General features: G+C 47.4%; 1 protein-coding gene across 1 annotated transcript; it reads left to right on the top strand.

The window, feature by feature from the left end:
* Positions 1-1,503: 1,503 nt before the first annotated feature.
* LOC100386548 (supervillin-like) lies at positions 1,504-42,393 on the top strand. The gene is given in 18 exon segments (XM_078333092.1): positions 1,504-1,791; positions 6,130-6,256; positions 9,935-9,982; positions 18,636-18,780; positions 19,050-19,139; positions 19,231-19,317; positions 20,908-21,085; positions 23,123-23,295; positions 25,266-25,421; positions 26,690-26,826; positions 27,418-27,565; positions 27,688-27,833; positions 29,050-29,225; positions 31,346-31,386; positions 31,389-31,486; positions 32,171-32,447; positions 37,193-37,348; positions 42,215-42,393. Coding segments are annotated over 18 exon segments (2,610 nt in total). The 5' UTR covers positions 1,504-1,543.
* The last annotated feature ends 29,482 nt before the right edge of the window (positions 42,394-71,875 follow it).

Raw genomic sequence — 71,875 nt, forward strand, 5'->3', positions numbered from 1 at the left:
TTCTCTTCCTAGTCTTTGGGTGGTTGTGGCCACCTCGTGGACACTGCATGAGTGTACATTTCTAACAATATACGAGGCTCTTATTTGTGAGCCTCCTGTAGGTCCTGTAGAAGAACAGAGTAAAGACTTTTTACGGCCTCCATTTCCTTTCCTTGAATTTATTTTCTTTATTTTTTTAGAGACAGGGTCTTGCTCTGATGCCCAGGCTGGAGTGCAATGGCATGATCATGGCTCACTGCAGCCTCAACCTTCTCTGCTTAAGTGATCCTCCCACCTCAGCCTCCTGAGTAGCTGGGACTACAGACCACGCAACTATGCCCAGCTAATTTATGCACTTTTTGTAGAGATGGGCTTTTACCATGAAGTCCAGGCTAGTCTCAAACTCCTGGGCTCAAGTGATCCTCCTGCCTCAGCCTCCCAAAGTGCTGGGACTACAGGTGTGAGCCACTGTGCCTGGACTAGCTTTTATTTTATTTTATTCTTTTAAATTGTTTTTGTGCTTGCGTTGGACACACAAACACCCTTCCTGAGAATCAAAATGAAGATCATCCCATTACGTTATTGACATTCCAAAAGGTCTCTACGCCAGTGACCCATTCTGTGGACCTGCTGTTAGTTCAGCTGCCTGCACTTCCTCCTCAGTTTATTGGTGCATTTGTAGCTAAGTGTATCTTTGCACTCATTAGGAACTCTTTGCAAATCAGTTTTTTAAAATTAAATATTTGAATGGCTGGTGTAAAATAAGCAGCAGCTACCCAGGGGAGCAAAACAATAAATATAAGAAAAATTATCTCCTTTTTAGGCTCAATGAATCTACTTTGATGTGCCTATAGATTGTATAAAGACAGTGATGCTTTAAAAATTAGATTGAAGCCTGGGCACAGTGGCTCACATCTATAATCCCAGCACTTTGGGAGGCTGAGGCTGAGAGATCACTTAAGGTCAGGAGTTTGAGACCAGCCTGGCCAACATGGTGAAGCCCCATCTCTACTAAAAATACAAAAATTAGCCAGGTGTGGTGGCACATCCTTGCAATCCCAGCTACTGGGGAGGCTGAGGAAAGAGAATCCTTCAACCGGGGAAGTGGAGGTTGCAGTGAGTTGAGATCGTACTACTGCACTCCAGCCTGGTTGAAGAAGTGAGACTCCTTCTCAAAAAAAAAAAAAAAAATGATTGAAAACTATATTCTAAAACACAGACATAATCTGATTTGCATAAAACAATACAGTGTCAGTTATAATAAAGGGTTTGGTTTGTGAGTACAGCACATTTGAATATTAAAGTATTGTTTTGGAGACTAGAACCGTTCTGGGGTAAATAGTTAAAGCTGACTTCCTGTGTCTCACACCAATTGCCACGAAGCATTTTGCTGTGTGGGGACCCTCTGGGGAGTGTGGTTTTCCCACACAGTGTAGCGTGCTGCAGATTTGCATAAATCCCAGCGGATTGGGTCACCCGCCGCGCGCCCACGGGTTGAACTCCGAGAGCTGAGCTGTTGGGGGCGAATCGCTGGAAGAACGTTCCCCTGAGGAGTTCAGTGCTGATGTTGCTCTTTCCCTTCCCAGCGGCAGAGTTCGGGGAGCCAGCTTCCGAGCAGACGGGGGCAGCTGCTGGGAAAACTGTGGCCCAACCCGCAGCCCCCGCGTCCTGGAAGCCCCAGGATTCTTCGGAACAGCCACAGGAGAGGCTCTGCAGGAATCCGTGTGCGATGTTTGCTGCTGGAGAGATCAAAACGCCGACGGGGGAGGGCCTTTCCGACTCACCCAGCAAAACCATGTCTATTAAAGAAAGGTAATGAGACTCAGGGAGCGAAAAGTGAATCCCTCGGGGAGGAGCTCACAGCTTGCTTTTAGAAAGCGATGTGGGTGGTGGGCAAAGAGATGAAATCACACATTCCCCTTCTAAGGGGCTGAGCTGTTATCCTGGAGTAATTCCGAGAAGCCGAGGTGCTTGCAAGTGAACTGCCTTTGCTCCTGAGCCTGGTTTAGTAATGAAGACAGGGCGGGTTCCAGACTCAGATGAGGAAACAAACTTTCTGCTTTATTTGTATGTTTCCATTGTCCCAATATCTTTTATAATATTAAATTATTGGCTTATCTAGTGACAGGAGCTGAGATCTCGGCTTTTTCCCTTTTAGATACACAGGGTCCATAGTGAATGTACAAACCACTTGTGACTTTGTGTAAAATATGTGTAGAGGGAATGAAGATACATTGACATACAGGGCATACATTTTTGGGCTTAGAATCCAACTTTTGTTTCCTTTACAGAAAATAAAATGGATGACTTTTCTGAACTGCATTTAGAAAGTTTATGTCAGGTAATAGCTTGAAAGATTCCGTTTGAGCATCAAATAACACAGTGGCCTCATTTCTTTCAAAGAATGATGCAGGATGCAGAGGAATATATTTAAATGAGACAGCTACAGAGAATTGGAAGTAGATTACCTTGGGAATGTGTTTTCCTTGTTAGCCTTTAACTATCGATGAATTAAGCAGCAAAACATGCAATAGTGGGAATAAATGCAGAGTTTGATAGCAGAGTAGGGTGACAAGATAAAAAGTATTGTACTCAAGTGACAGAGATCCTAAGTACAGACTTGATCGCTATGCATTACATATGTGTAACAAAATTTCTCATGCACCACACCACATAAATTTGTACAAAAAAGAAGAAAGTCTTCAATAGGAAAAAAAAACATGATGGAATAGTGATAGGAAAACTGGGTGAAGAAAAGTCTTGTCAACTCCAGAGAATAATTAGGAGAAGCATTTCCATCTCCTGTCCCCGCAGTTCTGACATCTTCCGCCCTTCCTCAGCAGCTGCCACCACGCAGAAGCCTGCATGCTTTGTTAGACGCTGACCACGCTTATTTTTCTAGATATGTTTCAAACTGCCTAAGACTATACCAAACCACAATGAAAAGTCTTCTATTGTTTTATTTTTTATTTATTTATTTTTTTTGAGACAGAGTCTCACTCTGTCGCCCAGGCAGGAGTGCAGTGGTGCAAACTCTGCTCACTGCAACCTCCACCTCCCGGGTTCAAGGGATTCTCCTCAGCCTCCCGAGTAGCTAGAATGACAGACGCATGCCACGATGCCTGGCTAATTTTTTGCATTTTTAGTAGAGATGGGTTTTCACTGTCTTAGCCAGGATGATCTCCATCTCCTGACCTCGTGATCTACCCTCCTCGGCCTCCCAAAGTGCTGGGATTACAGGCATGAGCCACCGTACCCGGCCCCTTCTTTCTCTCTCTCTTTTTTTCCAGATGCATAGTCTTCCTCTGTTCCCCAGGCTAGAGGGCAGTGGTGCTATCACAGCTCACTGCAGCCTCGAACTCCTGGGCTCAAGTGATCCTCCTGTCTTAGCCTCCCCAGTAGCTGGGACTACAGACCTGTACCATCATGCCTGGCTAATTTTTTCAAAAAGACTTTTTGTAGAGTTGGGAGACCTCACCATGTTGCCCAGGCTGGTCTCGAACTCCTGGCCTCAAGTAGCTCTTCTACCTCAGCCTTCCAAAGTGCAGGGATTACAGACATGCACCACCATGCCTGGACCATCTTTCTAGTTTTAAGCCAAGCTTCTTGAATATTATTTGTAAAATAATAGATGGCATCTTTTTCAACTGACAAATTAATAAGATTGTTAAATCTGAGTTCATGGTAAGTTAGACCTGGTAGGCTGAGGGGCAGAGGGAGGGGCAGAGGGGTCAGTGCAGTGAGGAGAGGGATGTCTTCAACCAGGGAAGCAGTTGGGCCTATTGAGGTTTGAAGTTCTCTTCCATGAAAATGGGACTCAAAGAGAGTTTCATCCTATAAATCCAAGTATTAATAACTAGTTAGATGAGGAGGAAGAGAAATTATTTAAGGAAATTAACAATAAATATCACTTATGCACAAGTTCTGATGTTTTATACATGAGAAGATATCCCTGGGGTATTCCCCAGTGGGAAATAACTCATATCATGCCCCCTTCTTTCAAAGGCTTTTAAAGGAGCCTCCCCATGTTTGGGTATTTTCTGTCAGTAGGGACTTGGACTTTTGATGGAGGAGCCCTGTATCTGTCCACTAAGCCATAATTCCTGATGCACTTTCCTGTTTTTTGATAAATTTGAGTTGATCTGTATCTTTCTGAAAGTTTTAATCCTACTGTAAAATTCTCATGTTTAAACTGAGACATGGGAAGCTGCGGATTCTTAGCTTGGGCTTTGTGGACATCTAAGGCCTTCAAGGATGGCTGGAAAGCCTCTGTGACCGGCGTGGAAGTGTGTTGAGAATTGGATGTGTGAGCGCACACCTGCTGGCCGGCAGAGGCCACAACTTACCATGGTCTCCAGGAGATCCCTAAGCCCGGTCTGTTCAGAATCATGGTAGAAAGGAACGCTTGATGGATATTCAGCTATTCAGTTTGTTAAAATACATTTAAGAAAGGACAAGAGGGCCCAGCGCGGTGGCTCATGCCTATAATCTCAGCATTTTGGGAGGCCAAGGCGGGCAGATCATGAGGTCAGGAGTTCAAGACCAGCCTGGCCAACATGGTGAAACTCCGTCTCTACTAAAAAATACAAAAATTAGCTGGGCATTGTGGTAGGTGTCTGTAGTCCCAGCTACTTGAGAGGTTTGAAGAGAGGTTTGAGGCAGGAGAATTGCTTGAAACCAGAAGGTGGAGGTTGTAGTGAGCTGAGATCTTGCCATTAAAAAAAAAAAAAAAGGATGAGGGACACTTTATTTAGCAGCTACGTTTGTAATAAATGACACTAACACAAAATACATTGCCAGTGATCTTTTCCCCCTTACCTCGACAGCACTTTTATTTGTACTGTGCTGGAAATAACTAAACTGCATATTTTATTTATTTTTATTTATTTATTTTTTGAGATGGAGTTTCGCTCTTGTTGCCCAGACTGGAGTGTAATGGCACCATGTCGGCTCACCACAACCTCCACCTCCCAGGTTCAAGCAGTTCTCCTGCTTCAGCCTCCTGAGTAGCTGGGACTACAGGCACATGCTGTCATACCCAGCTAGTTTTTGTATTTTTGGTAGACACAGGGTTTCGTCAATTCAGTTAGCCGAAACAGCCTCCTGTTTGTGAAAAAGAACCTTTCGGGAACCCAGTGTTCCAGCAGCTTCCTATCAAGTCACGTATCATTGAACTAAATAGGTTAGGTTACAATCTCAGTTAATTAGATTCTTTTTTTGTATATATCCTTCCCCTGAGGAAAGTTGAAATATAATTTTAAAAAATGAGTTGGTAGGCCGGGTGCAGTGGCTCACGCATTTTGGGAGGCCAAGGCGGGCAGATCATGAGGTCAGGAGTTCAAGACCAGCCTGGCCAACATGGTGAAACTCCGTCTCTACTAAAAAATACAAAAAATTAGCTGGGCATGGTGGCGCGTGCCTGTAGTCCCAGCTACTCAGGAAGCTGAGACAGGAGAATTGCCTGAACCCAGGAGGCGGAGGTTGTGGTGAGCGGAGATCACGCCATTGCACTCCAGCCTGGGTAACAACAGCGAAACTCCGTCTCAAAAAAAAAAAAGAGTTGGTAGAAAATAGTTTCTGTCTAAAGAAGACAGATAAGAAAAATAATTTTCATTTATAGGAAAAGAACAGGGCTTAGGACGCCTGAGGAGAAACAGTCATGAACATCAAATTTTACCTCTAATTGGAAGGGGTGATATTAAGAGATGGTAGGTGCTCCATGGTTTCTGTTTTAAGCCCACGTCTTCATTATTCCCTGTAACACAGCTTTAGTCCTTTAATGTTATTTCACCGAGTGACCAGAAGGCGTCGCTAGAAGACATTTTCTCTGGGGACGGTTCTCTTGCTCTCAGGCCCAAAACAAGGGAAAAACAGACATTCCTTGGCTGGGATGATGGTGCATCTTTTATCTAGCAAGTCAGACTGCGGCTCTGTGTTTCAATCAGCTGTAAAATCTCAGGGTCATCTTACAGAATGGACTTTATTATTTTTCCAGACATGCTGTCTTCAGAATACATGAAATTCAAAATGTTAAAATGAGGTGGCTGTGGTCACGTCTCGGCCAAAGGCATCTCACTTACTGAGATTATGGCTCTATCACAAGGAAGAGCTTGGTGTGAACTCTTTGTGGCTGGCATGTTTCCCTCCTAGATTGGCACTGTTGAAGAAGAGCGGGGAGGAAGATTGGAGAAACAGACTCAGCAGGAAGCAGGAGGGCGGGAAGGCGCCGGCCAGCAGCCTGCACATCCAGGAGGCAGGGCGGTCCCTCATCAAGAAGGTAACATTCCCTGTGTTTGCAAAGCATTTGGACTAATGTCACTCCTGGAAGTGCATCAGAGAGACACGCATGTGCCACCTGATTGCTGCTCTGTGAAGCATTTGTGTGTTTTGCTCTTGGGATACACACTGAGGGTCTGTCACAGGGCACCTGAAACTGGGCAGGAGGCCGAGCCTTGAGGTGCTTTAGAACTGGGGTCAGTGACACATACACACGGTGTCAGCAAGCAAGTGCCTGAAGGTTAAAGTGTGTACTTTTTCCTCAGTTTAAACCCCTTCTTAAATGAAGTCTGGCTTTAGAACGTTATTAAAGCCTTTATAATGAAAAAAATGGAATTCACCACTAATATCTTTAAGTTGCATGTAAAATATGCAGAGATGTTAACCCTAAGTATAAAATGTAAGGACATAATTGTGGTTCACGGATATTTAGTTCATCATTTTAAGCGTGTTTCATGAGTAGCTCTTCCTTTTATTGAGAATGTACAGTAATGTATGTTATAAATTGAAACAAAATTAAGTAATGCGTGGTGATCCATGCTAGCAGCATTTCCTATGCATGAGTATTGATGAGCCATTAAATTACAGACATGATGACAGCCGGCTTTTGACAGGCAGTGCGCACTTTCGTAACTGATGGTGGCTTACTTGTTGGCCGGCCCTACAGTTGCAAATGTCCCTCCTGGCTGGAGGTGAAATGGTGCAGCAGTGACATGCTCCCTGGCCACTTTCTAGGCCCAGAAGTCTCCAAGGAGAAAAGAAAAAGAGTGCCTTCAACAGCTGATCCCCAGACCCCTGTTAGCTCGAAAATAAGTTAAGCATCTGTGGAAGGACGAGATGATGAGTGTGACTTTCATGCATTAAGAAACTGACATACAAATGAGGTGTGCACGTAAAGTGTGAGTCAGGAGTTCTGGCGCTATTTCATCTGATACTTCCGTGTCTTCATAGGTTACATTGGAACAGCAATTTGAATTCTCTTCTTTGAGACATACATGGTGTTAAAGATGATATAACTAAAACCATTTAACCTCAGCCATTTTAAAGTTCTCAAATATAACTAGATATTTAGAAAGTATATGCATGCACGTAGTTTTCACCCACCATGTGAAACTCACATTTCAAAAAGGAGACCCTGAAGTGAAAGAAAACTGTGTCTGTGAAATAATGCGTCCCCACCCCACAAACTATTTAAAAGAGTCTTGAAATCATTGCTTCAAAAACGACTTTGACACGTTCCCCATAAGCAAACCTGCCGACTACCATGTCCTGGCACCAAGCAGCACCTGGCCCCTGGGCCATCATTTTGAAAGGTGCAGAGACCCCCCTGCCCATCAAGAGCTGGGAGTCCCAGAGAGCCAAGTGGAAATTTAAACGAAGCTGAAAAGCACAAAGCAGGAGAGGTTCCTGGTGAATAGTGAAATAGGTGCCCACCCACTTAGAATGGAGGGTCACCTTAGGTGTGGAAGCCAGAACTCCCATGCTTCCTCGGTGGCCTGGTTGCCTTGGCTGGAGACAGTGAGCTCTTTGAAGTTAAAATAAGAAGGTCTGTTTGAGGCCTCTGTAGCCCACACTGGGCAATCTCAGGTTCTGCTGAGGTCAGGTGTTTCTCAGGCAGCCTCTGGCAACCCCTGATTCATTCCTTCCCAAGGGCTGGCAGTGTTTTCAGTCACCCGCTGGCTGTGCTCAAATGTGGTTAGTGAGGCGCCTTCAACCTGGTCTGTTTTAAGGGAGTCCCCAGATAGCTGAGAGGCTGCCATGCCCACTGCTTGCGGGTGTCTGAGTGCTGCCTTGGAGAAGGACAGACAGTCATGACACGTGGGGCCTGAACATGGGCGCTTGCTGCAGGGAGTAGCTCTTGCCTTGCTGATGGAGAGGGACCCAGGAGAGCAGGTGCTGGAACCTTCCATCTTCAGCACCAAGGGCAGAAAGGAGCCAGCGTATGGTCAGCTTGTCACACCCTTCATGGTTGCTGCGTTTCTGTTGTGTGCTGAGAGCCTGCTGCCGTGAGTTTGCAGTGTGTGGAAACACGGAAGGGGCAGGAAAGAGAGGGGACTCCACGTTCCTGCCATTGCACCTATGAGAATACATGCAGTGTGGCAGTCAGCACTGTCCTATAAAAATACGGAATGTGTGCCATGTAGGTGATTTTGAAATTTTCTGAGTCACATTAAAAAATATATTAAAGAAATTTTCTGAGTCACATTAAAAAACATATTAAAGAATACCTTGAAAAATGTATAGCTGTTTTGTCTCTGTCGATGGATTGGTCCCAGAAGAAAACATATTTGAGGTACGTTACTCAGCATCTCATTTTGGGTCTTTTTTTTTTAGACTGAGTCTCTGTTACCAGGCTGGAGTGCAGTGGTGCAATCTCAGCTCACTGCAACCTCCACCTCCTGGGTTCAAGTGATTCTCCTGCCTCAGCCTCCCAAGTAGCTGGGACTACAGGAGTGCAACACCACACCCAGCTAATTTTTGTATTTTTAGTAGAGATGGGGTTTCACCATGTTGGCCAGGATGATCTTCATCTCTTGACCTTGTGATCCGCCCACCTCAGCCTCCCATAGTGCTGGGGTTACAGGCATGAGCCACTGCACACAGCCTTATTTTTGGGTCTCTTATTTTAAGATTTATACTGGGGCTGGGTGCGGTGAGTCACACCTGCAATCCCAGTACTGTGGGAAGCCAAGGTGAGAGGCTTGCTTGAGCCCAAGAGTTTGAGACTAGCCTGGGCAACATGGTGAAACCTGGGCTGTACCAAAAAGTACAAATAGTTGCCAGGTGTGGTGGCACACACCTGTAATCCCAGCTGCTCAGGACGCTGAAGTGGGAGGATTGCTGGAGTCTAGGAGGTCAAGGCTGCAGTAAGCCATGATCACAGCAGTACGCTCCAGCCTGGGTAACAAAGCAAGACCAAGAAAGAGAGAGAGGAGAGAAAAAGAGAAAGAAAGGAGGGAGGGAGGGAGAGAGGGAGAGAGGGGAGACACAAGCCAGAGGAACTCACTCCACCAGAGAGAAAAATGAAATGAAGCAAAGTCTTAAAGAAGTGGTTTCCCAGGAGTCTCTGTTACAACTAACTTTTGGTTATATATTTTCACCAAATAATATTTTCCATTTCAACCCTATCTCGGCTAATTCGACTTTAAGGCATACACGGTGACTCCCTGTCTGTTGCAAAGGTAGTCATCCAGCAATCAGACCTCTTCCAAGAAGTGAAAACCCTTCATAGACTGGTGCAAAGCCTGTGTCTGTTTCTGAGTTCCAGGTGGGAACTGGATATCCGACTGTGCTTCAGTAGCTGTGAGGTCAGTGTCTCCAGCTCAGATCTGTGACAGCCCCAGAGCAAGTGCCTGAAATTTCAAGAAAAGTGAATCTGGCACATTCGCATTCTCAGTATCTGCTGTCACTGAAATTCCAGATCACAATCCAGGAGAATTTAGAGAATGAAGTTCCTTCAGAGTGCGAGGTTGGGAGGGAGAGAAAGGCTGAGGGAACTCCAGATGATGATTCTGCGGTGAGGGATGAGGTGGCCTGCGGTTCAGTCACCGCCTGGTGTGCGCACGTGCATGCTGCCTTTGAACCCGGCACGGGAACTCCTTCCGGATGATTGCGACGCCCTGACGAGGCTCTTCCCTTCCAACACCCTGCAATGTTTCCTGTTTGTTTCAACCTGTAGGAAGAAGGAGGAGTTGCGGATGATGATGCCATTTCTAACCTGCTTTGGGTAAGCCTGACTCTAACACAGGTGTCCTGTAGATGGTGGCTGGAGTCCCACCTCACATGAGTGATTCTCACCCTGGGTGGCTCCTTCGGATGCCCTCCCTGGTGCTTTATCTCCAGACCAGATGCAGCATTTGTCTGCAGTGGAGAGCTGAGCGCGCGCCCTTAAATTAGTTTTTTGATCATGTAATGAAAATACTTTAAAGAAGATGATATTTTCTGTTAAATGTTAAAACTGTCAATGAAAGTCATGGTTCCCTCTCTGCAACTGACAATCTTCTATAAATTAACTCATTTAATTACTGCACAAAGCTGACTCAGATACAGTTACCTCGCTTGTGTCGATTTATTTTAGCATCAGATTTCATGGGAGGACTCTTGAAAAAACTGAAATTGCAACCAGTAAATTAACATTGTTAGAAAAATCATCGTTTTGTCTCTCCCTCCCCACGTCCCTGCCCGGCCCCGCTCTGATAAATCTTCTCCATTCACCTTCAATCCTCTTGCTCTGCTCTGTAGGAACCTTACATGCTTCTACTTACTCTCCTGCTATTCCTGCTGCCCATAAATACCTGTGTTTTGTGTCGATTAATCAGGTGAGGAAAAGCCACTCATCTTAAGCCTCGCTGCAATTTCTGAGCAGCAGGGGAAGAACTTCGGTTTAATTCGGGGAAATAACTTATTTGCTGTATTTCACTGTGAGAGAGAGGGGCGTGTGTGTGTGTTGGTACAATTGTGTGTGTGTCCATGAGAATGTGTATGTATCTATGAGTGTGTTTCTGAGTGTGTATCTGTGAGAGTGTCTGTATGAGTGTGTATCTATGAGAGTGCATGTGTGTGTCTGTATAGGTATGTGTGTGTCTATGAGTGCATTTCTGTGTATCTGTGAGTGTGTCTATGAGTGTGTATATCTGAGTGCATTTCTGTATCTGTGAGTGTCTATGAGTGTGTATATATCTATGAGTACGTTTCTGAGTGTGTATCTGTGTGTCTGTATGAGTGTGTATCTATGAGAGTGCACGTGTGTGTGTCTGTATAGGTATGTGTGTGTCTATGAGTGCATTTTTGTGTATCTGAGTGTGTCTGAGTGTGTATATGAGTGCATTTCTGTATCTGTGAGAGTGTCTATGAGTGTGTATATGTCTATGAGTACATTTCTGTGTATCTGTGAGTGTCTGTATGAGTGTGTATCTATGAGAGTACACATGTGTGTGTCTGTATGAATGTGTGTATCTATGAGTGCGTTTATGAGTGTATCTGAGAGTGTGTCTATTAGTGTGTGTATATCTATGAGTGCGTTTCTGAGTGTGTATCTGAGAGTGTGTCTGTGAGTGTGTGTATATGAGTGTGTTTCTGAGTGTGTATCTGTGAGAGTGTGTGTATGTGTGTGGGTATCTATAAGAGTGTGTGTGTGTGCATATGTGTGTGTTTAATTGGTTTGTAATATATTTAGGGTCAGTCGCACACATACTGATCCTTGCGCAGATTTTCAGGTGGGCTTGATTGTGTTAATTCACCTCATAATCATGACACTGCTTTAAGAGGAGAGTGACCCTTGCAGCCTCCATGCTTTCCATCCTGAGTCAGGATCCCAGGAGATGCGCCGGTGTCCTTGGCTCCAGCTCAGCGAGGCTATTGTCCTGCTCAGTTCATAGACAAGGAGGATGTGGTGGAGGAAACTTGGGGTGTGGAGGGACAGGAAGACTCAGCGAGGGGAGGCCCCTCCAGTGGCCCTACTAAAGCACCAGGAGGAGCTGGTTCCAATGGCCCTATTAAAACGAGAGACCAGCTGGGTGCAGTGGATCATACCTATAATCCCAGTACTTTGGGAGGCCAAGGCAGGTGGATAACGAGGTCAGGAGATCGAGACCATCCTGGCTAACATGGTGAAACCTCATCTCTACTAAAAATACAAAAAAATTTGCCAGGCGTGGTGGCACACACCTATAGTCTCAGGCAGGAGAATTGCTTGAACCCGGGAGGCAGAGGTTGCAGTGAGCTGAGATCACGTCATTGCACTCCAGCCTGGGTAAAGAGCAAAATGCTGTCTCAGAAACAAATGAACGACAACAAAATAACGAGAGACCATGCGCCCCCTGCCCCTCCCCTCCACCCTTGCTATACGCACTGTGAACGCCACCCTGGAGGGGAGACCAGCCTGGGCTGAGCTACTCTGTAGGTGAAGAACATGAAACACATGAACAGTTGTTTTATTATTTTTCCATGGAATGCCCCTGATGTCAAAACAGCTCAACTTTGCTATCAAAACCGGGTTCCTGTCTCCTCCCTTTGGTGCTTTGCTCCATCACTTCCCTCTAGGGCCTCTGTCCCCTCCCTCTGGAGTCTCTGTCCCCTCCCTCTAGGGCCTCTGTCCGCTCCCTCCAGGGCCTGTCTCCCTAGCAGGACTGGGGCTTTCTTAGCTCTCAGGTGGCCTCTGACAGTGTCACGATGGGTGTGCTCCGGCAGCACCAGCAGTTGTTAAATGAGAGGCTCAGGGTCCCCCGTCATCATCTCTTGCCTCTTCCCAAATGGAAACTCTCCCCTTCTTCTCCCTGGGCGGACTTTCCCACGCTCTCCTGGTTCATTTTCTCATTTCCCTGAAGCTGGAAATGCTGGTTGCAAGAGCCCAGGCCCCACGCACACAGCTGGTGTCCACCTCAAGAAAGAGGCTGAAATCTGGAGCAAACTTCCTATCCCAACACAAAGTGGGGAAATGAGCTTCTGTGTCTTTGAAATAAATCAATATTAAACTTTAAAGGAAGAGGTATATTATTGAAACCTTTAAGTGTATACAGTAGGCCCTTCATCTCTTCCAGTTTCGCATCCAAGGATTCAACCAACTAGGGATACTTGGGAATAAAAACAATAAAAAAGAACAATACACAATTGAAAAATTCAAAACCAATACAGAAGAGCTATTCACATAGCCTTTACCTTGTGTTAGGCGTCATCAGTCATCATGAAATGATTTAAAGTATATGAGGGATGTGCACAGGCTGTATGCAAATCCTACACCCTTTCATATCCGGGACTTGAGCATCTGTGGATTTCGGTATCTGTGGGAGGTCCTGGAACCCATTCCCCTACAGACACACAGACACTGAGTGTTGTGTTGGCTATCCTGGGCCTTTTAACTCTCCATGTAAACTTTAAGATCAATTTGTCAATATCTGCAAAGTATTTTGCAGGGACTTTGGAACTGCATTCAATTCATAGATCAAGTTGGGAAAAACTGAATCTTGACAAAATTGAGTCTTCTTATCTATGAACATGGAATATCTCTTCATATATTGTTAACTTTAAGGGAAAGTAACATTTGCCAAAGACATTTATGTTTCATCACTTCAAAGAATTCTATATTTTTACTTCTGATCAGTTTTTCTCAGCTGAATACAAGTATTTTATACACCAGGTATATGGCACTAGCTCATCTGTGTCCTCAGAGGGCAAGTCACTCCTTTTCTTTCCTCCAGAAGTACTGATATCTTAATATTTAATAATACAGAGGTTCAGGAAAGAAAACAGCATTTAAACAGCACACAGGCTCTGTCGAATTGGACTGTCTGTGTTTGTGTTAGGCTTCAGCTTCTCTTCTTTCTCACATGCCTCAAGGCTGTACCAGAATAAGATTTCACCTTACTACCCTCCTTTCATCTTAGGAGCCGGTAGATGGTGACAGGACTGGAAAACAGTTATTTCGAGGTCTGAGCCTAGACCTGTGATCTTTTCTTCGTATTTTGTTCAGGCTACTTGAGGCTGCATGCAGTGACGACAGACTGAAATTTCTCTTAAGGAAGGGACAAAGCTAAATTTCTTTCACAGTGTATAGAATTCGAAATGATCCTAGTGTTTTTGAAAACTGAAAAGCACAACTTTATTACTTTATTTCTATTGCTTAATATGTGCTCTTATAATTTCTTTCTTTATAGTTTAAACTAGATGTGAATAAGATAAAAATGTAAAAGCCAGATCACAGTATTGTCTTTCCATGGAGTCCCTCAGCTGTGGAGGAGTTTTACCCTTAAATCTGCCCGAATCCTCATAACACAGCTTAGTTCTGTGCTTTCCTGTTGGATCACATCCCGGCATGAGACACGTTAAGTGAGATTTGCTGTGATTTCCCAGTCAGCGTGTAAAGAGAAAAGCAACATCATGCAACCTAAAAGCATTTGTGCTGGTTCATTCTTTGCATAGTTTCCAGCTGTGACCTACCAACTCTCTGACCATCCCTAAACTTCCTTTCTACCTATTTCACTACCTCCCCCCCCCACACACAGACACACAGACTCACACACATACACACACACAAACACCCACACACCTCTCACACACACCCCCACACACTCACCCACACACACACTAACATCCCCTCACGCACTCACACCCCACACACACTCACACATACACACACACATACACACTCACACCCACACCTCTCACACACACACACATACACTCACCCACCCACACACTAACACCCCACACACACACACCCCACACTCACACACACACACTCACACGTGCATACACATACACACATACTCATTTTCTCCTCCTCTCTCTCTGCCTTTCCCACCACATTCATGGATCTACCTTTGAAATGACGGACGGGGCAGGGGTTCTGTTCAGATTCCCTCTCACTATTCCGGTCAACACTAAACATGTATTGGCTAAACCTGGGAAATTTATTACTGTACACACGTCCTTCTCTAAACAAGAAAAGAAAAAATTAGAAGGAAAAAACAGGACAATAAGGAAGTCTTAAGCTAAAATAAGCAAAAAGACAAAGATATCCATCTTCTTTGTTTCCGCATTTTGAGTTCTAAAATGCAATATCAGCTTGTTATACATTTTAATTAAATTCTTTGGAGTCTAAATAAACTATATATTGTTTACCATATATTATAGAGCCATGTAAAGTCAGGTATCAGGAACTGGAGGGCCCTAAGCCAACCTTACTAAGTAGCAACATTAAGTAGAAATTTTTAGAGAAACAAAAAAGGTTAATGTTTAATATTATCACATAGCAGAGAGTAAAAATCATTTCTCCTTGACCTAGATCTGGCAAACAAAGGGAAGCTTTACATTCTAAAATGATTGTATCGTCCCAGAGTTCATATCCGTCGTGCACATGAAGGGCTCGGGGGGGAATCCCAGTGCTTTGAAAAACAAAATTATTGACTCAAGGCTACCATCTTTCTGAGTCATCAGTCACACCCACTACCCCACCCTGGACTTTCAAGATGCCTTAGTGAATCCACCACAGAATTGACTAAGTGAACAGTGAATCACCATGGTGATGTCTGGACCTTTGGAGAAGCCAACTTTCTTGGCACTTGAAATGTTTCTTGGAAATACTTGAAGCCAAGTGCCATCTTGGTTTGGTTAAAATTCGCTCCTGAAACTTCATTTTCAAAGAAAACATACTCTCTTTATTGAATTTTGATGAGGTATTACGGGCAAGTGAACCTCATAGTTTATTTAAAAAGGGTACATGATTCAGATGATTCAGAGAGTTACTTGGAATTAGGGGCTTCTTGCCAATCATGAGGGGGAAAGTTAAGGGTTTTTTTTTTTTTAATTAGTAACTTTTAATTTTGATAAAATGTTAAACTGATAGGAAAATTTCCGTGATAGGCAGAGCACTTTCATAACCTTTACTGGAACCACCAGCTCAACAGTTCCCTCCCTTCTCCCCTCTCCCCCTCACCCCACTTTCCTGCCTTCTTTTCCCCCATCTCACTTTCCCACCCCAGCCAGGTGCCGGTGGTTTGGAAACATTGTGCTCCTGCCTTTCAATATCCTAAAGTCCAAGATATTTTCTCCCATAACCACAATACTGTGGTCAAGATGAGGAAGTTAATGTTGATACAAAGTTTATCTCATCCACATCCACCTTAAAATTGTGTTCGTTTCCTCCAATAATGCCCTTTGGAGCTTGTAGCCCCCACTCCATCTAGGATTCAAGCCAGGATAGTGCATTATGTTTGGTTATCTCTCTTTGGATTTTTTTTTTTTTTTTAGATGGAGTCTCGCTCTGTAGCCCAGGCTGGAGTGCTGTGGCCTGATCTGGGCTCACTGCAACCTCTGCCTCCTGGGTCCCAGTTCAAGCAATTCTCCTACCTCAGCCTCTCAAGTAGCTGGGATTACAGGCACGAGCCACCATGCCCAGTTAATTTCTGTATCTTTTAGTAGAGATGGGATTTCACCATGTTGGCCAGTCTGGTCTTGAACTCCTGACCTTGTGATCTGCCATCCTTGGCCTCCCAAAGTGCTGGGATTACAGGCGTGAGCCACCAGGCCCAGCCAGGAAAAGATTTTAACCTAATTTAAATTGGCAGGGACCTCAAAATCCCTTCTGGCTATGAGGGCTTTATAGAAGAATCCTGTGAAAGAAAGATTCCTCACTTGGATGCTGGAGAAGTCCACGTTCAGAGCTTAAACCAAATGGTCCCAGTGCAGACCTGGTTTTGTGCTGCCGGAAAGGAAGGGAAGGCCCCTTTTCCTCTGTCAACCCCCATCTTTCCGGGGCGTTAAGAAAATGAACTGTGCCAGCCTCCACCCTCTTCCTGTCGCTCCTGAATCAGGAAGTTCCCTCCCGTGGGGCAGAGCAGGGAAGTGGTGGCCAGTGGGGTGGAAAGGCCTGGGGAGAGTCTCTAGGATGGCTTCGCTCGGGTCTGTCCGAGTCCTCCCTGTGTCAGCGCGAGGCCTTAGGATCACGCAGATCCACGGTGATGTCATAGCCGAGAAAGACGCCTTAGGAAGGCAGAGAAGCTGGGGACCTGCTGGAGAAGGTGCGGATGCTCAGATGTAGTTTGAAAGAGGATGCGCCAGGCCGGGCGCGGTGGCTTAGGCCTGTAATCCCAGCACTTGGGGAGGCCGAGGCGGGCAGATCACCAGGTCAAGAGACCGAGACCATCCTGGCCAACATAGTGAAACCCCGTCTCTACTAAAAATACAAAAATCAGCCGGGCGTGGTGGTGCGCGCCTGCAGTCCCAGTTACTCGGGGGACTGAGGCGGAAGAATCAGCCGGGAGGGGAAGGTTGCAGTGACCCGAGATCGCGCCATTGCACTCCAGCCTCCAGACAGAGCGAGACTCTGTAGAAAGAAGAAAGAAAGAGAGAGAGAGAAAAGAAAGTGGAAGCGAAAGAGAAAGAAAGAAAACAAGAGAAAAGAAAGTGGAAGCGCAAGCAGCAGGAGCCTTCCTCGGGGAAAGCCGCAGGGCAGGGCCCAGAGAGGAGCCCCGGGGCGACAGCCAGGGACGCGCCTTCTGCTCGGGAGGGGGCGCCTGTCCGCTCTTCCTTCCTGGCGTTAGCTCCGCAGCTCCTGTGCTTTGTGCCTCGCCGCAGACAGGGGTCTTGGGGTGCAGGGAGGGGTGGCTTGAAGGCGGAGGGAAAGCGGACTCTGCCGCCAGCGTGTGAGGACCTCCTGCCCCGCCCGTGACCACCACCCACACTCTCCTCCCCGGCACACGCTACTCAGTGCCTCTGTCCTCTGCCTTCGTCCCTGCCCCTCCCTCCCTCCTCCACCCTGTCTCCCCATCCCAGGCCTGTCCTCAGCCCAGTCTCCCAATCCCAGGCCTGTCCTCAGCCCTGTCTCCCAATCCCAGGCCTGTCCTCAGCCCTGTCTCCCCATCCCAGGCCTGTCCTCAGCCCAGTCTCCCCAGGCCTGTCCTCAGCCCCGTCTCCCCATCCTAGGCCTGTCCTCAGCCCCCTCCCAATCCCAGGCCTGTCCTCAGCCCTGTCTCCCCATCCCAGGCCTGTCCTCAGCCCAGTCTCCCCAGGCCTGTCCTCAGCCCCGTCTCCCATCCCAGGCCTGTCCTGAGCCCCTGATCCTTTGCTCATGTCTCTTAAGCATCTTTCTAGTGAGTGATGATTTCCCTCCCAGCCCTGTGATACCAGATTTTATTTATCTTTATCGTCTTTCAAGAAAGTTTGCTTTCTCATAGATCTAAACCCTTTGCAGCTCTGGTAATTGAAACAAATTTTAAAACTTTTATTGACATCATCAGTCAAATATATGTACATAATGGGAAGTATTGTAGAATATTACCTAAAACTTGAGTTTTAAACCATTCAATGGTATTTTTATTAAATTTTTTTAGCCGCAATACTTCTCCAGCTCACAGGAGGAAGGAGCAGAATCATTCATTCATTCAGTTTTCCTTGTGATAGTGATTTGCATATTCTCCGGATGTTGTTCGTCCAGGGATGCATTGTCATCTAAGTGGCAATGTCATCTAAGGATTTCACATTTATTACAAATGAGTACAGAGAACACTCACTTCTCATTTTGTTTTATGTAAATGCACGAATTAGTTTTCTTTCCAATGCCTCCTAGGTAGGTTAGGGAAGCCTCACTCATCCTTCTCTCACTAAGCTTTCTTCTTCCAGCTGGGTGTGTTCTCCATGCTGGAATTCCTCCCTTTCCCTTTCATGTGTCTCTTACCGCTTGCCCTTTTAGAATCCCCACCCTGCTTCTCAGTAAATATATGAATAAATGCATTTCTGGTTTCTACCCACACAGGAGGTGGACAGGACCCTCCAACACCCACAGTCAGTCTAGACCTGCCCCGTGGTTTCTTTTGAAACATTGTTCCTCTTTGGGTTACTGTCTGTGTCATGTCCCCAAGGTCACTGTCCCTCCCTCCTCTCAGCCTGGAGGAGAGCTCCTATGCTGGGGGCTGCTTGCTGGCGAGTGTGACGTAGCTCATTCTGCAGATGGCATCAGTGCACTCTCAGCTGCCCCTGACACCCCCAAAGGGCCTCAGAACTCACAGCTGCATCTGCTCGAGCTCCTGTGTCATGGACATGTTTTCCCACGGCTTGACTGTTCATTTTGGCATATGGGCTTGTCAGCCACTACAGTCATAATAAAATAATAAAATCCTGTCTGCATTTGCAGTTGGTGGTCCCACAGTCGTGGTACCTGTGAAATGTGTATGCCTGCAGGTGTGTAAATTCTTATATGTCGTGCCATCTACCCTGGGACTCCTGGAGATCCGTCAGGGTCCCAGGGATTTCCAGACGTTGCCCTGAGGTGCTCAGTACCTCATCTGTGTGTTCCGCAGGTTTGGCGTCACCCACTGCCATAACCCCAGTGGCCTCACCCATTTGCAGTAAAACCAGAGGCACCACACCCGTTTCCAAACCCCTGGAAGGTAAGTGGCCAAGGCCCCGGCCATGCCAAGCAGTTTCTGACCAGAAGAGGCCTTCGTGATGCTGTCTCACTGACGGTTTCTGCTTGCCTAGATATCGAAGCCAGACCAGATATGCAGTTAGAATCGGACCTGAAGTTGGACAGGCTGGAAACCTTTCTAAGGAGGCTGAATAACAAAGGTACCGACCAGAAGCCAGAAGGCTTCGCTCTCAGAATCTCTAAATCCTGGTTCTGATTGCTTTTCTTCCTCAGCTAAATTGCTTTCTTTCTATTATGGCTTCACTAATCCATACTGCCATCACGGTCTTTGTCGTTATCTTTCAAAAACTGAAGCTTTGGTCCAGCCTGATTAAGACTATCAAGCCCTGACTCACTTGATCATGTAGAAAACTGGGGACTTCCAATAATACATTTTTTTTATGGAATCTAAACCCTTGGATGTCATCCAATCAGAACTGTGAACTGAGTGATTTTGCTTCTAACTCTGAAAGCAGATTAATCCATGTTGGCAAAATCAACGTGATCTTGGGCCTGATGAACTTTAAATTACATGTTATCAATTTCCAATAAGGTAAAAGCTGATATTATTTCTTATATCACAAATGATTTCTAAAAATGGCAAATGAATGTTGAAGTAAATATTTCAATATAAAATTCAACAAAATACACAAAAATAAAAGAGTAACATGCAGAAATAGCCTTTTATCTCTTGATTAAAGTGTCCAGTCCTGGAAACTTACCAATTACTAGGCGCTGGGAGTCCCACTATTTACAGCGACCACAAAAAGGTTGAAAATAATACAGTCACCCCTGAACAGAAACATAAAATGTAATATAATCACTGAGTTAATGAAGCAAGGAATGCCAGTCGGCAAAGCATTTATTCCACACGTGGAACAGTGATCTAGGTCAGCAAGCGATGGCCATTGCCGAATCCAGCTGCCCACCTGCTTTTTTTTGTTTCTGTTGTTTGTTTTCTAGAGACAGTGTCTTGCTCTATTACCCAGGCTGGAGTACAGTGGTGCTATCATAGCTCACCGCAGCCTTGAACTCCCGGGCTCAAGCAATCCTCCCACCTCAGCCTCTTGAGTAGTTCCAACTATGGGTGCTCACCACCAAGCCTGGCTGATTTTTTTAAAATTTTTTTGTAGAGATGGGGTCCCACTGTGTTGCTCAGGCTGATCTTGTATTCCTGGGCTCAAGCAATTCCCCTGCCTTGCTCTCCTGAAGTGCTCAGATTATAACTATGAGCTACCATGCCCAGCCCTGTTTTTGTTAATAAAGTTTTACTGAAACACATATATGCCCATCTGTGAACTACTGTCAACAGCCTTTGCGTTTTAACAGCAGAACTGAGTAGTTGCAACACAGGCCCTGAGTCGCCCCTCCCCAGGCAAAGCCTAAAGCGTTCACTGCCTGGCCCGTTTTGGAAGAAGATTGCCGACCTTTGGTGTAGAACGAAGCTGAGGCTAGTTCATCCACCCTCAGTAGAAGCAAGCGCAGGTTCAGAAGCGTTGAGTGGGCCGCGTGTGCTGTAAGGCCAGCCTCCCTCCCTCCTGTCATGTTACTGTGGGAGATCTGTTCAGGTGGGAAGTCCTTACGTGGCAGATGAAGTAAGGACCTGGGAAGCAACCACAGGACCCTGTATATCACAGTCGTGTTTCCTCCACTCCTGGAACGTGGGAGGAAATAGTTTTTAAACTATTGTGAGGCATAACTGTAGTCCTGTTTCTATAAAACTCTTACATCATTTGCTTGTTTGTTGATAGTTGGCGGGATGCAAGAAATGGTGCTCACCGTCACCAGCAAATCTGTGAAGGAGGTGATGAAGTCGGATGATGATGAAACCTTTGCCAAATTATACCGCAGCGTGGATTATAATGTGCCGAGAAGCCCTGTGGAGCTGGACGAGGACTTCGATGTCATTTTTGATCCCTATGCACCCAAGTGAGTTATTTGGGTCTCCGTCATTCCTCCAATGAGAAGGGCTTCCGTCACCTGCCTGCACACAGCACATTCATGGGCTCTTCCCTGGCGTGACCTCCTTCTCCTTCTAACTCCATCACAGCAGCGTTAGTGTTCTAGGGCCAGGGCATGGAGCCTCGCAGCAGATAAACATGCAGGCGGCAGACCAGATGTGCACTCAGGCAGACCCGTGGGCCACAGATGCTTGTCCTGTGCCATAAAGAGGATGTCACTGGCCTTTTCACATCACCTGAATATTGCTTTGTAGGTTTTGGGTTTATATCACTTAGCAGAGAGTTCAACACCTGTCTTTTGTTTCACATATTGAGTTCTTACTCATAACTTTGCAAAATATTTGGATGAGATGGGCTCAAATTAGTACAGCTAACCAGAAAATCAGTAAGCACGTTACTTAGCTTCTAATCCTACAGGAAATCAATAGCTCTGAGGGTTTTCTCGGTGGTGACTTAGGGTTTCTCTTCCTGCAGGAAATGACTAAACCAACCAGGGAAAGTGATTATGGTGTCAGGATTCCTTCAATTTCAAGTGCCAGGAGAAAGATCCCAACTCAAACTGACTTCTGCTAAAAAGAAAAGTGCACTGGGGTTTACTGGCTCACTCGCTGAAAAGTGCGGGTGTGAGCTCGGGTTCTAGAGCCCCTCAGAACAGTCTGTCTTGGCTGCTTTCCCTTGGGCTGGCCTCCCTCTCTGTCAGGCAGTGGCCTGGCGGCAGATGGTCACCCCAGCTGTGGAGTCACAAGGCTGCCTCCTTGGCCAGCTCAGCACAGGTAGCTTCTCTTCCCAGTAGTCCCAGCAGAAGGTCCAGGTTTGATTTTCTTGGCTTCAACGTAAGCCCGAGTCCATCCCTAAACCAGTCACCATGGCCAGTGGGATAGAAGATGCCGACAGGCTGAAGGCGGGTCTCTAGGCCCCTCCAGAGCCACAGTGGAGACATAGACTGTTTCCCCAAAGGAAAATCCAGATGTTATTATGAGAAGCAGAGGACGGCATGCTAGACAGGCCATACCCATGGCAGTCCATCCATCTGGTCTTTCCTGAGAAATTGTCAGAATGACATATCATACCATTTCTACAAGCTGCTCCTGATACATTCTTTGTATATTTCAATTTGCATGTTTTAATTTCCTACCATAAAAAAATCAAACCTTTGTCATTTTCCACCTCTAAATAGTATTTTGGGTATTTGCACACCTATCTATTTAACCATTTCTCAATGTCACTGTTTAAACTGGTGTGTGTCATAATTTAAACATATATGTATATTTACACACACATGACACCATGGTACGTAAAGAGGCCTTTCGGGCACAGAGACCCCCACAGTCAGAGGTGGACAGTGGCAGCAGGGGCCTGTCAGGAGATCACTTAGCTTGGTCTGCTCACCTCCCTCAGTCTGGTTTCCACCCCAGAGAGTTGTGAGAACATGGGGTGGTCACAGATGGTGGCGGGCCTATTTTATTTCAATATATTCTTTCAAAGAGTGGTTATTTTTCAGAGGGGGCAGTGAGTTGAGTGGAAGCTAGTCATGGAGGGACAGCAAGGGGACCGAAAGCTATAGCATGGGGGAAGGCTTAGTCTGAGCAGAGAGGATCACATCAGGGAGCCGTGGTCTGCAAGTTCCTGAAGGGCTTGCCGGAGACAGACAAGTAGACGTGGGAGTGTGATTCCAAAGAGAGAATGAGGACATGTGCATGGGCGCAGGGAGGAGTGGCAGGAGCTCCCGGACCCCCAGAGCTGTCTAGCAGAGCCGAGACCTGCCCGGAAGTACTCCACACCCTTCCAGGCAGACCAAGGGGCATGAGTGAGTGGGGGCGACTGGGCGTGGCTGGGATTTGAACTCAGTGGGCTTGTGTCCCTCTTCCTTCTCCAAGGTTCTGTGAGTCCCCCTTAGGGGAGTTGCGGTGGGGGGAGGAGTTGCAAGACTTGTAACAAAATCAGGAAATGCACTGTGGAGTCAAAGACCTGCAGGTCTCCAGGCATGGGGGTGTCACAGAATGAGACCGCACACTGCTGTGGCTGAGGACAACCGGGCAGTCAGGCCCAAGCGCCGGGTTCAGGCCTCCAAAAACCCCCTGAAAATGCTGGCGGCCAGAGAAGATCTCTTTCAGGAATACACCGAGCAGAGACTAAACGTTGCCTTCATGGAGTCAAAGCGGATGAAAGTAGAAAAGAGTGAGTATCTGAAATCCCTGCCTGCTCCTGTGCTTGGGAATGGCTTCTTCCATTGCTTTAATCATGTCTTGGTTTTCTGCCTGTGAAGGCCAATAATGGTGCTCGGAAGCCCTCATGAGGTAAAAAGGAGTAAATATGAACGTACGTATGCACGCGTACCTAGAATTGAAGGATTTGTCATGGAAATTCTCCCAGAGGGTATCACCTGTTTAGTTTGTTAGTTCTAATTATACTGGGATTCAGTTTTTTGTCTTTGTTTTTTTTTTTTTTTTTTTAAAAAAAAGACTTTGGTCTCATAATGTTCCCGGGCTCATCTCAAACTCTCTGGCCTCAAACAGTCTTCCCACCTTGAATTTCCCAAAGTGCTGGGATTACAGGCATGAGCCACTGCATCTGATTACAAATTATCCCATTCTGTTGTGTTTTTTTTTTTTTCTGGAAGTGAGAAGAGATGGCTATTTCTGTGTATGTTAATTCAGCCATTTTCAGCTCTGTCGATCCTGAACAGTCATTCTTCATTTAATCTTATTCAAGAGCAAGCATTTGATCTTGTAGTAAAATGGCTTGAATCACTGGTGTTTCTAATCCTAGATTTTTATATTATTCATTAACACATAACCAGTGCTTTTCAAATTGTTCTTGGTAGGACCCTCAGCTTCTAAAGTTAGGATGTGAGCTGGAGGGAGCAGGGGGAGCTGGCTGGGGGCGATGGATGGAGGAGAGGAGGTGGATTCCAGACTCACCCTCACTGTGGCTGAGCCACGCTGCTCCGATCTGCCCAGTAATGTGGGGTTCCATCATTCTGAAACAGTGGTTTTCTTGGTTTGAGGTGACAACATGCACAATCTTGATTTTTGGAATAATCTTGTTATAATTTTCATTTTCCCATAACACTCATAACCCAATTTCCTGATGTTTTTCTTAGAAATATAGTATTTAGCTGAAGTGGTTGAGTCCTTTCATTATAACTGGTTTATTAAGAAAGTGTATTTCAGACTCGGCATGGTGGCTCACACCTGTAATCCCAGCACTTCGGGAGGCTGAGGCAGGAAGATCGCTTGAGCCAGGGAAGTCAAGGCTGTAGTGAGCTGTGATCGTACCACTGCACTCCAGGCCAAAAAAAAAAAAAAAAAAAAAAAAGTGTATTTCAAAATCAAGCTAAAAATCATATTTTAAAATCACACCATAATGAATTGACAAGTAATTTTACATACATTTCCTGTGCTTCCACTTTTGAGGGCTCATGGGTCGGATTAGTGATGACTAACAGACCCTTTGGTGTTTATTGTTTTGCACTGAAAACCCAGTGTCTTGTAATTACAATCTTAACTCTGAGAGCAGAAGAAAACTTTAGCCAGTAAAGAAAACTTCAGCAGCGTCAGCCTGCAGAGCCTGAACCTGACAGAACAGAACTCTAACAGCGCCGTGCCCTACAAGAGGCTGATGCTACTGCAGATTAAAGGTATTTCAGAGCAAGATATCGTCTAGTTGATCACTTTGCCTTTAGCAAAAGATTAGAACCTAATCATCCCTTACAGAGCGTCTGCTTTTTTTCTCTTTACATATAAAGGCTTTTGGTGACAGATGTCTAACAGTCATCCGGCATCTATACATTCCAGCATGTAAAAGTTGTTAGGATTTAGAACAGCTTTCAGTGGAACTGCAACAAGTGAATCCAGCTCCTGGCATTGTACTAATGCGGCTGGTCCACGTCGTCTCAGTTCTTGTCCCTCTGCACAGTGCGGTGTGACAGTTACCAACAAGCCGTTTATATTCTCGATGCTGTATTTAGTTCCCAGCACGGTGGTTAAGCATTGAATTGCACATGTGATCAAACTTGGGTATGTTTCCCTCTCGGGACTAACTTGAAAAGACAAAGGTGTTAGGTCAGTTGTGAATGATTTCTGACTGTAAATATTGTTGCTGTAACTGGACCTTCTGCGTTGTGTTTCCATATTCAGCCCGCCCAGTGTCTTCCAACTCCAGCTTCTCAGAAGTCACCCTGGCAGGTTTAGCCAGTAAAGAAAACTTCAGCAGCGTCAGCCTGCGGAGCGTGAACCTGACGGAACAGAACTCCAACAACAGCGCCGTGCCCTACAAGAGGCTGATGCTGCTGCAGGTTAAAGGTATTTCATAGCAGCTGGGCCCAGTGACCCAGGGCCCGTGGTTTCTGTCTGGTCACCCGAGGAGTCCTGACACATTCATCGCCTGTGCCGGGAAGGAAACCCAAGCTTTTTGAGAACCTACTGTGTGTTCCTTGCTATGCAACATCCTGTCTCTTGAGCTTCCCCAGATTCCATGAGGTAGGAAGTATTCTGCCCATCAGGGCTGCCGGAGGCAGGAACGTGTCTGGGGTCCCAGCAGGTGCGGGGTGGCAGAGCTGGATTCGAACCCACGTCCCCCTGACTCCAGAATCCCAGCTTTTGCTCCTGATGTCCCGCGCCCCACGAGGCGGCTACATATTCATGCTGTTACCAGAGGCGCCCTACGTCATCAGAGGGGCTCTCTGCTCCCTACCCCATTCTCCCTGTCAGTATAGAACCGGGAGGAGGAGGACACAGCTTGGAGAAGGAATCAAGAGAAGGTCTAGCAGATGCAGTCCCCCTGCATTCCACTCCAGTTCCCTCCTGTCCATGGCAGGGGAGATTTCAAAGACGAACTTAGCGGGCGCTGGCCATGAGGAGGGAGACTCGGCTGCCCCCTGGTGGCCACTGTGTAGATGAATCCTCGAGAGGAGAATGAAGGAATCTCTCCCTCCAGGAGGGTTTCCCATGTGTTTCTGCATGACCGCTGTCCTATTGCGTATTTAAAAAAAAGAACTAGTGGCAAGCTCAAGTAACCTATCTCTGTCCTGAGACCTAAACCAGAGACTACATGGTCAGTGTAATTGTGGAAAGCTCAAAATCAACGAATACTTTGGAGAAGGTGCTGAAAGCCACAGAAGGCCGTGCCTCCCTCCTTCCAGTGGAGAGGCCCCTAGGGTTCACAGTGGAAACTCCCCAGGGGAAGATCAGACCCTTCCTGAGGGCGTGGATTCCCTTGCTGAGGCCACAGATGTAACTGGGTGCAGGGGTGGCCAGGGGAGAGAAAGCCCCCAGGTGAAGCGTGAAGGAGGGAAAAGGAGCCCCTGTGTTCATTTCCCTGGAAGGGGGAGCCTCAGTTCACCCACACACGTGACACTGACAATGGTCCTGAGACACAGGTGACATTTGGGAAAGCAGGGACCAGGGAAGCAGTCACTAGTGCTGTCATGATGCCCTTTCTAAATCCCCCTGCTGCCACCCTAGGCCATGGGAACTAAGCAAAAGCGTCCACAGCAGGGAGGCTTCCGAGGTGGGGTATGTCCTGTCCCCATTCTGTCTGGGAAGACAGTGACCGTTTGCCTCGTGTTCAGGAAGAAGACACGTGCAGACCAGGCTGGTGGAGCCTCGGGCCTCGGCGCTCAACAGCGGGGACTGCTTCCTCTTGCTCTCTCCCCACTGCTGCTTCCTGTGGGTAGGAGAGTTTGCAAACGTCATAGAAAAGGCAAAGGTTGGTATCTGGAAACTAAAAACGCTGTAGCAAATGTCCCCTTTACACAGGGAGAGTGTTCTCCCTGGTGTCAGTCACAAAGCTTCTCAAACGCCAGGTGTTGCATTCAAGTGAAAGGGATAGGTGATATTTCTTTTCCTGAATGTCTCTCAAACATGATTTCATTACATGTTTAAGTGGGATGTTTTAGGACTATGACCTACACCCCCAGCATTTAGGTCCTGGGTTCCTTCTTACTCCTGCGTAAGAAAAGGAACTGGCCCCTCTTTGAAGACCTTTATCTCAGGTCGCTCTGAAGTTCCTCCATAGACCTATTGAATGAGAATGTCATGGGGTAAAGCCCAAAGAATGAGTATTTCTTAAAAGCGTCACATGTGACCTATTGAGATGGAGAACTATTGCTCTAAAGAATTGAAGCTTTCAGTTACATGTTCTTGAGGTCACTGAAAATACTCAGTAACCAGCATCCACCCACCCCCGTGGTCACAGGCCTTCCTTTCAGGCGCAGTTTCTCCTCTCTGGTTTTGACTGTGCTGCTCTGTCTAGCCAAGGGCTTTTCTACCCAGGTAATGCGTTCCTCTCTTTTTTTAGGCCTCAGAACTTGCAGCTTTAATTCAGACAAAGAGGGAACTTGGTTGTAGAGCTACTTACATCCAAACCATTGAAGAAGGAATTAATACACACACTCATGCAGCCAAAGACTTCTGGAAGCTTCTGGGTGGCCAAACCAGTTACCAGTGTAAGACTTTATTGTACTTCAGAGATTGACTAGGCGTGAATCTCTTTTCTTCTCCCTTAACTCCTTCTAAACCAGCTACTTTGCAATGGAAAATGTGATGCTCTCCTGTTCTTATCCCTAAGCTGCTGGAGACCCAAAAGAAGATGAACTCTATGAAGCAGCCATAATAGAAACTAACTGCATTTACCGCCTCATGGATGACGAACTTGTGCCTGATGATGACTACTGGGGGAAAATTCCAAAGTGCTCCCTTCTGCAGCCCAAAGAGGTACAGTCCGTGGGCTCTGCCCTTCAATGACAAAGTACATCAAAAGCACTCGGCACAGGCTGCCCAGGAAATTAGATAGCAAGTTTCTAATAAAGGTTAGCCAGTGTCAGTTCCCACTGTAGATCATTTACAGCTTTTTAAAGGATATTTGTGATTTCAAATCATTACTGAAATCTTAAATGCTAATAAGGAATCCAGAATATTGTTCAGAGACTGCATGGATCTTTAAAAGCTTTTATACCTTACACAAAATGTAAATATTACTTAGCCCTATCTCTTGCACTTTGCATAAACATTAACTAAAATATTTTTCAGTCCTTAAGTTTGAGGAATAATAGATGCATGTATGTATAATTTGTGGACTTGCCAACTAATGTGCTGCCTTTGTCCTGTCACACCAGTAAATATTGGTTAATCACATACACTTCCAGTCCCATTAAGTCTGCTAAGTGTCGAGAAGGTGGAAGACACAAGGCCCTTCAGTGTAACTGGACAGAAGAGTCTTAGGAGGAATGTCATCTGGAGCAAGGGTGGCTGTGTGATATGTATGGGCATTTACATGGGAAAAAAGTCACAGAAAAAGAAATCTTCAGGAATAATTTTACACAGAAAGTGAAATCGAGCTGAGTTTAGAGTTAAGCAAAATTTGAATTGCTGGAAATGAAGGGAGAAATCATTCTAAGAGAAAGAATAAAACAAACCATGAAAATAAGAACTAGTGCTATGTTCAGGTATTCACTCAGCAAACACTTAGTAATCAACCCCTCCTCTGTGTATTGCTGCGATCTGATCCCTGCCCTTAAGGATCTTGGAATTGTGTACAGGAGAGAAGACACCACTGGACCCGAGTGCCTGGTGTGTGAAGGAGCCTCTGTGTATATATTAAGTGAAAGAGTGAGCACGAGAGAGGGAGGAACAGGGGAGGGGGAGGAAGGAAAGAACATAGGAAGATGTGCTTACACAACTCTTGTGGATCACAAGAGGAGGGAACATTATCTCGGCCACTTAGGACACTGGGAGAAGGAATCACGCCCCCGGGGCAGAGGCTGGCTTGGTGGGGCAGTACCAGCTGAGATCTCATGGCCTTTTTGTGTCTGTACTGGTTGCTCCATTAGGATTTCTGTCTTCCTGCGTTTGACTCTCTGTTAACAGAGACCCTGATTCAACTGTTGCATATTCTTGAAGTTAACAAATTCTTTTGTGCCGTTTCTCCCAGGTACTGGTGTTTGATTTTGGTAGTGAAGTTTACGTGTGGCATGGGAAGGAGGTCATGTTAGCACAACGAAAAATAGCATTTCAGCTGGCAAAGCACTTATGGAATGGAACATTTGACTATGAGAACTGTGACATCAACCCACTGGATCCTGGAGAATGCAATCCGCTTATCCCCAGGTACTCCTGCCGCCGCCCAGGATGGCAGATTCCATTCGATCCCTCTGTTCTCACCGCAGTCCTCTACTCTTGCTCTTTATAGGGTTCAGTTTTCATAAATGATTATATGCAGTGGACCGTGAATATTCACAGAAGGCACTTCTTTCACTTTTATCCAACTACTGCAGAAATATGGATGCTGTAGTCTTCTGGAAGAGGTTATGTGATAGTTGATTTCTTGAAGTGAGCAGGAGATGCTGCAAGTTCCCACCTGTGGCACTCCAGGTGCTGCCGTGGCAGATGAACAGCAATTGTTTAAACAAATCACATGCGGATGTGAAACGCTTCCCCAGCTGGAATTCAGTCACCGATATGAAGGTGCAGAAGCAATGTGCTTCTTCTAATTCACACCTTCCCAGCATCGCCCTGAAATTCCAGGATTTATCTGGCAGCGGATGATGTTGATGCCTTTACACCTTTTGGGAAGGGAAGAGGGGAGGAGATGGCATTAAAATAATGACTGTGATTTTAATATTTCCCGCATGTACTGGACTCTTAAAGTCATTTTGGCAATTCAATAGAATACGCGAAACCTCTAAAATTATGATTATGAAACAAAGAATTCCTACAGGCAAAGGATTGTTTTTTTAACTATCAGACCAAAAAGAAAGTAGTGCTTTTTAACTATGTGTGGCATTATAATAGATTAGAAATTAAATGATTCCACTATGTTGGCCGGGATGGTCTTGAACTCCTAACCTCAGGTGATCTGTCCACCTCGGCCTCCCAGAGTTCTGGGATTATGGCCCTCAGCTCTACCTTTTTCTAAATTACCTGTGTCCTTGGATACAGAGCAAATTCTAAAATCCCAAGCCCGCACAAGAGCTCCAGGTGGGGCTGTGCTATTGTCTTTCCTGTCTCTCTCTGCTCCCCCAGCTGCTGCCCTGGCCAGTGGCCTAGAAATAAGTGTGCAAAACGCACTTTGTGATCTATGAGTGTGTCCATTTTAGTGACAGGAGAATCTGTGCTCTGGAGAGCTTAGCTGTAACATGACATAAAATAGTAGAGAATTGAGGCGGGGGGAGCTGCCTCTTCCCTACATCTGTTAATTAATTGAAGGGAAACTTGGTGAGTGTCTGCAGGTGATGGGTGGCATAGATTAGATGATGAGTAAGGTTTGCCCGCAGCTCCTGCCATTGCTGAAATCCCCACTCGGCATGCCACCCAGAGCATCCTAAGGACAAGAATTTGCTAGAATGTGGCCAGATACAGGAGCCCACGCCTGTAATCCCAGCACTTTGGGAGGCTGAGGTGGGAGGACTGCTTGAAGCCAGAAGTGCAAGACAGCCTGGGCAACGTAGTGAGACCTGGTCTCTATTAAAAAATTAGCCAGGTGTGGTGGCACATAACTGCAGTTCCAGCATTTCCAGAGGCTGAGGCAGGAGGGTCACTCCAGCCCAGGAGTTTGAGGCTGCAGTGAGCTATGATTGTGCGACGGCACTTCAGCCTGGGCGACCAAGCAAGACCTTATCTCAAAAAACAAACAAACAAAAAAGAGGCCGAGCGCGGTGGCTCACGCTTGTAATCCCAGCACTTTGGGAGGCCGAGGTGGGTGGATCACGAGGTCAAGAGATCGAGACCATCCTGGTCAACATGGTGAAACCCCGTCTCTACTAAAAATACAAAAATTAGCTGGGCATGGTGGCGTGTGCCCGTAATCCCAGCTACTCGGGAGGCTGAGGCAGGAGAATTGCTTGAACCCAGGAGGTGGAGGTTGCGGTGAGCCGAGATCGCGCCATTGCACTCAAGCCTGGGTAACAACAGCGAAACTCTGTCTCAAAAAAATAAGAACTTGCTAGAATGTAAGAAAAGTCTAGTCCTGACATGGTTCATGTCACATTGTCACATTCAGGCACATCAAAAACTCCATGGATGCAAAGGTTTGCAAAACTTCAGACTAAAATAACAAAATGTCATTATTTGGTAAAATGCAGGAAAATAAACCATTTGTTCTATATACCACTTATGTGTTTTGAGGTTTTTTCCAGTAGCTGCTGTGTTTTAGGTTCCTTTGTTTAACTTGGCTTAATCTCGGTTCTTTTCTTGTTTATTGTCCCAACCCCCCAACCCCCACCCTGCAGAAAAGGACAGGGGCGGCCCGAGTGGGCAATATTTGGGAGACTTAACACAACGAGACGATTTTGTTCAAAGAGAAGTTTCTGGATTGGACGGAACTGAAGCGACCGCATGAGAAGAACCCCGGGGAGCTTGCCCAGCACAAGGTATCCCGGCGACCAGGTCTCAGCCTCGGGGCTTGGTTCGGGTCCCAGCAAAAGTGGCCTTGAGGTAAAATGATCAAATCAGGTGGTTCGCATGACCGTCACCTCAGATTTATCAATTCTTTGTGGTGAGAACATTCAAATCCTCTCTTCTAGCTGTTCTGAAATATGCAATACAGTGTTGGGGACAGTGGCCTATTGTGCCGTAGAAAAGCAGCTCGTTCCTCGCTGATTGTCACTCTGCGCTGTTGGCCAACATCTCCCAACCCTCCCTCTGCTCCCTCCTTCCCTCACCCCCTCCCCATAAAACAGATGCCAGTATCAGCACATGAAATATGTCAACTAAAATACTTTAATTAAAAAAACAAACACACACACCCTTAAAGCTAGGAAGCCTTCCCCGGACTCACGAGTAGAACAGCAGACTGGCCTCCAGTTCTAGCCTGACTCCGGGAGGTGAAGAGTCTGGTTTGCACCTGTTCTTGGGCATCCATGTACTGTTGTGGCAATGGTTGTTCAGACCTCCCAGAGTCTTCCTGGAACTGCAGCCTTTCCCTCACTGCAGCTAAGCATCCTGGGACACAGTGTGGAAGCTGTATTTTTATGCTGTCCCATGAACGGCTGAAGCAGTGTTGAGTGTGACAAGGAATGGCTGTGGAAACAGGCAACCTTCATGTTCCCCTGTAGGAAGACCCCAGGGCCGATGTCAAGCCGTACGACGTGACGCGGATGGTGTCCATGCCCCAGACGACAGCAGGCACCATCCTCGACGGGGTGAACGTCGGCCGCGGCTATGGCCTGGTGGAAGGGCACGACAGGAGGTAGTTTGAGATCACCAGTGTCTCCGTGGATGTGTGGCACATCCTGGAATTCGACTATAGCAGGCTCCCCAAACAGAGCATCGGGCAGTTCCACGAGGGGTGCGCCTATGTGGTCAAGTGGAAGTTCATGGTGAGCACGGCAGGTTAGTGAGCGCTTGTGGTTTCTTCCAGTTGAAAGAGGCTGGCTGGCAACCTTGCGGGAGTCAGCTTCCCCAGCACGCCCTGTGGTGCCCTCTGCTGTGTGCGGGCGTGCAGTGGGGCACTCCGGTCATGTGTCTTTGAGAGCCACTTAGTAAACCACAGAGGAGAAAAGGAGTAAGGCCGAATCCCTAACCGCTTAGCCTTGCTAAGGCCGCTGGTGTTCACCTGTAGAAATTGACTTGCACGTCAAGGCTTCCTGGCTCCCTCTCTCCCTCCCTGTCCCTGTCCCCAGAGCTGTTCTGGGAAAGCGATGATTGGCCTCTAAATGATATTTCTCATGTGCGTGTGTGCTGCTTCAATTAAAGTCATTAAGTAGAGAATATCTTTGTGATTTAAAGCTGGAGCCAAATGGTGCTGTAACGTTACAGTAAATACACGCACACAAGGTTGATTTGAAAAGTAAGAGGCTGTTTCTCCCAAGGCTGAGCGCACGGGTGGCCTTTGTAGGTCTGGTTTAGTACAGTCTAAACTCTCCCGGATTCCTGTTTGTGACGTGCCCGATTGCAAAGCACTCACCTGGATGCTTGAAGCTGGGGGCGGGGGAGTCAGGTGAACTCTGGAGAAACCATCCAGGTCTTTGCCAAGGAGGAGCCTTCCTGCAGTGCTCCTCACCCCTCCCACTTAGGACAGCATGCAGGTCGCAGCTCTGTGACGTCAACTCAGCAGAGTCTTTTGGCCTCTTTACAGCCCCCTTGCTGTGCAGGTGCGCCCACCCCGGCGCCACAGGAGGCACAGGCTGATCAGACACCTGCAGGCAAGGAACCACGTGATTTATTTCCTGATTTACACAAGATGCGTCTGTGCATCAGCTGGCATTCCCTGAGCACCTACTCTATGGGAGACACTTTTTGTAGGGGCCAAGTAAATATTTCAGGTCCTATCTCCAAGACGCACATGGTATCAATGACATAGAGCAAGTGCAGGAACAGCCAGCAGGCGACCTTGCTGGGCACTGGGCGGTGGGGTTGTGTGCTGTGCAGAGCCCGGTTGTGGCCCAGAGGTTCCCCCCACCCCCTGGGGCAAGATGCTGGATCTTTACTTGCCTCTAGCTGAGGGCCTCCCGGGCTCCCTGAGACTGGTTCTGTTGTGATGCTAATTTCTCAGATGAGGACCAGGACAGTAAGATCAAGGAACCTGCCTGAAGCCACACAGCTAGCAGAGAGCTGAGGTCGACACTCACATCCAGGTGCCCTCTTTCCAAACCCAACCATGCTGTTAACCCACTCTGTGGGCAGGGAGTCAGAGGGGGCTCCAGCACAGGATGTGGGGAGCTGCGAGTCTGGCTACAAGGAGGGGCCGAAGAGCCCAGTCACCAGACAGGGAGCAGGTCAGGGTTGAACCAGCAGCAAGGCGACTTGAGGCTGGCTGCTGAGCACACCAAACTCCAGGGGCTCCTTAAACAGCAGGAATGGGATCTTCCAGGGCCCAGGCAGCTCCTGTCTCTCCTTCCAGGGAGTAGTGGGGTGGCAGACAAAGACCCCCAGTGGGAGGGACTCCCTTCCCTTCCCTCCCCTCCCCTCCCTTCCCCTCCCCTCCCTTCCCCTCCCCCTCTGCCCCTTCCCCCTCTCCCCTCTCCTCCTCTTCTCCTCCCCTCCCCTTCCTTAACAGGGTCTCACTCTGTCACCAGGTATTTTCTTCCTTTCTTTCTTTCCTTCTTTCTTCCTTTCTTCCCTCCCTCCCTCTCTCCCTCCCTCCCTCCCTCCCTCCTCCCCCACCTTTCTTTCCAGCAGACTTAAAACTTTAAAAAGTCCAGCTTTAGAGAATTAGGATAGAGTAGGGAGCATTCAGATTCCAGACTGTCCCTCCAGCAGCTGGGAAGCACAGCCTGATGGCACTTGTGGTGACTCCGATGGCACTTGCAGTGACTCCGTAGCCAATGCAGAAGCTCTGGCCCCTTGGTGACACTAGTCTGGTTCCTCCATCACTTGCACCCACAAGGGCCACACCTGCAAACAAGACTGAGTCAGAGCTCAGGGAGCACTTCTGGGAGGTCAGCAAAAAGCAGTGGTTGTGCAGATGGTACAGCCTCTGCTTGGCCAATGCCAGCCAGCCTGCTACGGTCAGTGTCCTGGCCCAGTGCCTGCAGGGCAGGGTTGCTCGCACCCCAGCAGGGTCAGGAGACAGATGCTCCTGGTGCCAGGAATGCTGAGCCAGGCTTCCCCAGGGCGTGACAGAGGCTTAATTCCTATAAATTAGAGGTGGCTCTGGTGCGAGAATAATTAACATGAGCAGTCTTTACACCTCTGTTTTCTGTTCTTCCTAACGAGCACTCCCGGCACCAAACTCACTCTTGAAATTGCTTTGATGGGTAACATGTCCACACTTCATTTATTTATTTATTTTGACAGAGCATCTCGCTCTGTCGCCCAGGCTGGAGTGCAGTGGTGTGATCTCGGCTCACTGCAACCTTCATCTCCTGGGTTCAAGCAGTTCTTTCTACCTCAGCCTCCCGAGTAGCTGTGATTACAGGCACCTGCCTCCATGCCCAGCTGATTTTTGTATTACAGTTTAGGCAACTGATCAAAGCAGTGAAAAAGAATAGCCCATAAGTCCTTGCCACTAAAAATTTAATCTTTACATTGTTAAAATTAAAAATGGATACAGAGATGAAAAATTAATTTGTATATAGGACTACATTTAGATACGTGCAGGAAAACTGTAAGGAAAAATAGTGAAATGCCTGTTTTGTAAAATATCTTTAAAGAAATAAAATTCTAGGCATACACCTGTAATCCCTGAGTTTTGGGAAGCTGAGGTGGGAGGATCACTTAAGGCCAGGTGTCTAAGACTACTCTGGGCAACATAATAAAACCTCTTCTGTACAAAAAATTAAAAAATCAGCCCGACATAGTGGCATCCGCCTGTAGTCCCAGCACTTTGGAAGGCTGAGGCAGGAGAATCACTTGAGCCCAGGAGTTCAAGGCTGCAGTGAGCTATGGTCATACCACTGCACTCCACTGCTCTACCTGAGCAGCAGAGCAAGACCTTGTCTCTAAAATAAAAATAGTTTCAGGCCGCGCGCGGTGACTCACGCCTGTAATCCCAGCACTTGGGAAGCCAAGGAGGGAAGGATCATGAGGTCAAGAGATCCAGACCATCCTGACTGACATGGTGAAACCCTGTATCTACTAAAAAAACAACAACAACAAAAATTAGCCTGGCGTGCTGGTGCGCGCTTGTAGTTCCAGCTACTCGGGACGTTGAGGTGGAAGAATCACGTGAACCGGGAGGCGGAGGTTGCAGTGAGCTGAGATTGTGCCACTGCGCTCCAGCCTGGTGACAGAGCTAGACACCATCTCAAAAAAAAAAAAAAAAAAAAAAATGCTTTTGGCTGGGCGTGGTGGCTCAGCCTATAAACCCAGCACTTTGGGAGACCGAGGCAGATGGATCACGAGGTCAAGAGATCGAGACCATCCTGGTCAACATGGTGAAACCCCGTCTCTACCAAAAATACAAAAATTAGCTGGGCATGGTGGCGCGTGCCTGTAATCCCAGCTACTCAGGAGGCTGAGGCAGGAGAATTGCCTGAACCCAGGGGGCGGAGGTTGCGGTGAGCCGAGGTCGCGCCATTGCAACAAGAGCAAAACTCCGTCTTTTAAAAAGAAAAGAAAAATTTTAAAAATAAATACAATTGTGGGTATATATGCTCGGGTCTATTTAGAGTGTTAGGACATGATGTTTTATTCAACTGTGAATGTATATTTACACAATGTACTTGAGTGCTAAAAGCTGTTTGGGTCTTCATAAACTGTTATGATCTATTTGAAACATGCCTTTCCCCAGTCATCTAGTTGGTGCAACATATTTTCACTACTTTGAGGAATAGGATTGCTAATCAAAGGCAACATTTTTTGCTAAGTTAGCAGAAATTCCAGTTGCATGGCTTCCAAATGAACTATAGGTATTTATAATGTAGTCATTGATGGTTCCTACTTCATTTTGCCCTCTCAAAAAACACACAAACGTAACCAGTTCAGATCCACAGTGGATGGTAGGGAAGGCTGTTTTTAGTGAAACTAATTTAAGAAATTATTAGAATCATTTATAAAACCCATGTTACAGATACTTTACCAAACAAACAGCCAAAAAAAGTCAAGTAAATATGACCCCTGAACTTTTAGGAACTAAAATGAGTTTTCTTTTTCCCTTCAAACGTTAATACAGTTGTAATGTTGGATATGGGATTGGAGCTGGGAAAAGTTGCGATGATATAGAACCAGAGACTCCAGTTTTGTTTGTTTGTTTTGTTACAGAGTCTTGCTCTGTCATCCAGGCTGGAGTGCAGTGGTGCTATCTCCACTCACTGCAGTCTCTGCCTCCCAGGTTCCAGCGGTTCTCCTGCCTCAGCCTCCAGAGTAGCTGGGACTACAAGCATGTGCCACCATGCCTGGCTAATTTTTGTATTTTTAGTAAAGATGGGGTTTCACCAGGTTGGCCAGGCTGGTCTTAAACTTTTGGCCTCAAGTGATCAGCCTGCCTCGGCCTTCTAAAGTACTGGGTTTACTGGCCACCAAGCCTGGCCAGTTCTTTTACTGTTAGAATTTAACAGGTCTTCTGTACTTCGAAGCTCAGATAAATTCTACCTATGTTTACACAATGCTTTGAATTATCTCATATTTTACACTCATTCTTCATCTAGAATTTAATGCATATGGTATCTTCAGCTTTGTTCTCTTTTCTTTCAAAGATCCTGGAAGTTTTAACTTCGCACCTCACCTGTTCATCCTCAGCAGCTCCTCTGGGGATTTCGTAGCCACCAAGTTCGTGTATCCCGCCCGAGCCCCCTCTGTGGTCAGTTCCATGCCCTTCCTGCAGGAAGATCTGTACAGCGCGCCCCAACCAGGTAAGCCTTGCAGGAGGCAGCTACGCTGAGCAGCAGAAGGCACACCTTCCAGGAAGCCTTTTGATTTTATTCATTAAGCAGCTTCTCTTTGCCACGTACACTCCCAGAACACCCAGAACAATATGTGCTTATGCTATTTCATCCGCATCTCTACACCAGAAGGAAGGAGGGTGAAATCAGCCACACATTATAGCATAAGGAACGAGGCTCAGTTACTTAACCCACCCAAAGACGTCTGCTAAGAACAGGTTGAGCACCACAGTGGTAGAGCTGGAGTTGTGTATTTTGTAAATGTTCAAGGAAAGTGTTTGGAAACTTCTTTCCGCTGTTCAGCAGGTTATCAGAATTAATAAAAGTATTGTTATGTGCACTTAAGCCGCAGCTGCTATAGATAGCACTGCCTTCTTGTTCCAGCTAGACAATGCCTTTTTTGAAGCAGTTCTCTTTATAAAGTGTTATTTTGATAGTTTGTGGATTCTAAAATATATATATATATTTATATAAACACAATATAAGTCAAATATGTATTTAGCAAAGCAATATGTATTCATTCACTTTCGAGATTTGTTTTGGTGTCAAAATAATATGAAAAGGTAGTTGGAGTTGCTTCTGTGGAATGAGCTCTGCCACCAATACGTATCTTCACACACGTTTGGAAACGTTTCCTGCAGCGTTAGGTGTGACTTGTTCTGAGTACTGCTTCCGGTGCTAAAATGAACAAAGAATTTCTACTTAATGGCCTGGACTCTGGAGAATCTATGCGAATCAACCTTTCTACCTTAATATCGCCCCAAAAATGTATAGTGCCTTGTTTTATGTACAGTTTATATACAGAACAGTTTGCTCTGCAGCTTCCATGATGGTTTGGAACATTATCTACAATTTTACCCTCAAATAACCAGAATAAAAACATGTCAATTTCTAATACTTGTTGTAAACATTACATATCATTTTGTGATATGGAACTTTCTTCCTGTGCTTTTGGAAATAAAAGCATCAGAATAAACACAACAATTAGTTGATTGCTTCACATAGAATTCCAAGCATGTTCCCTTCTGGAATTTTTTTGGGGGGGAGGTAAATTATAACTTAGCACCAATATTTTGTCATTAAATATTAATGGCTATACATTTGAACTTAGGGCAAGATTTTATACGAGGTCATAAGATTAAATAAAGAGCTATTTGCCATAAAACTAGTACTCAGTACTATATTGAAGACATATTTTTGCAAATCATACTCAACAGAAGTTTTTTTTTTTTTTCAGATGGAGTCTTGTTCTTGTTGCCCACACTGGAGTGCAATGGCACCACCTTGGCTCACTGTAACCTCTGTCTCCCAGGTTCAAGCAATTCTCCTGCTTCAGTCTCCTGAGTAGCTGGGACTACAGGCGCCCTCCACCATACCTGGCTAATTTTTTGTATTTTTAGTAGAGACAGGGTTTCACCATGTTGGCAAGGCTGTTCTCAAACTCCTGACCTCAGGTGATCTGCCTACCTCAGCCTCCCAAAGTGCTGGGATTACAGGTGTGAGCCACCATGCCTGGTCTCAACAGAGGTTCTTTACCCCAAAACTCTATCTACATTTCAATTTCAGGATCCCAGTGCCTTTAAAAAAAAAAAAAGAAGTATATGGATAAGACATCTAGAAAACTTAAAAATGAATTAGAAAACTCCTCGCAAGGGCATACGTTCTTAAAAGACAAATCCATGGGTTTGAAGGTGTTCTGCAGCCCTACTGTGAGTTCTTAGAGCCCCTCCCTATTCCCTGTTAGCCTTAGTTGAACACACTGGGTCACAGCACATTTGCCCGAAACTGCAGAACTTAGTGCCCCACCCTGCCACTGCACCAGAGCAGGACCTGTAACCTACTTCTGAGAGAATTTGGCGTCATTTTCACAGGTCTTTTTTTTTTTTTTTTTTTGAGTTCATGATATTTATTACTGGGATTGTTTACAGAAAAGCCTTTTATCCACTGTTAACTTAGGCATAATAATTGTGTCATGTGACTTCCTTTTAGAACTATTTTTTTAAAAAATCATAAAAGGTCTGTATCTGAGAAGATACTAAATCAGTGTTTTAAAAAGTGAGGGGATTCACAGGCCTTTCTTGATCTGAGATCCAGAATAAAGCACAGAAGTTTTGAAACAGGCCTCTGTGCAAATCCTTTCTGAACTTGCGTAGCCACTAATAACGGGGAACAATTACCGAGAAGGCAATGAAGAGTTCCGGTGCAGGTCCGGGCGCAGCGGCGCATGCCTGGAACAGCAGCGCTTTGAGAGGCTGAGGAGGGAGAATCGCTTGGACCCAGGAGGTGGAGGCTGCAGTAAGCTGTGATCCTGACATTGCACTCCACCCAGAGCAACAGAGCAGGACCTGTCTCTTAAAGTACAGTGCTCTATTTTCAAAGTATCACGGTAATTCAGATGCAGAAACATCAAGATAATTCAAATGCAAATAACCGAGAATTAACTATATTGGAACGGCATTTGGCCCAAAGAAGCCTTCCTCCTTTTGAAAAGTAAATACATTGCATCGCACGCATTTGTTCTTTTCACCAGAGAAAGGCTGTTGGGCTGCTTCAGGTGACTGACGATGGATGCCCCTCCCCCCCGCCCCAGGATGAGATCAGAAAGATGGACCTACCAGGGGAAAGCGTCGGAGGCTTCCGTTCCTCCCATCAGTCCCATGGATGCGCTGGGAGTGCTGCACCTGTGTGGAAATGCCCCACTGGTCTCACAGTGTCTAAAGCTGACCCTTAGGGATTAATAGAGAAGAAAGATGAACAGACCAGCATCCCTCAGTTCTAATACGGAACTGGTCTCTACTGAGCTTTTCTGTCATGCAGCTGAGATTGAAAAGGAGGCCACAGGAGCAGAGCGAATGCAAGCCAATAGAAAGACAGTGCAGAGGACTCTCAGCCCCAGAACCCTCACAGTCTCAGCAGAGCTGCGGGGATTGTTCTTCATATCTGATGCCATGGGGTTCTGGAAGTCTCTTAAGGGATATATTGAAACTGATTTTGTATTATTTGGACATTGACAATTAAATCTCACTGAATTAAGTCCAACTTTACCATCCGAACACCGTGCTTGAACATGATTTGTTAGCTCCATAAGGGTGAAGAAATATTAGCTGGGTGCAGTGGCTCATGCCTGTAATTACAGTGGTCTGGGAGGCCATAGTGGGAGGAGGGATTGAGCCCAGGAGTTTGACACCAGCCTGGGCAACATAGTGAGGCCCTGTTTTTAACAAAAATTTAAAAAATTATCCAGGTGTGGTGCCACATGCCTGTAGTCCCAGCTACCAGGGAGGCTGAGGTGGGAGGATTGTTTGAGCCCAAGAGGTTGAGGCTACAGTGACTGAGCTGTGATCGCACCACAGCACTCCAGCCTGGACAACAAAGTGAGACCCTATCTCAAAAACAAAGAAAGAAAGAAAGAAAAGAAAAGAAATACTGAGCAATGACTGACCAGGAGCCCATATGGAAGCAAAGAAAAATAAAACAATAATTTTTCAGCAGTGGTTTCTGCATATGAAGAAAGCAAACAGCTGAAGAATGCATTTAGGACCGCAGGACTTGGTGAGTGTCAGGGCTCCTCCTAAAAGACAATGACACAGCAGGACCCCACCTCTCCTTTTTTCCTCCACGCTCACCCTCCGTGCTTCCTTCCTGAAGGAGGCCATTCCGTTATTAAAATCAGGAACTGCTGGCCGGGCGCGGTGGCTCACACCTGTAATCCCAGCACTTTGGGAGGCTGAGGCAGGTGGATCAGTAGGTCAAGAGATCGAGACCATCCTGGTCAACATGGTGAAACCCCGTCTCTACTAAAAATACAAAAAATTAGCTGGGCATGGTGGCACGTGCCTGTAATCCCAGCTACTCAGGAGGCTGAGGCAGGAGAATTGCCTGAACCCAGGAGGTGGAGGCTGTGGTGAGCCAAGATCGCACCATTGCACTCCAGCCTGGGTAACAAGAGCAAAACTCCGTCTCAAATAAAATAAAATTTTGTTTGAGACGGAGCATGGTTTGTCAGTGAGGATATCTGAGGTCCCAGTGGGAAAGATTTTTTTCTTTTGGTTGGATGGGATCTTTCCACAGATTCACATACAGTTACCATGAGGCCACAGCATCTGCTGAAGTCTATTTCTAGTATCATGTTGCACATTCCAGACCCCTCATTATTTGCAGTGGTCCACATTCATTCATGAATACTTGCATTTAGTACTTGTTCATTCAGGTAGTGATTGAGTGTGTGCTTCATTTAAGGGTCAACAGAATACAAATATGACTATATCTAGGCTCTGATCCCCCAGGGGCCTGCATTCCTGGGGAGGGGAGAATAATGATAATTCACCATATGTATAAATAATGATGCAGGGCCAGGCGTGGCGGCTCACGCTGTAACACCAGCACTTTGGGAGGCCAACACAGGAGGATGGTTTGAGCTCAGGAGTTTGAGACTGGCCTGGGCAACATAGTGAGACCCCCTCTCTATAAAAACATGTAAAAATGAGCCGGTCATGGTGGGCACACCTGTAGTCCAAACTACTTGGGAGACTGAGTGGGAAGATCGCTTGAGCCCAGGGGTTCAAGACTGCAGTGAGCTATGATTGCATCACTGCACTCCAGCCTGGGTGACACGGTGAGACCTGTCTCTAAAAATAATAATAACAATGCAACAAGAATCTGTTCTGAGTGGAATTGTGCCCCACTTTCTCCCCCATACCCACTCCCCCAGAAAAGATTGGAGTCCTAACCCCTAGTACCGTAAAATGTGACCTTATTTAGAGAATCTCAGGTCATTCAGCTAAATGAGGTTTTCAGAGTGGACCTAATCTGATATGCCTGTGTCCTTACACCAAGGGAAAATTTGGAAGTGGAGGCAGGCATGCACAGAGGGAAGGCCACGTGCAGATGCCTGGGGAGAAGACGGCCTCTGCAAGCCCAGAAGAGCGGCCTCAGAAGAAACCAACCTGGTCTACACCTTGATCTCAGACTTCCACCTTCTAGAGCTGCCAGGCAATAAAGGTTCTATTGTTTAAGCAGCCCAGTTTGTGGTACTTTGTTACAACAGCCCAAAGAAACTAATTGTGTCCAGAGGGGGGACTTCTGGCTGAAGGTGGGAGGGAGGGGAAGGAATCAGGGTGGCTTCCCGGAGAAGGTGTCTTCTGAATCAAATTTGAAGGGCTGGCAGGATTTCTCACTGCAACAAGACAGGGGTCCTTCAGCCATCAGCTCTGAAGAGAAGATCTGGAAGGAGGAGAGGGAGAGGAGAGGCACGTCCAGTCTCCCACATGTGGCACAGTCAGGATGAGGGTGGAGCAAGTAGGGCCTTGAGGCTGAGGTGAGGGTGCACAGAAGGAAAGTGGACTTGGACATAGACGGGCCAGGGGACCCCGGCAAAGGGGCTCTTCAGATGTGGGGATGACCCAGCAACAGCACCTGTGACTTGATACCTCTGGTCCACAGGGTCCCAGGCCAAGGGCGTCCCTCCTCATTGGGACTCAGGGTGTTTCCAGGGCTGCCAGGCTTCATAGTAGCCTGTGCCCTGCGCCAGCACTTCTATCTCAGACCTTGATGTGGAAACCACTAGAGGTGCTGACTCTATTACACCCTCCTCTTGTCTGATCTCCATATAAAGATATTTCTGAAATCTCCAGCAAACAACACGGTGCGTGGAAAATGGTGGACTTGGGTTTCCTACAGAGAGGGCCGTTTTTTGGTAGACATCAGTGACCATAGGCAGCTCCACCAAATGCTGCTTTGATCATAGACGCTGCTTAGGAAAACGAAATTGTTCTGTTGCATTGAAAATATGGAAAGTTTCAGAATCTTATATTGCTATTTTAAATTATTATTATTTTTTAATTGTCGACTCTTAAAAAATCTTTGGCCCTGGGAGACAGATTAGGCGTGGCACAAACGAAAGACCACGTTATACAAAGTTACGAGACTCGGCTGAGACAACAGAGCTGGGGATGGCGAGGCTATTTAAGGAGGGCACCCGGATGTGGCTATCCACATTCCCCTGTACCTGATGACTGTTGAATAATGGAGGTAAACTGAGGCCCGAGAGTACCTCCTTCTTTACGGGGGCGCTTTAGGGAAAGGCAGGAGAGGAATTGCAGGTTGCGCCCAAACCGGCTGCTTTCTCTGCGTGATTTCATCACATCCTCCCAGGCAGCCTCGAGAGGCACCTGCTGTGCCCTTTACCGAGGAGGGTCTCGGACCTTCAGCTCTTCCTCATCCTCCCAGCGCTGGTCAGAGACCCATTCCAGCGGAAGCCGAGGAGCAACACCTGCCTGGGAAGAACTTTCCTCTTTAACACGAATTTTATCCACAGCTGATAGGGTTGGGGGAGATGTTTGCTGTTAATATCCAAACGTCTCTCTAACAGATTTCTATCATGTTTGACATAACCTGTCAGCTGCCTCCCTCCAGCTGGAGAAGCCAGGAAAGGACATGCGGGGACTGGCCAGGGAAGGAAATAGGAAGCGACGAAGGAGAAACCTTTGCACCTGGTGCGGGGCAGCCGCGCGAGGGAAGGCTGTGGTCAGCAGGGGGCGCTGTTGCTGACCACAGAAGCCACGGCTCCCACTCCAGAGCCGCTTCTAGCCTCGCAGTCAGGATCTGCAGGGGAAGCCTCCGCTCATAGGCACGGACTGGGAACGGTACTGGGCCGAAACCATCCTCCAAAGACCCCAGGCGCCAACTCCAGCTCCATCCGCTCAAGGAACCTGAACTCTACAACGGACTGACCTGGGAACGTTCCCATTGCCCTGATGCAAGCAGTGATCAATTGTCCAGTGACATGTACTTACCCAAGGGGGATTCTGGGGACCACAGTTCCTCTCAGGCTGGGCTCCGCTCCGCCTGCCCGCTGCCGGCATGCACACGCATTTTAACTTTTTAAAATTTTGCTGGCTTCTTTAAACCTCTTCCCTTTGCCAGTTTTGCCATCTATAGAATGAAGGTGTTACCTTTCTTTGGCTCAATTAATGTCAGGAAAGCTCTCTGCAGATGAAAAGCGCTAAATTCTATTTATCAAATATTTAATTAGCCACATTTGATGATGATTCATAATCATCTATTCAACTTTCTGAATTACCAAGCAGAGAAAATGGCATGATTAGAAATATAATTTTAAATACTGTTTTTCAGAGATCTTGTACCTGTCAAGGCTGTGGGAGAATTTCTGAATTAGCATACCGGTTCCTGCCCTATTTTCCAAGCCCCTGAAGAAACCATGTTCCTTCCCATTCAGCCCGTGGCTGGGGCCACAACTTCCCTCCTCCACCCACATCTGGCCTGGGAGGTAACTCAGCTGCAGGGCCCCAAAGGCAGCTTCCAGGGGGTCGGACCACAGTGCTCGGACCTCGCCCCCAGCCCGAGCTGAATGGGAAGGAACAGCATCTCTTCTGCCTAGGGCAGTTCCTTCATGTTCTGTCATGGGCCTGCCCGTTTTCTGCCCTGGTAGGGACTCAGTGAGAAGAAGCTAGGTCATGTAGGAGACATGAACAGTTTCAAGAGCAAGACACCCAAGCACCTCAGAGTGTAAGGGGATTTCCAGGCATTTCCAGTTGCTTCGAAGCACAGTCAGCAACATGGCCGGGTTTGTCTTCAGCTCCCGGCTCCAATCCAACCAAGACTGTGGGTTCTGTTGTGCACATGGCCTCTGAAAGCAACACAGGTTTTTTCTTATTCATTCATTCTGCAAATATTGGTTTAAATGCTATGCTAGATATGCAGGCTAAATTGGTAGAGCCAACTATCTTTGACTTTCTGGCAAAGCGTAATTTTCAAAAATTAAAAAAAAAAACCTCATCATATGGATAGATGGGAAGTGCATGTCACTTGGGGTCCTCAAGAAGCAGGCACCAAGACAGAGTTAGATGTGCAAGACGTTTACTGGGAGGAACATTTGTTGGGGATGAGAACAGATGGAGCAGGAGAAAGCAGGGAGGGCCTTGGGAGGGTGCTGCAGGGCTGGCCCCTAGGAAAGGAGAGGGGGAAGGAGGGAGAATGGGGAGGAAAGGGCCTCTGAGTGAGGGGCAGCTCTGAGAAGGTCTCATCAGCCCTATGGAAGCCCCTGGGCAGCAGTTATCCCTTAAAGAAAGTGGTCAGAAATGGCCAGGCCAAGGACCCCCTGACTGCCACTGGCTGGGCCTGTCCACGGCACAAAAGGTGTACTATGGTGATCCCCAACCTTTTTGGCACCTGGGACTGGTCTTGTGGAAGAAAATTTGTCCGTGGATGGGGAGAGGGTAGGGGGTGGCTTCAGGAGGAAACTGTTTCATCTCAGGTCATCAGGCCTTAGATTCTCATAAGGAGTGTGCAGCCTAGATCCTTCTCATGTGCAGTTCACAAAGAGTTTATGCTCCTATGACAAGCTAATGCTGCCACGGATCTGACAGGAGGCAGAGTCAGGGGGTACTGCTTGCTCATGGGTCAGCCACGTACCTCCTGCTGTGTGGCCCAGGTCCTAACAGGCCACACACCTGTGTCAGTCTATGGCCTGGGAGTTGGGGACCCCTGGTGTAGGGAATCCAGAAGGCACTCCACCTAGAAGCTGCTGACTGGACCACACTTCTTGAGACAGGCTCTCACTTAAAATTTGCTGAGCAGGCCAGGGGAGGTGGCTCATGCCTGTAATCCCAGCACTTCGGGAGGCCGAGGCAGGAGAATCACGAGGTCAGGAGTTCGAAACCAGCCTGACCAACATATTGAAACCCTGTCTCTATTAAAGATACAGGCGTGGTGGTACATGCCTGTAATCCCAGCTACTTGGGAGGCTGAGGTAGGAGAATCACTTGAACCCAGGAGGTGAAGGTTGCAGTGAGCCTAGATTGCATGCGCCATTGTACTCCAGCCTAGGCGACAGGGCGAGACTCCATCTCAGAAAAAAAAAAAAATGTTTGCTGAGCAATCACACTTCCTCAGCTGCCCTTGAATGTGCCGATGACTTGTTGAAATCATTAAATCGATAATGACAGACAGAATAGTTACAGTTCTGAGGAAGCCAGGGAAAAATATACGTATACACAGACACATAGATACTTATGTATACAGAGGGAGAGAGTAGACAAAGGAATGATGGAATACAATTTTAAAATGACATTCAAAATTGGTGAACATCCTACAGGGTAATAAAACTGTAACACACACAGTTATTTTCTACTTGCCAGAAATCCTTTACACCTCACTGGATGAAAATCATCTGTAGTTTATCAGTTTTCTATAAGTTAACATGGAACTTTAGAGTCTAGGCCTGATCCATAAACTGTAAATCAGACAAGACAATATTTCCTAGAGAGCCAGACACCTGCAGGCAGGCGTGTTGGATAACACACAGGGATAGGCATGTAATCATCTTTATGCCTCGCTTCCAAGTTTTAGGTAATTAACACTTCTCTTGGGGAGTTACATTCTATCAGGGGAGGGATATAAATAAATAACCAGTTCAAATAGCGTGACAAATCTGTCACACAATATTTATTTATTTATATCCCATAAAAGGGGCACTGAACTCAGACTTAAGTTGTGAGGGCACAAAGGCATCCCACAGGAAATGACACTTAACATAAGCCTCAAGGGTTGTGAATTAGCCAGGTGCAGGGAGGGAGGAAAGGGCAGGAATGAGCAGAAGAAAGCAGGAGAAAACAGCATAAGGGTGTTTTTCTGGTTTTGTTTTGTTTGAGACAGGGTCTTGCTCTGTCACCCAAGTGTGATGAAATTATGGCTTACTGCAGCCTCAAATTCCCAGGCTCCAGTGATCTTCCTGCCTCAGCCCCCTGAGTAGCTGGACTACAGGCATGCACCACCATTCCCAGCTAACTTTTAAATTACTATTATTATTTTAAAGACAGTCTCCCTCTGTTGCCCAGGCTGGAGTGCAGTGGTGCAATCACGGCTGACTGCAGTCTTGACTTCTCAGGCTCAAATTATTCTTTCACTTCAATCTCCCAAGGTCTGGGGCCACAGTCATACATGCACCACCATGCCTGAAATTTTTTTTAGTTATTTTTATTTTTTTGGTTGATACAGGATCCTGCTGTGTTGCCCAGGCTGGTCTCAAACTTTTGGACTCAACTGATTCTCCCACCTCAACCTCCCAAAGTGCTGGGATTATAGGTATGAGCCATCATGCCCAGCCCATTATATTATTATCATTTGTAGAGACAGAGTCTTGCTATGTTGCCCTCATTGGTCTCAAACTTGTGAGCTCAAGCCATCTTCCCTCCTCAGCCTCTCGAAGCAATGGAATTACAGGCTGAGCCACTGTGCCTCACAGATTCCAGAGGCTTTTTGATGGCCCCTCCATAGAGCTGCCAATAATTCCAAACAGCTGAGGGCAGGAAGGAGCCAATCTTGAGACTAAGGCAGGCATTGAGACTGGCCAGGACAGTGGATTAAATAGTGAACCATCTCTCTGCCATGCTAAGGAATTTGGATTTTTATCCTTTAAGCAATAAGGAGCCATTGAAGTGTCTGAAATGAGAAAATTGATATTTTGTTGACAAAAATCACTCAAGCTGAAGGGTGGAAAATGGACTAAAGGGTACTAAAGCTGGAATTAGGCAACAAACACAAAGACAGCTAATTTCATTTCACTGAACTTTCTGGATCTGTGATTTAGCGTAGAAGTCCCTCCGCCATTATTACTTCATGTATTTCTTCTGCTCCATTCTCTTTCTCTTCTCTTTCTGGTATTCCAATTACGTGTATGTTACAGCTTTTGTAATTGCCCCACAGTTCTTGGACACTGTGTTGTTTGTTGTTTCTTTATTATTGTTGTTGCAATATTTCAGTTTGAGAAGTTTCTTCCAACATTCTTAAGCTCACTGATTCTTTCCTCAGCCATATTGATTCTGCTGATGAACCCATCACAGTTTTCATTTGTTGGTTTTTTTTTTTAATTTCTAGCATTTGCTTTTTAGTTTTCTCTTTCTGTTTTCCATCCCTCTGCTTACATTAGCCATGTATTCTTGCATGTTGTCTGCTTTTTCCATTAGAGACCTTAACACATGAATCATAGTTTCTTTGGGTGTCTTGCCTGATAATTTTTTACATCTGTGTTACAGCCGAGTCTAGTTTAGATCACTGCTTTGTCTCTTGTGACTTTTTTCTGGATTTTGGTGGAAGTGGTATGTTTTTGTTGAAAGCTGGACAACTTGTATTAGGTAATGGGAGCTGAGGTAAATAGACCTCTTATGTAAGGATTTATGACAATCTGGTTAGAAGTTGGTCTTTTTGTTCAGTGTTTTCTGTAACTAAATGTGCCAGAGGCTTTTAATTCCTCTAATGTCCTTGTTTGTGTGTTGGCCTCAGGCTTCCCTACATGCTCCTCCTCAAAGAGTGTCTCTGTCTCAAAGCTCTTTCAGCTGCAATTGACTATTGTTATATGCAGCCCTGTTGGTGTGGTGGTAATATGTAAGGGAGTAGGGAGAGTTCTATCATCTTCCAGTTAAATCTCAGGCTTTTAGTGAGTCTGTGACCCTTGCCTGTGATACCCAAGTGTTTCTTCTTGTATATACCTCTACCCACCTTAGGTAAGGCAAGGAAGCCAAAACAGTGTGGGCTGAGGGAGATGTCCTTTCCCCTCGGCTTTGGAACAAGGCTCTAGTGAAGCCTTTTCTTTGAAGGGTGGGCCTTTGTTCTGGAGGATGCTCTAGGTATATTTCAAAAGAATTACTCTTCCATCCAAGAGGCCGTCTGGATCTTCACTATGAGAACTTGGTAGCATTCCTTGAGGTAAAGCCCAAAAAAATGTGAGGGCCCCCTCAAGACTGCAGCCCCCAGGATTTTGTTGTTCTCACACTAGTCCACACTAAGCCTCCAGTATTCATTAAGATGATCACTTAAGTGTTTCCACCGGTTTATGAGTCCAGTGGTTTCTGTTCTAGGTAAGTAGATCTTGGCTCTGACTCTAGATGTATCTGTCTCTCAGGATTTCAGGATGATGGTCTGCCCTGATTAGGTTCTTCCAAAAAGTCATTGATTTTCTGTTTGCTCAGCTCAGCTCTTTCTTGTTGTAAGGAGCAGTGACTCCCAAGCTTTGGTTTGCAGATAATCCCTCTGGCTAGGGAGTCCATGTGTCCATTTGCTCAGGACAGTCCTGGTTTATGCTTTTACCTGCTGTCATTATCTCCCACATCCCCTTCCACTTACAAAAGTGTCTTTGTTCAGATGACAAATCACAAGGTTCCCCTGATTCTGGCCACAGTGAGGAAAAGATGTTAGGGTGGCCATGAGGGAAGCTGGGTGAATGTGGTGAAGCAGACAAGCCATGATGGGGTGGTGCCCGTGGAGCTGGAGGGAACCGATGACCGCAGGACGCTTACAGAAGTCAAGCCAGTGACACTGCACCTGGCTGACCTGGGGGCCATGGAAAGATGAGCAACAATTCCATCACTCTGTCATCTAGTAGTGTAAACTCCACCTCTGTAAACACAAATCTGTCATTTGGCTCCCATTGTCACATCCATCTCCCTTGTTCAAGCCTCTTCACTGCTCACCTGAAGTCAAGGTCCCCCTCCATCCCCACAGGCTTTTGTCATTATCCCCTGTTGAACAGTGGGCACAGCCTCCAGTCCTGCAACCCACACCAAGGGCAGACCCTGAGGTTGGCAAACTCCGCCCTTCAGATCTACCTTCTGCATTCCCACCAGAATGTCCCACGGCTCCTCCAACACCTTCCATCCCTTGGGCTGCCCCAGGCCATCTCCCTGGGGTCCCCTCGTGCCATCTCCTCACGCTTTGGAAAGGTTAAGTTGTTCCTCCTCCATGGAACCCTCCAGTTGTCACGTCCTGCTCTGAGTGCCCAAGGCCCTCAAATCCCACCTCTGCTATGGCCCTTCCTGTATTCCACTTTAGAGAACAGTCATCTGTGTATTTACTGCCACCCCTCAAAGAGTTGGTAAGCTTTTGAGGGAAAGAATGATCTTTTCTTCTCTCTTAATCTCCTACAGGGAGCTTGGCCCACCACAGGGTTCAGCCCTTTGTGGAGATGGATGTATCTGGCAGAGAACAAGGTTGCGTGCTGCTTTTGCTGGTTCAGCCCTGGCAGGTTTACCCCTTGAGTTCTTTGTCGCCCAGCCAAGCAGGAAATTCCTCAGGGGTTCCTCACCCAGAATCAGGAATTATGATCACATCATGATGGCCCAGGCCTGCCCCCAAGCTGACCCCTGGCATTCAGGACTGGTGGTGGGAACCCAGGTACAGGAGTCAGATTCTAATTTTTTTTTTTTTTTGAGATGAAGTTTCACTCTTGTTGCCCAGGCTGGAGTGCAGTGGCATGATCTCAGCTCACTGAAACCTCTGCCTTCCAGGTTCAAGTGATTCTTTTGTCTCAGCCTCCCAAGTATCTGGGATTACAGGTGCCCACCACCACTCCCAGCTAATTTTTTGTATCTTTTAGTAGGGACGGGGTTTCTCCATGTTGGTTAGGCTGGTCTCGAACTCCCAACCTCAGGTGATCCACCCACCTTGGCCTCTCAAAGAGCTGGGATTACAGGTGTGAGCCACAGTGCCCCACCTCAGACTCTGATTTTGAATTCTCACCACTTATGAGCTACGAGCTTTGGGCAACGCACCTCACCTCTCTGTGTTTCAGGTTTCTTTCCTGCAGAGAAAGGCAATAATAAGACCAGCCCAGGAATGCTGGGAACATTAGCTGAGATAACGCATGTAGGGTGCTTTAGCAGAGTCTCGTGTGGAGAAAACACTCTCTACATTAGCTATTAACAAGTAAGTGACTGACAAAGATAGACGTCATAGAGGAAACCATGACGGAAGCTGCTGACGGACTTTGTTCATTAATTTCATCACCTGGAGAGAAACTAATGTCAACACTTGGGTATATTATATCATCTTCATGCATATACTTTTCACATAATTTTGTTCATTTACATAAAAATCTCTGTAGCTTACTTTTCTCACTTAACATTATAAGCATTTTCTCTAGTGATTAAGAGACACTTATAAACACGCTTCTGATAACTGTAAGTGTTTTGTGGTCTATCATGCAAACACCACCCTAGGCAGTTTTTAAAATTCTTTATGTGTTTTGTTGCTGTTGTTTGAGACAGGATCTTGCTCTGTCACCCAGGATCAAGTGCCACGGTACAATCTTGGCTTACTGCAGCCTCCATCTCCTGGGCTCAAGTGATCCTCTCACCTCAGCCTCTCGAGCAGCTGGAACCATGGGTGTACACCGCCACACTTGGCTATTTTGCACTCCAATTGCAGAAGGTGGGGTGAACAGGCACTGTTAGTAGGGGTGCAGAAGGCTTTGACTCCTCTGAAAAGCAATTGGACAGCATCCACCATGAGAACTGGAAATGCTTATGTCATTTGCCCCAGTAATTCCACTTCTGGAAAATCTAAATTATGGAAGTTCACAAAATACAGAAAAAGCTCTACTCTCAAATCCCACCATTACTTATAATAAACAGAAAACTGGAATTGACCAGCTAAGGAAATATTTAAGAAAACTTTGGCATGATATACAATAAAACACACAGTTATTACAGTTTTTATTTTTCTGTCTTTGTATTCTTCCTATAGTTTCTAAACTTTTTTAATTAGAAAAATTATGCAGTTTTTAAAAAGACATTTGGGGCTGGGCACGGTAGCTCATGCCTGTAATTCCAACACTTTGGGAGGCTGAAGCGGGCTGACCACTTGAGGCCAGATATTTGATACCAGCCTGGCCAATATGGTGAAATCCTGTCTCTACTAAAAATGCAAAAGTTAGCCAGGTGTCATGGTGCACACCTGTAGTCTCAGTTACTTGAGAGGCTGAGGCATGAGAATTGCTTAAACCTAGGAGGCGGAGGTTGCAGTGAACCAAGATCACGCCACTGCACTCCAGCCTAGGCAACAGAGGGAGACTCTGCTTTAAAAAAGAAGAAGAAAAAAAGAAAACCAAAAGACATTTGGGGCAAGGCATGGTGGCTTATGCCTGTAATCTCAGCCCTTTGGGAGGCCCAGGTGGGAGAATTATTGAGGCCAGGAGTTCAAGACCAGCTTGGGCAACATAGTGTTCACCTCTCTGTGTTAACAAGTAAGTGACTGACAAAAATTAGTTGGGAGTAGTGTTGCATGCCTGTGGTCCCAGCTACTCAGGAGGCCAAGGTGAGGAACGCTTAAGCCCCAGAGTTCAGAGCAGCAGTGAGTTATAATCACACCACGGCACTCCAGCCTGGGTGACAGAGTGAGACTCAGTCTCAAAGAAAAAGTAAGAATCACAATAAAATAAAAGACATTTGATAATCAGTAGGTTCCTCTTGCACAGTGTATGAATGTTAAATATTTGGTCACTGCTGGGATGTGTGAACGTGATTGCATCATTGACTGACTTCTCTGAACCTCAGTGGCCTCACCTGTGAAGTGGGGCCACTAACTTTCACCTGTCTGCAGGCACATGGCCAAATCAGGTGCCATTTGAAAGATTTTTCCAGTCCCGATGCCTTCAAGTGTCTGCTTCGAGGCCACTTTTTCTCACCGTGTGGAAGGAGCATGATGAACGTGATTAGGATGGGCTTGTTGGAGGAACAAGGAGGCCAGAGACTGCTTTTCCACTTCACGGCACTGAGCAGTTGACAGCAGAGGACTGATTCAGCCACGGCAGCTGCCCAAGCCCCACTAGGACCGTGGAGCCAACTCTCTCAGCAGGAGTTTCAGAAGCAAAGGGGGCAGGGCTCCATCCTTTCTTCCTCGCAGGCTGTCACCCTGCCAGCTGTCCTTCACCACAGGGCCGTGTGATGCTGGCCCTCAAAGCCTCCTAGGCAGAGGGCACATCTGCAGTCCCCTTCCTCTGAAATATTTGAAGTGCAAAGGGTGCCAAGAGTACAATGAGTTACTTAAAACTTAGCCAAGTGTAGGGGTGCACACCTGCAGTCCCAGCGACTCAGGAGGCTGACGTGGGAGGATCACTTGAGCCCAGGAGGTTGAGGCTGCAGAGAGCTAAGATTGCACCACTGTACTCTATCCTGGATGACAGAGTGAGATCCTGCCAATAAATAAGTAAATAAATAAATAAGGCCGGTGCGGTGGCTCACACCTGTAATCCCAGCACTTTGGAAGACCAAGGCGGGCGGATCATGAGGTCAGAGTTCAAGATCAGCCTGGCCAACATAGTGAAACCCCATCTCTATTAAAAATACAAAAATTAGCCAGGCATGGTGGCACATGCTTGTAGTCTCAGCTACTCGGGAGGCTGAGGCAGGAGAATTGCTTGAACCCAGGAGGCGGAGGTCGCAGTGAGCCAAGATCGCGACACTGCACTCCAGCCTAAGCAACAGAGCAAGACTCTGTTTCAAAAAATAACAATAATAATAATAATACATAAATACATTTAAAAGACTGCCCAGCCTCAGCCTGGGACCAGCCAGGAGTGCACTGGAAGGGCTGCAGGAGCCACCTGCCTGGCCCAGCGACATTCCATGAGACAGGCTGAGCAGGGATGTGTGGAGCCAGTGGCCTCAGCCAGCTCCACCCACCACCTTCTACTGACTATGCAGCTCTGGGAAAAGCATCTGATCACATTAAACTCGAGTTTCCTCCTTGATAAAATGAGAATCACGGTGGCAGCTACTGTGCAGGGCTGCTATGTGGATTAAATGAGATGATATGTTGAAGGGCACTTTACCCTGGCATCTGGCACATGGCAAGAGCGCAGTCCATTGCTAACTGTGTTTGTTATAAAGCCTTTCTTAGAGCCCAGCACTCCTGTGGGCAGTGAGGGGGATACAAAAGGTTAAACCACATCCCCACCTTCACTGAGCTAGGCTATCCCCAGGAAACAGTTAAACAGCTTAGCAGTGGGAGATTCGATGCAAAAGCGACCGGAGGCAGCACAGCTATTTATAAAAGCCACATGCTGGGAGCAACCCAAGTACCCAGCACTCCTGTAATGACTAAGCAAACCCCAAGACGCGCAAGGCAGACCACTGCAGAGCCCGCTGGAAACGGGCATGGCACCTATGTCCATACATGGACATGTGCCTCCAAAATACAGGTTTCTAGAAGGAGATACAGAGCAACATGTGCACATGATTTCACAAGATGTGGATATGTATGTAAAGCCTCCCACAGAGGTCAAACAGGAACCTGGAGGGATGGAGGGACTTTAAAGTTGGATGCTCATCGGTGATTGTTTTTTTTCTCCCTGAGAGGTTGCTTAAGCATCTCATGTCTAAAAAAGATAATGGTGCAGCTAGGAAGTGTTAGGGTTCAGAGAAGGGAGGGAGATGTGGGGGCTCAGGGTGCTGAGGAAGGCTTTGCAGAATGTTGAGCCACTTGTGGATTTTTTTTTTTTTTTTTTGAGAAGGAGTCTCACTCTGTCATCCAGGCTGGAGAGCAGTGGCACAATCTTGGCTCACTGCAACCTCCACCTCCTGGGTTCAAGCAATTCTCCTGCCTCAGCTGCCTGAGTAGCTAAGACTACAGGCGTATGCCACCGTGCCCCACTAATTTTTGTATTTTTAGTAGACAGGGTTTCACCATATTGGCCAGGCTGGGGCTGGTCTTGAACTCCTGACCTCAAGTGATCCACCCACCTTGGCCTCCCAAAGTGCTGGGATTTCAGGCGTGAGCCACTGCGCCCGGCCCTTTTGTGGATTTGAATAAAAGGAGCAGAGTTGTCCCATGGGACAGTTTGTGTTCCTCCCCTTCACCAGTCTCTTCTCCTGAAGAAATGAGTTAGATGCTTTACAGGCAGCATGAGAAGCAGACACAGGAGAGAACTGGGCAGCCCACCCTTCTCCTTGGGGGCCAAGGGGAGTTGAGGTTACGTGTTTGTATATTGGACAGTAGGGCTTATCTACACCAGCTGGTGGACTTCCTACTAGGTTCTCACCTGGAGGCCTCCCCAGCTGTCCTGATTGGCCATGTCTTTGGGAGAACAGAGACCTATACAGTGCTCTCCTGGCTGGAAATTTTGTATTACTGAAGACCCATAAGTCTCCACACAGGGTCCCATAGATACCAGGAGAACTAGCAAATCAGAGGAAATCCCCTGCGTCTTGTCTGATCTGTGAAGGCTGCAGACTGCACCTCAGATCGCCCGCACAGGGAATGAAACCTCCTGGGGATTTCAAGGCTCTCGTCTCCCTGACTTAGTTTATGGGATAAGTCAACCACTGCTGTGTGGGTCTGGCTGACCTCCAGGGATCATCAGCTCTCGGGTGTGGTTTCTGCCCCCATCACATGAATATGGAGGCACCAAGAAAGGACACAAACATTGGCTCCCAACAGACAGACGTGGGTTTGAATCCTGACTCTGCCTCTTAACCACTCTGTGACCTTGAGCGGGTTTTCAAACCTCCAAGGGCTCCAGTGACTCACCTACAACCTGGGAGGTCTCATGCCGCCCCCCAAGGCTTGAGGATTATAAGTGTGTGTGCCGGTGTTTGGCTCTGAGCAGAAGCTCAATGAACCGTGAGCAGCGCCCTTATTCCTGGAATGGAAGCATTCCTACTCCTGCTAGACAGCTGTTGACCAGAGATGTGACTGTGCAGCGTGAATGTGGCCCCTGCCTACCCCCACACTCTCCCTAGGCAAGTCCTGACCAGCCAATGGCTGTGGACAGAGTCCGGGGAAGGTAGTCCCTGCACAGGGACAGGATCAGCTGCTGCAGGCCAGGGCGCTGGCCAGAAGGTGCTGCTCCCTTGGGGACAAGAGAGAGCTGCCGCTGAGTATGGTGGCAAATTACTGCTAGGATTCCCATGGGTGCACCCTACCCAGGAAGAATCTCCAGCGCGGACCCGCCACCTGTGCCATAATGAGAAATAGAGGCCAGGCACAGTGGCTCAGGCCTGTAATCCCAGCACTCTGGGAGGCCAAGGTGGACAAATCACTTCAGCCCAGGAATTCAAGACAATTCAGCGCAACATGGTGAGCCCACGTCTCTATGAAAAATCAGCAAAATTACCTGGGTGTGGTGGCGCACACCTGTGGTCCCAGCTAATTGGGAGGCTGAGGTGGGAGAATTACTTGAGCCTGGGAGGCTGAGGTTATAATTAGCTGAGATTGCGCCATGGCACTCCGGCCTGGGCAACAGAGCAAGACTTTGTCTCAAAAAAAAAAAACCCAATAATATATTAGGTCTTTCTCAGTTCCTGACACGGAACTCCTAAAAACCTTGGAATTTCCTGAGGGATGGGAATGAGAGGAAGCGACTTTTGTTCTAACGAGGCAACTCCCCCAGATGGCTTCAGGATGGGGTCTGGTCGCAGAAAGACCAAACATTGTTTAGAAACCTGGAACTTTCGCCCCGCCCCTGCCCAAGCTCTGGGGAGAGGAGAGGAGCTGCAGGTTGAGTTAATAATCCATTGTGGCTGTGTAACAAAACCCCCATAACACTCCTAAATGATGGGGTTCAGAGAGTCTGGGTTGGTGAACACATTCTTGTCCCAGGAGGCTCCCGCACCCCAGTTCCGCAGGAACAGAAGCTGCTTTGTTCAGGACCGTTAAGGACCTCGTGCTATGTACCCTCCACCCACCATGCTGGGAGCTCCCAATTTATAACCAGTAGTTCAGCAATACTAGAAGCCCAGGACTTGCAACCCCATCAGATCCAAGTGAGGCCTAAGACCTGTGCAATCTGTGCTCACCCCCGATGGTTAGTGTCAGAATTGAATTAAATTTTTTTAAACTTTTAAGTTCAGGGGTACCTGTGCAGGTGTGCAGCTTTGCTACATAGATAAATGTGTGTCATGGGGGTTGGTTGTACAGATTAGTTCATCATCCAGGCAGTAAGCGTAGTATCCATTAGTTATTTTTCCTGCTTCTGTCCCTCCTCTACCCTCTAATAGCCTCCACTCTGTTATTCCCTCCCATACCTCTGTGTGTTCTCATTATTAGCTTCGAATGTAAGCGAGAACATGTGGTATTCGGTGCTAGTTTGCCGCATGCACGAAGATGTTCATTGCAGCACTATTTACAATAACAAAGACATAGAATCAACCCAAACGCCCATCAGTGATAGACAGGATAAAAAAAAAATGTGGTGCATTTGCACTATGGAATACTATGCAGCCATAAAAAAGAACAAGATTATGTCTTTGCGGGCTCCTGTATGGTACTGGAGGCCATCATCTTTAGCAAACTAACACAGGAACTAAATTAACTTTTTGAACACTCAATTGGTGTTTAGAGAATCAGATAATTGGTGCTGGAAAATACCCCACCACCTAAACTTCAAAGCGACCAGGAAGTCACTCTTGGAAAGTGTGGGAAATAGATGTGATATTTCCTCTGATCTATTCTTTTCCTTCCTCAGCACAATCTCATTAATGAATTAATGTGATCAGGGAGCATCTGAGAGCCTTCCTTTGGAGCTAGACAGCCCTTCATTTTGTATGAGGAAAGGCCAGGCTATCTTTCCCGACAAGCCAGACCTTTAGGTCATGTCAGAGAGTCTTAATGAGTCAGAATGCTTCCAAATATTAAAAAAACTTAAATCTCTAATTCATCAGTATTGCTGGCTCATTGACAGACCCTGGATTGTCAACAGGTGATGCCATTATTTCAGGTTTCCAAAGGACATATGACAGTCAGCTTTCAGGGTTCCACCTCTGGGGATACAAGCAACAGTGGCTTGAAAATGTCCTGGGAAAAAACGGATATTTGTGTCATACTGAACATGCACAGACTTCTTTTTTCTTGTCATTAATCCCTAAACCATATACATAGCAATGATCTACACAGCATTTACATTGTATGAGGTATCGTAGGTAATCTAGAGACAATTTAAAGTTTACAGAGGATGTGAACAGGTTGTGTGCAAATAGGACACCATTTTATCAGAGACGTGAGCATTTAAGTAATTTGGTGTCTGTGGAGGTCCTGGAACCAGCCCCCGTGGAGGCGGAGGGATAATTATACTTTTAATCTTACTTTGGACACAATCTTTAAAGAGGAGTTTTAGTTCTCGTTCTCCTCCTGCCTATAAGACTCGAGCCTGCCTTGCTGCTTGTCACACTGAAGAGCCACCCCACCATCTAGCAGAACCATCCAGAAAAGGAAAACAGGACAGAAAATCGAGGTTCACAGAGACCTGCAAGTGCACCATGGCCGTATGTTCTCTCATCTCCTCCCTGTTCCTGCCCCTCCCTCCACCAAGGTAAGTCCCTGTTTCACTTCTCCTTAAATGGTCTCAAAGACACTTGAAGCCCAGATTGCCCAAAGGTGGACTCATGATTTCTTCCCAGCCCTCCCGGCCAGCGCCATGTGATTGATCTCTTCTGAGGTCCCTGTCGAGTGCATGGCATCAACCTCCATCCTAGAAGTCACCCAAGCAAGAAAACTGAAAATCATCCTCATCATTTCCTTTATTCTCACCACCCAAACCAAGGCATCTCCAAGCACCAACCATTTCACCTCCTCAAGATCTCTTCAGTCTGCCCATGGTTCATTGCCTCCACCGCCACCCCCGTAGTCCAGACTGTGCTCATCTCTTGCCCTGACAAGGGTGGAAGGTTCGTTCCTCTTTGGGTCTAGTCAGATTCTCTTCCAAGATAAATCCCCACAATGCATCTAAAATCATCTTTCCAAAATGCATATCTGGTCCTAGCACCTCTGTTTAAAGCCCTCCAAGGGCTCCCCATCACTCTTTTTAAAAAACCCGATTCCCCAAGAAGCCCAAAGACCCTCATTCAAAGCCCCTGGTTCTCTGTGCTCAGCAACACTAGCTCCTTTCAGTGCCTCCCACGCCCCAGCAGCCCTTGCAGACAGGCCATCACTCATGCTCTGTCTTCCATCTAGAATGATCAAATGCCTCCACAACCTCCCCTTCGGCTTGCCAGCCCCTGCTTGGCCTCGAGACCTTACTCAAACATCACTTGGTGAAAAACCATCTCTGACTGCTCAGTCTGGGCAGTTCCTTTATAACAAACTCGCCTCTAACCTATTCATTTTGTTCCTCAGAACATGCATCCCAGTTTGCAATGACATATTATTAATGTGATTTCTTGACTGATCTCTCTGATCATTGTTGAGCCCCAGTGCCTAACACAGTGTGTCCTTAACAAACTCTGACTGATGAATGAATGAATGAATGAATGAGTGAGTGAGTTAAAATACTGGGGACTTGATTCATCCTCTGATATTCTAAGCTTTATGGCATCCCAAAATTGGTTGAAGCCACACGTTCCAAATATCCACAGACACAGATTTTCGGAAGGATGGAGTATTTCAAAGCTACGAGTCACCAGTAGGAAAGCCATCACAAATGTGTGATGTTCAGTCACTCTCCGGCACCTGGAGGAGAGGTCACAGATTGGGAGAGAAGTTGGGTCTGAAGGCTCTTCAAACGAATCCAATTCAATTTGAGTGTCACACTTGTCATTTCAGCATGGCTCCTGCATGGCTTTGAAAGAGTGATAGGGGCATTTGAGGTTATCACAGGATCAGAAAGTGTCCCACTGTTCATCAGGAGGGCCAGGGAACCTAAAAGGGCTTCAGTGTTGGGGCAATGCCATGCAACAATCCCATGCTCTAATACCAGTCGCACATTGGTGAGAAATACCAAGAGGAGTTTGGGTGGGGAAGGAGTAAGATAATTACTTGTCCCCCTAAACAACACTCATGATTCTGAGGATTGAGCAGTCCACAGCATGGAAAGAGGAAACAGGTGTTTCTAAAGGTACAGGGAACAAGGCAGTGGTCCCCACTGCTGCCCCATCCTGGGATTCCCAGACTGGTGCCAAAGCAACACCCACACATTCTGGACTGTGGCCAGCACACACACATGCACACAGATGGACTTTGGCTGGCATGTGCACACACACATGCACACAGATGGACTTTGGCTGGCATGTGCACACACACATGTGGATGGGCGTGGATGGCACACACACATGCACACAGATGGACTTTGGCTGGCATGTGCACACACACATGTGGATGGGCGTGGATGGCACACACACAACAGTGATGCCTGTGGCTGGCACACAGGCACACACACACATGGATGGGCGTGGCTGACAGAAGAGGTGGTGTTAATGGAAGCTCCTTGATGAGGACAAGCTCTACCATCCTTGCCATGGCTTCTGTCTGGAGATACTTGGGGGTGTAGGACTGCGTCTAATGGAATCTTCAACCAGGGTACAGGTGGTTCCTTCTTGTTTTTTTTTTTAATGCACAAGACATATTACAGGCAGCAGAGCTACAATTAGGATTGGCAGCACCACTTTATCTTGCATGGATGGAGACTTAATGAATGCTACCAGGATTCAGAGCTATGTTAGGGGCTGTCCAGGTTTACTACTTCTCTCTAATTTATGGTGACTTCTAAATCAAAACATGTCCAAGATGTGATCATCGTAAACGATCCTCTTTAGAAAATTCCCTGTGCTCAGCTGACCCTGGTTTTCCTTTCTCTGCACTTCCCCAAGATCATCTCATCGTAAATAGAACTGCTAAGAAGTTCCCCTCCCATCCCCTCGTGACTGCCGAACCGTACAGTATGATATGATATAGTATGATATAATAGTCCAATATCCTGTCTAAATTATAGTCTTCATAAGAATTCTGCGAACCTCTGGCCAAGGTTCTCATCAATCCCATTGCTTCTTTTTCTCTGGTAACAAACATAATGTGTGTTTATGGTAGGATATTCGGAAAAGCACAAAGGAGAAAATTTAAAGATCAGTCCCTCTCTCACCACACAGAGATGGTCGTTGTAAATGTTTTGGTGATTCTTTTCCTCCAAGCATGCACAATATATCCTTTCCTTGTAAAATTGAGATCACATGATACAAAGCCTTTTAAGTGACTTTTTACACTGCGCAGTATATCCGACACACATTCCACAGCATGATTTGTGGGGCTGTGCATTATTACATCTCATGGATGTCTCAGTACTTACTTAACCAGTCCTCTTATGCTGGACATGTGTTTTCTGTATAATTTTTGACAGTGCAAGTGGTGCTGTACTCAGCAACTCTTCACTTTTTTCCTTAGAATAAATCCTAGAAGGGAAATGGCTGAGTCAATAGAGATAGGGTTTTTTGTTTGTTTTTTAGAGACAGAGTCTCACTCTGTCACCCGGGCTGGAGTGCAGTGGTGCGATCATAGCTCACTGCAGCCTCAAACTCCTGGGCTCAAGGGATCCTCCCACATCAGCCTCCTGAGTAGCTGGAACTACAGGTATATGCCATGACATCTAGCTAAATTTTTTTTTTTGAGACAATGTCTCCCTGTCACCAGGCTGGAAGTGCCGTGACATGATTGGCTTACTGCAACCTCTGCCTTCCGGGTTCAAATGAATCTCGTGCCTCAGCTTCCTGAGTAGCTGGGATTACAGGCACGTGCCGCCACCCACCTAATTTTTGTATTTTTTTAGTAGAGACAGGGTTTCACCATGTTGGCCAGGATGGTCTCGATCTCCTGACCTCATGATCCACCCATCTGGGCCTCCTAAAGTGCTAGGATTACAGGCCACCTAGCCCAGCCAACATCTAGCTAATTTTTAAGCTTTTTTTGTAAAGAGGGTCTCACTCTGTTGCCCACACTGGTCTCAAACTCCTGCCTCAGCATCCCAAAGTGCTGCGATTGTGCAACCACCCACAGCACAGGTTTTGATACTTACTGCCAAATTGTTTTTCCCAAGTCTTATAATAGAATGTACTTCCACAAGGAGCAGGCACAAGCGTCCATTTCGCCAGACACTTGTCATCGGTGAGTGGTGGTTTCTTTTCGCTTGGCTCTTTGATTTTAAATGCAGTAGTACATGTTCAATAAAGCGAAATCCATCTTCAGACTGCATCGCCGTCCTGAGCCCACAGATGCACACAAGACAGCACTTCTGAAATAACCACAGAAGTAAATGCACCTATTCGAAGGCAAATGGAATGCTGAAATAGGTTTTGCCAACCAAATTACAGAACAACAATCTTTTTCTTTTGAGACAGAGTCTAGCTCTGTCACCCAGGCTAGAGTGCGGTGGAGCGATCTCTGCTCACTGCAGCCTCACTTCCCAGGCTCAAGTGATCCTCCTGCCTCAGCCCCACAAGTAGCTGGGGCTACAGTTGTGTGCCACCATGTCCAGTTCATTTTTGTATTTTTTGTAAAGAAGGGGTTTTGCCATGTTACCCAGGCAGGTCTTGAACTCCTGTGCTTAAGTGATCCACCACTTTGGCCTCCAAAAGTGCTGGAATTACAGGCGTGAGCCACTGTGCCCAGCAAGAACAAAACTTTTAATTTTTTTTATTTTCTTCAGATGGAATTTTGCTCTTGTTTCCCAGGCTGGAGCACAGTGATGCAATCTCAGCTCACTGCAACCTCCACCTCCTGGGTTCAAGCGATTCTTCTGCCTCAGCCTCCAAAGTAGCTGGGATTTGAGGTCTGCATCACCACACCTGGCTAATTTTTTGTATTTTTTATAGAGATGGGGTTTCACCATGTTGATCAGGCTGGTGTTGAACTCCTGACCTCAGATGATCCACCCTCCTTGGCCTTCCAAAGTGCTGGGATTACAGGTGTGAGTCACCATGCCTGGCTACAAAACTGATTTTGTTCACGCATTACAGATGACAGTGTGAAGCATGGTCCTGCCCATATATTTAAAATAACATATTAATGAGCAACAGTGTCCCCAGCACTTGTCACTCTTTCCACTCTGTTCCTGGTGGCATAGACGTCACACTGCAGAGGGTCACATTTCCAAATCTTACTTTAAGGTTTGTTCTCCCACAGCCTATGTCTCTTAGTTCCCAGTTAAGGTCCTGCAGATTTATAACTTTCTATGGCTTCCCTGAGCTGGGGAGAAAGGCAAGGTGGTAATGAAAAACCTTGGCCACATGCAGTGGTTCATGCCTGTAATCCCAGCACTTAGGGAGGCCAAGGAGGGTGGATTATCTGAGGTCAGGAGTTCAAGATCACTTGAGCCCCAGGAGTTCGAGACCAGCCTGGGCAATATGGCAAAACTCTGTCTCTACTAAAAATACACACACACACACACACACACACACACACACACACAATTAGCCAGGCATGGTGGTGCACGCCTATAGTCCCAGCTACTTGAGAGGCTCAGATGGGAGGATGACTTGAGTCCCCAGAAGTTTGAGGCTGCAGTGAGCTGTGATTGTGCCACCTCACTCCAGCCTGGGTGACAGAGAAAGACCTTAAGAAAAAAAAAAGACCTTGCAGGGAGAGCAGTGTGGAGACCCTGTCATCCATCAGGACAAAGGGAGTGACTGCTGTTTGTCTGCTGCCTCCCTAACACTGACTCAGGGTTGGGGACCAGCCACGGCATTTGGATCCAGGAAAATGCTGGTGACTCATCCTCCTCTGCAAGGCTGGGCCAGATCACAGCACACTCTTAAGGTGAAGGTGCCTCATTTGGAATTCACCAAAAGCCCCAGCGTCTCAAACAGTTCCTTCCGTCTGAAACGTTGTATAAGATTTGTCACAGATGGCCATCGCAAGTTCCAGCTCTAGAATTTAATCATCATATTGAACAACTAATTTCTAAATTGGGCTGTGATCAAGACTGCTTTGTAGGACTATTAATTGCTTGAAGTTTGCAGCCAGAAAGTACACGACAGCCTAGACTTTTATGGCTCGTTCTAGATAATAGTGACATATGACTGAGAAATGCATCTGCTTCCCAACTCCATAAATTGGGTGTTGTTTATAATAATGTAGCTAGAGCAGTAACACTTTATCTTAAGAGCTGCTGTCCCCACGGAAAGTCATTATTCAGTGTACACTTGATAAATTGGTCATCATTCACAGGCAGAAGAGAAATTGATGTGGCCCGCTTTCTTTACAGAGGAACAGGCAATATGTTATCTGCTTATTAGAGTGATGTTTTTCCTACCAGAAGGATTATGTTGCCTCCTGCATGTCACTCAGAGAATTTTGTCAATGTCATCAGTCTTAAAAGCTTTAATGCCCAGGGTATAGGAATAACCCTTTCTAGTCCCAGAATGATTTTCAGAGGAAGAGCTTGGAAAGAGATTCCCTTCAGATACAAGTTAATCTCTTACTTCCCAAATGGAAAACAAAGAGGAAATGATAAATGACCATGAGTAACTTTGTTCCCAAAGCTGGCCAGGTCCATGATTTCACCTCCCCAACCCCCACTCCCTTGAATACAAAAAGACAACAGTTAACCGTGGTTCAGTGGATGCTGTGCCGCTGATCGAGGCTGGGCCTTCCAGTCCCATGGACAAGCATCCTGACAGTGAACTTAGCAAGCTCTCCCTGGAAATTAAAATCTTGCTCAATGGAAAGCATGACATCACTGCAGGAGACAGAGTTGTGCCATGAACCTCCCAGTCCTGGAGGCTCTCGGCCCATCCCGGGGGTGTAAGCACTGTGGCCTGTGTACTCTGCTGCAGCTGGAAGCAGAAGGAAAGCATCCTTGGACCCTAGTTGCACTGATTCTGTTCATCAGCGGCATGAACTCATGCACAGCATGCTGGCAGAGTTCACAGGGGCAAAGCATCCTTGGAGAATGGCAGTCAGGCTGGACCCAGGCTGTAAGTCACCCCTTCTCACAAGGTCTCAGACTCCTCTGGGGCCATGGAGACTTGTCCCAACATCTAGTACTTTCCCGGCACTAGATTCTTGTGATGTGGCTCCCAGGCCACACAGCAGCCTCACAGTTTTCAGCCTCTCCTAACTTAATAGAGTAATTCCCTGTGCCTTTTAAAAGACAGGGTCTCACTTTTCTGCCCAGTGCAATGGTGCAATCACAGCTCACTGCAACCTTGAACTCTTGGATTCAAGTGATCCTCCCACCTCAGCCTCCCAAGTAGCTTGGGCTACAGATACTCACCATGCCCATCTAATTTTTTAAATTGTTTGTAGAGATGACATCTTGCTTTGTTGCCCAGGCTGTTCTTGAACTTCAGGCCTCAAGTGATACACTCACCTCTGCCTCCCAAAGTGCTGGGATTACAGACATGAGCCCCTGTGTCTGGCCGTAATTCATATTTAATTAATCTGCAGGCATTCACTGAATCTGCAAGGCACAAACAACATCATGCTGTCAGGATGGGGATCACAGGTGTGCAACCACATGTGTACCGCGTTTCAACGTTGGCCAGTGCTTTTCCCTGCACTGTCTTGAGGTGACGACAGGGGGAACTGATACGCTCCTGCTCCACCCTGCCGGCACGTGTGCCCTTGAGCTCTCTGTGTGGCTCGATGCCCGTCTTCTCTGCAGGAAAGCAGGGCCCGTGCTGGTGCCAATGCAGTTGGGTTTCTCTGAGGATCAGATGAGATTACCAACAATGAGCCTTCATTCGCTGTTCCCGCCATCATCCCGCCAACCCTACTTCACAAATGAAGAAATACTGTTACACGGGTGTAGAGAGCAAGAGGTCTCACATAAATAGCCTCAGTGGATATAGCATTTACAGTTTTCCTCTGCTTTCGTACATTTCTATCTCAGTTTATTTTTTCACACTCTTCTTTTTACAGGTGAGGAGATCAGCAGAAAAGGTGGGGCAGGGTTCTCACTATTGACATTCAGGGCTGAAAACTCTTCTGTTGTAGGGAGCTGTCCTTGGCATTGCAGGACGTTTAACAGCACGTCCAGCCTCCAAGGCCAGTAGCCCTGTCCCAGTTGTGACAACCGGAAAGTCTCCTGTCTCTCTGGTCTTCTAGGGGCACATACTGCCCCCAAGTTCAGAACCATTGGGTAGGGGTGATTTGTTCAACAGCTGATGAGGAGCAGGGAGGCCATGGCTGGACCCCCAGAGCCACAGAGCCCCCACCAGCCGATGGTGTAGCCCCTATCACCACCTCACCTCCCTCTCCTCAAAGGAGTTATTACCGAGTTGCAGAGGCCAAAATGCTAGCAAGTTCTACTTGTGCATAAATGCTGTAGGAGTTCAGAAAAGGGGGCATTAGTGATGAGATTCAGGCTGGACAAGACAGTTGAATGGAGGAGATGGAATGTGGCCTGCATCCTGCAGGCTGAAGGGGAGATACAATGGAAGGCAGACCATGTGAGGTGTTGCAGCTGAAGGAACAAGGTGCAATGAAGACGGGCAGAGGAGTGCAATGGGGACAGAGGGGTGTGATGGGGGCAGAGGGGTGCGACGGGGGCAGAGGGGTGCGACGGGGGCAGGGGGTGTGACAGGGACAGAGGGGTGTGACAGGGGCAGGGGGTGCGACAGGGACAGAGGGGTACGACGGGGGTAGAGGGGTGCGACCTGGACAGAGGGGTGCGACGGGGGCAGAGGGGTGTGATGGGGACAGAGGGGTGCGATGGGGGCAAAGGGGTGTGATGAGGGCAGAGGGTGGGTCTACTGTGGAAGAGGGGAAATGAAACCGGATGGGTGTGGGGACAGGGGACCCTGAACTTAGGGAGCTGTCAGAGGAGCTTGAACCTTATATAGGACAAAGTCAGGCTCTGAAGGCTCAGCAGGGCTGGTCACGGCTGGTCCTCACAGGGTTGGGGGTGTGGGGGTGTTGGAGACCTGCCTGGTAGATGTGCATGAAGCCTGGTGTGAGAAATTCATCTAGAACAACAGAGTCCCCCTGTGACCTCAAGGAGGGGCCTTCCCTGGTTGCTACCAGGGAAGTTTATTTCTGACAACAAACTGAGTCACCAAAGAAAGGTGTTGCATACGCAAAGCTCGGTGGCAATTAAGGTTGCAGACCGGCAGCTGCACAAAGCCCTGCCCCAGGTCCATCTCTGCGTCCAGCTCTGCTCAGAAGCTGTGGCCAATGACTTCTCCTTAAGCCTGGCCAATTATACAGAAGCCATTGTTCTTTTCCCACAAGCTCTCCAAAGACAACAAGCAAACAAGCCTTGGATTCGGCTTCTTCTGTGTTCTGAGAATGGGAGTGCAGAGGTGTTTGCTGTAACCAGTATTTGGGGAGCCAGGACTTCCGGAGGCAGGCAGGAAATGCCACAGTTTTACCCTCCTCAGGAAATCCACCCTGAGGCAAGACCGAAAACACCCATGCAGCGTGCAGGTCACTGGTCTATTTTTATTCTTCACGTGGTTGCTTGCTGCACATGCACCGGTCCCACAGTTCACCTGTTAGAATTTCAACCCAACATTCTCAGCATTTCCAGTGTGGACAGGCTGGTGAGTAGCTAGCAGAGTTCAGGAAGTCATCGCGGTCTGTGTGTGAGGTCCCAGGTTGGACAACTTTTGAGAGAAATCGGTGATTCTCCCAGTGCGCTGGAAGACAGCAGCATGTCCTTTTTGTTTTTCAATATTTCAGTAGACTAGATCTTTTTCCCACGTGGCCGCAGACCATTCGCTGAGTTGTGAACACATTTTTCCAGAAGTATTTACAGTTGCTGGGTAGCAGGCTCCATGCTCAAGGCAGCATCTCCCGAAGAGCTCTGAGAGAAAATCGACCTCAAAGAGGACAAAGCACATTTGCATCTCGTGGGAAGTTGCACCCCCCAAAGCAGAGGTGCGCGGCTCCTCTTTGCTGAGGATGCCTCTAACCCGCGCTTGCAGAGGTGGCTGGCAGACCCAGGCTGCTTGAGTGTTGGTAGCTCAGCTTAGGAAAGCGAGTGTTAGGAAATGAAGTAGGACCAGCTGGACAAATTCTCTGTATTTATTTTCCGTCATCAGTTATTTCAGGGTGCCAAGAAAAAGCCGTGCATTGAACCTCTGAGATTACATCTCCTGTAGGTGCAGATGGCCCGACGGGCACACACTTCCTGCATGCCATAGAGACAGGCCACCAGCAGAGGGGGCCGCAGGCTCGGCCAGGGAGCGAGGGGAAAGAAAGGCCTGTTTGTGTCAAGCTGGGCCAGTGCCCGCTGGAGGATGCAGTTGATCAGAAAACTATCTGGCTTGGACCCCACTTGAGGAATTGATGGAGCCTTATGTCCGCGATGAAGTCACATCCAGAGAAAAGTGCCTTGGCAATGAACAGAGATTACAAAACCAGAGGAAGAAAAATGCAGGCCAGGAAGGGGGAACAGGGACCAGGAAGCTCTGCTTTCTGGGAGATAGTGCCAAGTCCCACGGAGCTTGTGTCGGCTTTTAAAAGCCCCTGCCTGGGTCTTTTCTTCGTTCCAGGCTGCCCCTTAGCCATTCTGCAGGTGAAATTGTATACTGAAGGCGCAGTGAACCGGCGGGCTGGCAGGCCCTCCTCTGACTTCACCCAGCAAGCTGTAAGCTCCAAGAAGGAGTCAGGAGCTGGAGCCATTTGTTGCCCAGAAGGGGGACCTTGGAGGCCAGGCTGAGATCTTCCCCGGGCAGCAGGCCCTTCGCAAGGCTGAGGGCCCATGGGATGTGACAGCTCACGACAATTAAATGTGACTGCAGCACAGTGCCGGCATTATCTGGCCCCAGCGCGCACGCAGCGGCTTCTGCTGCCCTTGGGTCTAGTGACAGCGCCGGAGGGACAGCAGAACCGGAATATGCTGTGACAGACGCCCATTTAGGAAGGGGCCTGCCCATCCGCTTATCGAACAGCAAGCAGCCCCTTATCACTCCAAACGCGACTCGCATGAGGCCCTGCCTCTGAGCCTGCAGGCGGCCTCAGAGATTGATTGGACGCCTGCTAGGAAAAGAGCCTGGCTTCCACTAAGGAAAAAATGGGTGATTCCTTGGTACAGACTAGGGCTTTTTGTTTTCTCCTCCCAGAACAGATTGGGTGCCTGCGCCTTCCTCTGTGGGACTGGGCGGCGTAGACACAGCTGTCCCTGATGCGCAGGCTGAATGCCAATTGCAGACCACTCAGAGCAGCACGGAGGTCATTGCCCCTCTACCTGTTCAGCCAGACCCTGCCCACTCTAGCCAGGCCAGAGAGAAGCCAAGGCCCTGGCTGCCAGCATCCACAATGTTCCCTGGCCTGGCTTTGTCGGGAAGCACCGGAGCCACCACAGAGCGCAAAGCGCCTGCGCGCCCATCCCACCTCCCACCTCCCACCTCCCACCACCGCAGGTCGGGGCTAGACTGGCAGGCGGAGCCCTTTTTTGCAGAAGCAATGTGATGGACGTAATAATTATTTGTTCACTAGTCATAAAAATGATTCGTGGCACATGAGAAATCAGAGCGGGCCTGGTGAGCATCTAGCAGTGGCTTAATCAGAAATTCAATATTGTCTGCTTTTCCTTTGTATTCACGATCGGAGCAGCTCTCTAAACAGTGCCGGTATCAAGTTCACAGGCTTTACCTGCAGCCGTGTGCTAAGGCTGGTGACAAGGGCGTGGACCCGGTGTTTAATTTATCGGTGTTTGGGTGTGGTCGGCCTTCCATCTTCTGGGGAGTCTCCTCTGCTGTCTCGTGTCCACGGACGATGGAGTCTATCCCATCCCTCCAGGCCTGGAGCAAAATCCCCAGCAGTCGCAACAGTCTGATTTCCTCTGTGTCACTGGCAAGCCTGTCTGAGCTGCTAGTTTACTACCTGCTTTTCTACCTTTTTATATCTCATCCTGGTCTTCTAAATAAATCTGGGTTGTCTTTAAGGTGCTTGTAAGCAAATGAAAGCGATCTAAGGGAAAGAGCATTAGATTCTTGCCTGCCTTTTCTTACTCACCTCTCTTTTTGAGATGGGTTTCCCATTTGCTCCCTCGGCTGCCCAGGGCATAATTGTACAGGAGATAAAACATGGCAGCACACTCTTCTTTTTCCTTTCTGTGCTCTGCCACATCAGCGCCCCAGGGCTCCTGTTTTAGAGGAAACAGTCTCTAAACTCACTGGCCCAGATCACACACACTCCCCAGGGAATCTGCAGTTCTCCCTCCTCCTTATCCCAGGCTTGCAGCCAGAAGGTGGGGGTTCACCATACTCCCCTTGGTCCTTATCTCCAGATACCTATGACCTCTTATACATGTGGGTACTGCAACCCTAAAAAACCCTGGGGAAGTGTCTAGAAAGGCCCCGTCCATTGTGAGAGAACCACTCCTCCCCAGCCCTCTTACTCTACAAGCCGATACTGCGGCCCCTCCTGTAAGCTCTCAAACCCTGGGAGCCTCAGCTGCTCTTCTGGGCTTTGGAGGAGTGTCACCAGTGTTTCACAGGCAGTCCCTTTTAGCTGGTGAACTTGCTGAAAGCAGAGGCCTCGGACCTCCTGGACCAGGACAAGGATCCACAGGGGGAAAGGCAGAGCGGCCAGGAAAGGCATAGGGAAGTCAACGGAGACCGCATCAGTGCCTGTGTGCGCAGTGCTCTGCCCACGGAGCTCCCAGCCGCATTAGCAACTTACTGAGACGTGCCCATGGGATTGTTCACCTGCCATTTGACCAACCTGTATGCAGCTGGTGGGAGCTTGAGTAGGGAACTTTCCGCTGGAGATGCCCATGTTCCTTCCTGGCTGTGGGTGCTGCCATGGCCTAGACCCTGTGCCACGCTGGGTTGGGAGCATCTGGTGTGTTCCCTCACTTACCCTCACCAGGGCCCCGTGAGCCAGGGGTGCTGCAGCTGTTTAGCAGATGTGGAAGCAGATTAACTGGCGAGGGTGGGAATTCACCTTCCACCTTGCTGAACTTTAGTTTCCTTTTATACTCTCACCATCAGCGAGTTCCTGGGGTGAGCGCCATGCAGCTCTCTTGAGAGTGGGCAAGAGGAACACTAGGCCAAGGGAGGCAGGGGATGAGAAGTCTGCCTGCCATGTTCTGACCTATTCTAACACTCGCCCCACAGCCCACCCCCAGCCCATGCACCCACTGACTCTTGTTCCTCTGCTGTGGCCTGTGCTGGGCCCATCTGAAAGGGGAGCTTTGCTCTCCTGTACTTCCATCCCTCTGCCCCTCCTAGGAGGTTGGGAACACCACCTCTCCAGGCCAAGATCCCCGTGTAGATTTCATCCCTTCATGGAGGGGTGATAAGGGTCAATGTTATTTAGGGTTTTGTTTTCCAAAGGCTGGAAGCAAAGTTAGGACCACGGAGGCCTCCTTCTACAAGCCAGGAGCAGTCCACAAGTGGGCTGTTCTAATTGCATTTTCCTTTCTAACCGAGCTCCTAAGTTCACTGCACAAAGCACATGGAAAGGTGATCTGTTGCTACCCAGATCGACCTCTCTGCCCACACACATTCCCTCCTTAAAAGATTGAAAGGAAAGGTTAAAAAAGTGGCAAAAATTACTGCTTTGGGTTCAGGAAATCCCTTCTCCTGGAATCAATGGGTTAATATGGAGTCCATTTATAAATTCCAGCTGTTGAGTCTGTGCTACTCGGTTCATGCTCCACATTCCAGCTGGAGGCCATGTAATCAGTGTTGGAATGGGCAAAAAGGATAATATCTTGAGCTGTTTAATTTTTGTTCCTGCTTTCCAATGGGCCTCTGCTAAGGTTTCAACTCTGCCTCAGCTTGGATGGGCTAGTGTAAAGTTACTTTCCAAAGAAACCGAGAGAACATTTCGTGTAAAGAAGGTGTGGGGCAGATGCCATTGGCTTGTATTTGACAGAGAACAAGTTTCCACTTAGGGTGGGGCGCGCCTGCCTCAGGTTCCTGCTGAATGAATCCCAGCTGTGCAGGGCTGGCCACTGACTGCCTCCAGCCCACTCTGGGGGAAGAACTCCTCCCCTCCTCAATCCTGGGGCATTCGGGAACCAGGCGCATACAGCAGGTGGGTTTTTGC

This window comes from Callithrix jacchus, chromosome 7 (assembly GCF_049354715.1).
Source record: "Callithrix jacchus isolate 240 chromosome 7, calJac240_pri, whole genome shotgun sequence".
Lineage (NCBI taxonomy): Eukaryota > Metazoa > Chordata > Mammalia > Primates > Cebidae > Callithrix > Callithrix jacchus.